General features: G+C 42.9%; 2 protein-coding genes across 12 annotated transcripts in view; one reads left to right on the top strand and one right to left on the bottom strand.

The window, feature by feature from the left end:
* Positions 1-30,420, bottom strand: part of gbf1 (golgi brefeldin A resistant guanine nucleotide exchange factor 1) — a 116,955-nt gene extending 86,535 nt beyond the window's left edge. For 3 of the 11 annotated variants that reach the window (XM_052080990.1, XM_052080993.1, XM_052080994.1), the window contains exons 1-3: positions 30,114-30,420; positions 19,161-19,264; positions 18,094-18,160 (exon numbers count right to left, since the gene is read on the bottom strand). In XM_052080990.1, coding sequence (XP_051936950.1) covers positions 18,094-18,160; positions 19,161-19,264; positions 30,114-30,129 — 187 coding nt within the window. In that variant the 5' untranslated portion in view covers positions 30,130-30,420. Of the gene's footprint in view, positions 1-18,093; positions 18,161-19,160; positions 19,265-24,327; positions 24,404-24,520; positions 24,638-30,113 lie in introns of those variants that run through there. The other 8 variants (XM_052080983.1, XM_052080985.1, XM_052080988.1 and 5 more) reach the window with 8 other exon arrangements.
* A 10,414-nt stretch (positions 30,421-40,834) lies between these two features.
* pitx3 (paired-like homeodomain 3) lies at positions 40,835-67,396 on the top strand. Its single transcript, XM_052081165.1, has 4 exons — positions 40,835-41,072; positions 48,148-48,265; positions 54,382-54,587; positions 65,486-67,396. Exons 2-4 carry the CDS (start codon positions 48,157-48,159, stop codon positions 66,044-66,046), a joined length of 876 nt encoding a protein of 291 aa, XP_051937125.1. The 5' UTR covers positions 40,835-41,072; positions 48,148-48,156; the 3' UTR covers positions 66,047-67,396.
* Positions 67,397-72,089: the final 4,693 nt, after the last annotated feature.

The raw sequence follows: 72,089 nt of genomic DNA, 5'->3' as shown, positions 1-72,089 counted from the left end.
TCATATTTCAGCTTGTGCTGCCAGGTAAATTAAACTTGCTCCGGGCTTTCAGATTAAACAGAGCAGGCCCCTGTGCGCCGTAAATGAACGGGCACAGTCAGCTTGCAATAGCCAATCAGATCATTAGTCTGCGTACCCAGAATGGCCAAAGGAGAAGATGTTGATCTGGTTGCAGGACTACTTTCCACACAATTTTCAAAAAGGACCTTCCACTGGATTTACCAATTTAAGTTGTTTTAAATTGGTAACACCATGAGTCGTCACCCCCTCCGTGAGTCGTCACCTTACCGTGGTGGAGGGGTTTATGTGTCCCAATGATCCTAGGAGCTAAGTCGTCTGGGGCTTTATCCCCCTGGCAGGGTCACCCATGGCAAACAGGTTCTAAGTGAGGGGCCAGACAAAGCACGGCTCAAAGACCCCTGATGATGATTACAATAAATGTATCTACGTTTCCCTTGCCCGGACACGGGTCACCGGGGCACCCCTCTGGAGCCAGGCCTGGAGGTGGGGCTCGTTGGCAAGCGGGGCTCGTTGGTGGTCTGGCCTACACCCATGGGGCCCGGCCGGGCACAGCCCGAAGAGGCAACATGGGTCCCCCTTCCCATGGGCTCACCACCCATGAGAGGGGCCAAAGGGGTCGGGTGCAATGTGAGCTGGGCGGCAGCCAAAGGCGGGGACGCTGGCGGTCCGATCCTCGGCTGCAGAAGCTAGCTCTTGGGACATGGAATGTCACCTCTCCGGCAGGGAACGAGCTGGTGTGTGAGGCAGAGAATTTCCGACTGGATATAGTCGGACTTGCCTCCACGCACAGCCTGGGTTCTGGTACCAGTTCTCTCGAGAGGGGTTGGACTCTCTTCCACTCTGGAGTTGCTCACGGTGAGAGGCGCAGAGCAGGTGTGGGCATACTCATTGCCCCCCGGCTTAGTGTCTATACATTGGGGTTCACACCGGTAGACGAGAGGGTTGCCTCCCTCCGCCTTCGGGGTGGGTGGACGGGTCCCGACTGTTTGTGCATATGCACCAAACAGCAGCTCAGCATACCCACCCTTTTTGGAGTCATTGGAGGGTGTGCTGGAGAGTACTCCTGCTGGGGACGCCCTTGTTCTGCTGGGGGACATCAATGCTCACGTGGGCAATGACAGTGAGACCTGGAGGGGCGTGATTGGGAGGAACGGCCCCCCCGATCAGAACTCGAGTGGTGTTTTGCTATAGGACTTCTGTGCTCGTCACGGATTGTCCATAACGAACACCTTGTTCAAACATAAGGGTGTCCATATGTGCGTTTGGCACCAGGACACCCTAGGCCGCAGTTCGATGATTGACTTTGTAGTTCTATCATCAGATTTGCGGCCGCATGTTCTGGACACACGGGTGAAGAGAGGGGCGGAACTGTCAACTGATCAACACCTGGTGGTGAGTAGGCTCCGATGGTGGGGTAAGATGCCGGTCCGTCCTGGCAGACCCAAACATATTGTGAGGGTTTGTTGGGAGCGTCTGGCGGAATTCCCTGTCAGAAGGAGTTTCAACTCCCACCTCCGACAGACCTTTTCCCATGGTCCGGGGGAGGCGGGGGACATTGAGCCCGAGTGGACCATGTTCTGTGCCTCTATTGTTGAGGCGGCCAATCTGAGTTGTGGCTGTAAGGTGGTTGGTGCCTGTCGTGGCGGCAACCCCCGTACTCGCTGGTGGACACCAGAAGTAAGGGATGCCATCAAGCTGAAGAAGGAGTCCTATCGAGCCTTTATGGCTTGTGGGACCCCAGAGGCAGTTGACGGGTATCGACTGGCCAAGCGGAACGCAGATTCGGTGGTCGCCGAGGCAAAAACCCGAGCGTGGGAAGAGCTCGGTGAGGCCATGGAAGCAGACTTCCGGACGGCTTCAAGGAAATTCTGGTCCACCATCCGACGTCTCAGGAGGGGGAAGCAGTGCACCACTAACACTGTGTACAGTGGGGATGGGGCGCTGCTGACTTCGACTTGGGACGTTGTGAACCGGTGGGCAGAGTACTTCAAAGACCTCCTCAACTCCACCGACACGCCTTCCTTGGAGGAAGCATAGCCTGGGGACTCTGAGGTGGGCCCTCCTATCTCTGTGGTTGAAGTCACCGATGTGGTTAAAAAGCTCCTCGGTGGCAAGGCTCCAGGGGTGGATGAGATCCGCCCGGAGTTCCTCAAGGCTCTGGATGTTGTGAGGCTGTCCTAGTTGACACGCCTCTGCAACATCGCGTGGTCAACAGGGAGAGTGCCTCTGGTTTGGCAGCCCGGGTTGGTAGTCCCTCTTTTTAAAAAGGGTGACCGGAGGGTGTGTTCCAACTACAGAGTGATCACACTCCTCAGCCTCCCTGGTAAGGTCTATTCAGGGATGCTGGAGAGGAGGGTCCGTCAGGAAGTCGAGCCTCAGATTGAGGAGGAGCAGTGTGGTTTTCGTCCCGGCCGTGGAACAGTGGACCTGTGCGAATTCGCCCAACCAGTCTACATGTGTTTTGTGGACTTGGAAAAGGCATTTGACCGTGTCCCTCGGGGAGTTCTGTGGGGGGTGCTTCGTGGGTATGGGGTACCGAATCCCCTGATACGGGCTGTTCGGTCACTATACCACCGATGTCAGAGTTTGGTTCGCATTGCCGGCAGTAATGTCAGAATTGTTTCCAGTGGGGGTAGGACTCCGCCAAGGCTGCCCTTTGTCGCCGGTTTTGTTCATAACTTTTATGGACAGAATTTCTAGGCGCAGCCGAAGCGTTGAGGGGGTCCGTTTTAGTGGCCTCAGTATTGCATGTTGTGTGTGTTTAAAAACGTTTGGGGACACTCGCGTAGATCTGCAGCTCAGGGAACAGGCACGACATTGGTGAGTAAATGAATTTTATTTTACGTTTCTTCTTGTTATTTAATTTCGTTAGAATTAATGGTAACGGAATAAAATAAAGATACAAAAATCTATCAAATAAATCGGCTCACCTGCAATATATAATGGCGCACTGTAGTCAGCTTTGTGCACTAAAATTCGTTCAATCTCAGCTGCTCAACATTTTCAGTTATTTGCTGCTGAATAACCTATTCTCAAAATGCAAATGATCTGTTAATTTTATTTTCAAAGAATAGTTTGTTTTGTGATTGTGTGGTTGGTGTCTTATATGAAACTGCGACATTGCGCAGTTATTGGACAGACTTGTTCATGATCACATAACGTAATTTGGGTGGCATTTTATTTAGTATTTTTTTAATCTTTTTATTTTTGACAATATCTGTAAATTTAGTTTCCTGTTCTTAATTGTGAATGCATACTTGCTGGTTTTAAATGCTCCTGAAATGAAGTGCTGCCTGACGAGCCTATATTGTGTTAATGTACTGTATGTGACATCACTGAAGGCCTACGTTTGAAATGCACGGCCACTGATAGACGATATACTTAAATAGTGGGAAAGATGATGATGGAAGGAGGTGTCTTAAGGGTTGAGAAATGTCCACTTGTTTTATGTTCTCAAAGGAGGGGAGATCACTCTCTCACACTTTAAAATCTCCTCTCCAAGACCATATCTTTGTACCACAAATGTGAAACCCAAAGCTGTGAACGATGGTTTGAGAGAAGGGAGTGAACACGGTTGTTCATATCAGCAGATCTATTTTGCATTCAACGCAATCAACACCTTGTTGTCTCTGGTATTGAACACGTCTCCTTGTCAGCTGCACTGGCCAACACTGTCTTGCTTAGCTCTCTGCACTGTCAGCAGGGCGGCTTTTGTCAAAATGTCTTTTTAGCCATCCTGATTACACTCCATGATGGATATGGCAGTGTTGTCAGATTTCGTGTCATTGCATGCCATTTTTTTATTTTAATTTTTATAAATGCTACTCGCTCAATGTGAAGAAATTAAAGCAAAACTGAAAGGCCATTAGTTGAGAGTTTAACAAGATACAATACATTTTTATTTATATAGTGCTTTCACAACAGAAGGAGAAAGGGTCTCATTCTGAAATTCAATTATCACATATACATATAAAAATTTAAATATGTGCCATGTAACACAGACTTTCACAGCTGTCATTTGTTTTGTCTGGTCCAAATTCATCTACTGGGTTTATAAACAACTATGTTATGTTAAAGTGTGACTCAATTATTTCTATTTCTATTACTTTTCATTTTTAAAAAATGTTAATACTAAACTGGGCTTGACCATTTGAAGAATGCGGGGTCACATGGAGCTCCCACCCTTATTCAGTATGGCGAATAACTCAGTATATGTAATGTTAATCACGGCCAATCCATAATGATTCAAAACACCGATGGGAGAGATCGGAAAGCTGAATAGATTTAGCAGAAACTGGTGTCCATATCCATTTTTAAAAAACTGCCATCATTTTCCTATGGTTACAAGCACTGCATGGCTACATGTGGACATGGAAAAAAAAGACACACACACATTGCACATGAAATTCCAAGTTGAAGTCGCTGAACCTGCCTTTCTTTTGGGTGACGAGGTAGGTTTGCCTCAAATCTTTCATGCTCTTTTAACACATCAAGACCCGCAGCAAAGAACCCTCCACAACCTGTGCTTATTAAACCTTCCACCCTTCGACCCCAACCCAATCCTGTAGACGTGCATGATTAATAGCTCTCGACTGGGACACTCCTTCCACTCAGCACATTGTAGAGAGCCTCTGATACAGGACAACAGTTGCATCCCTTTTTCACACTGGATCTAAGCCCTGCCTGTCATTCACTAGTTAGGGCACTATTAACTGTTGAAATTTACAGTGACTAACTAGAACTAGATGGCAACCTGTCTGAGATTGGGAAGACACTCTGAGACACATGCTCATTTCATTTATAGGGACTTTTACGACTGTATAATCCACAAGACCACAGTGTCATAAAACCTACTTGGAGAAGATGACAAATTGTTGTATAGATTTTTGGGGTATCTTGTGAACTTGTTTCTTTGCAGAGCAATAATGATGTGACGAGGAAGTTGACTATGATGAGCAATATCGGCCAACGTCAGCATGCTAGATGTTTTAGGCATACTACTAACCGTTGCATTTTCCAAATAAAAACACATTCAACTTTCAGTTCATTTCTACCTTCTTTGCAGTCTCCAAACACAAGCTGGTGTAATTAATGGTAGAGGGAAGGGTAAAAAAATCAAATAAAAATTTTAACAGACAATACAGCAGTTGCTTTCTGTTGAAGACTGCCTACATAATTTGAACAGCAAAGAATATAGAATGGTATCGAAACAAGTCTCAGACACAAAAGATCAAAGCACCTGGGCTCGAGTCAGTGTATTGTCTTTTGACCAGGTCACAAAAATAACACTAACAGCAAACTGAGAGTCTCTTCCATGATCTCATACCTAAAGTTGCATGACCCAAGGGTCAGGCGGCAGACATGTTAAGAATTTCCATGATGTGCCGTCTCTTTGCGCCAAATGCCATCATGGATAAACATATTTGCATAAGTGAGTGAGCGATATGAAATATTGTTTCTCCTCATCGGCATTTACCAGCTGCCTTTTGTTGGTTCAATTGGGAGTGATATATGTACAAAGATCATATGGTATGCGAGGGGGAGGCGCATAAGGCCACAGTCAGTTCCCATGTGCTCAAACTATGACCCCAGAGACGCCCAGCAGCGCCTCACTGACCACAGCTGAGGTCTGAGAAACACACACATGCACACGACCTTGAAAGGAGTCTAAGATCGGCATCATGTGTGCATTCTCTCTCGATGACTGACATAGAGGTAAAACCCAACGAATTAGGGATGCTGTCTTCAACACGAGTACTGGACTGTGAAAACGTGAATGAGTGGTCTACATCAAGTGAAGACATTTCTGTTAAAATTACAGAAGTATATGCGTTAACGAATTGAGATGACAACAATTTTGATACCTTACGGGGGGGATTTTGATGCACAATTAGCTGGTTGCATAAGCATACACCAGTGATGCTTTTGCAAAAAATTAAACCATTTGGAATTGTGTAAAAAAAGTCAATATGAAGCAGGTCAGGTCATGGACTCCATGATTGTAATGCGCAACAGAACTATCTGAAAAGCCAGTCAGAAAGTGACCTGGTGCTCGAGCCCTTGCCAGACTTAAGAAATGGAGGAGCAACTGTGTTTATAAAATGTGTTCCCCAGGTTACTAACTAGAAGTGTCCTTAGCAAACAATTTAAATGAATCTAAATGTACCGAATGAAATCACCTCCTGAATCCACTCTTTTCTCAATTGACGATTATTTGTCAAATACTGTGGTGTGGAACCACAAGTTTCAAGCGTCCCTATTTGCAAACAATTCAAGTTACACGCAAAATTTTCATAGAATTACATTGGTTTAAGGATGATTGTTGGCTTTTGAACGATCTTAGCATGGATGAGTGGATGGATCTATGTTATGCTTCTTATTACGCTCCGGAACACTACTGGAAACATGCATAATGCCATCCATCCATCCATCCATCATCTACCGCTTATCCGGGGCCGGGTCGCGGGGGCAACAGCTTTAGCAGGGAAGCCCAGACTTCCCTCTCCCTAGCTACTTCTTCCAGCTCTCCCCGGGGGATCCCGAGGCGTTCCCAGGCCAGCTGGGTGACATAGTCTCTCCAGCGTGTCCTGGGTCTTCCTCTGGGTCTCCTCCCGGTGGGACATGACCGGAACACCTCACCGGGGAGGCGCTCAGGAGGCATCCGAATCAGATGCCCAAGCCACCTCATCTGGCTCCTCTCGATGTGGAGGAGAAGCGGCTCGACTCTGAGCGCCTCCCGGATGACTGAGCTTCTCACCTTATCTCTAAGGGAGAGCCCGGACACCCTGCGAAGAAAACTCATTTCAGCCGCTTGTATCCGGGATCTCGTTCTTTCGGTCACGACCCATAGCTCGTGACCATAGGTGAGGGTTGGGACGTAGATCGACCGGTAAATTGAGAGCTTCGCCTTTTGGCTCAGCTCCTTCTTCACCACGACAGACCGATACAACGTCCGCATCACAGCAGACGCTGCACCGATCCGCCTGTCGATCTCCCGCTCCCTCCTACCCCCACTCGTGAACAAGACCCCAAGATACTTGAACTCCTCCACTTGGGGTAAGATCTCCTCCCCGACCCGGAGGGGGCACTCCACCCTTTTCCGACTGAGGACCATGGTTTCAGATTTGGAGGTGCTGATTTTCATCCCAACCGCTTCACACTCGGCTGCGAAACGCTCCAGTGAGAGTTGGAGAGCCCCGTTTGAAGGAGCCAACAGCACCACATCATCTGCAAAAAGCAGGGATGAAATACTGAGGCCCCCAAAACGGACCCCCTCAACGCTTCGGCTGCGCCTAGAAATTCTGTCCATAAAGGTTATGAACAGAATCGGCGACAAAGGGCAGCCTTGGCGGAGTCCTACCTCCACTGGAAACGATTCCGACTTACTGCCGGCAATGCGAACCAAACTCTGACATCGGTGGTATAGTGACCGAACAGCCCGTATCAGGGGGTTCGGTACCCCATACCCACGAAGCACCCCCCACAGAACTCCCCGAGGGACACGGTCAAACGCCTTCTCCAAGTCCACAAAACACATGTAGACTGGTTGGGCGAATTCCCACATACCCTCAAGGACCCTGCTAAGGGTGTAGAGTTGGTCCACTGTTCCACGGCCGGGACGAAAACCACACTGCTCCTCCTCAATCTGAGGCTCGACTTCCTGACGGACCCTCCTCTCCAGCACCCCTGAATAGACCTTACCAGGGAGGCTGAGGAGTGTGATCCCTCTGTAGTTGGAACACACCCTCCGGTCCCCCTTTTTAAAAAGAGGGACTACCACCCCGGTCTGCCAATCCAGAGGCACTCTCCCTGTTGTCCACGCGATGTTGCAGAGGCGTGTCAACCAGGACAGCCCCACAACATCCAGAGCCTTGAGGAACTCCGGGCGAATCTCATCCACCCCTGGGGCCTTGCCACCGAGGAGCTTTTTAACCACATCGGTGACTTCAACCACAGAGATAGGAGAGCCCACCTCAGAGTCCCCGGGCTCTGCTTCCTCCAAGGAAGGCGTGTTGGTGGAGTTGAGGAGGTCTTCGAAGTACTCTGCCCACCGGTTCACAACGTCCCGAGTCGAAGTCAGCAGCGCCCCATTCCCACTGTACACAGTGTTAGTGGTGCACTGCTTCCCCCTCCTGAGACGTCGGATGGTGGACCAGAATTTCCTCGAAGCCGTCCGGAAGTCGGCTTCCATGGCCTCACCGAACTCTTCCCACGCTCTGGTTTTTGCCTCGGCGACCACCGAAGCCGCGGCCCGCTTGGCCAATCGATACCCGTCAGCTGCCTCTGGGGTCCCACAGGCCATAAAGGCTCGATAGGACTCCTTCTTCAGCTTGACGGCATCCCTCACTGCTGGTGTCCACCAGCAAGTACGGGGGTTGCCGCCACGACAGGCACCAACCACCTTACGGCCACAACTCAGATTGGCCGCCTCAACAATAGAGGCACGGAACACGGTCCACTCGGGCTCAATGTCCCCCGCCTCCCCCGGAACATGGGAAAAGCTCTGTCGGAGGTGGGAGTTGAAACTCCTTCTAACAGGGGATTCCGCCAGACGCTCCCAACAAACCCTCACTATACGTTTGGGTCTGCCAGGACGGACCGGCATCTTCCCCCACCATCGGAGCCTACTCACCACCAGGTGGTGATCAGTTGACAGCTCCGCCCCTCTCTTCACCCGAGTGTCCAGAACATGCGGCCGCAAATCCGATGATACAACAACAAAGTCGATCATCGAACTGCGACCTAGGGTGTCCTGGTGCCAAGTGCACATATGGACACCCTTATGTTTGAACAAGGTGTTCGTTATGGACAATCCGTGACGAGCACAGAAGTCCAATAACAAAACACCACTCGGGTTCAGATCGGGGGGGCCGTTCCTCCCGATCACGCCCCTCCAGGTCTCACTGTCATTGCCCACGTGAGCATTGAAGTCCCCCAGCAGAACAAGGGAGTCCCCAGCAGGAGTACTCTCCAGCACACCCTCCAAGGACTCCAAAAAGGGTGGGTATGCTGAGCTGCTGCTTGGTGCATATGCACGAACAACAGTCAGGACCCGTCCCCCCACCCGCAGGCGGAGGGAGGCAACCCTCTCGTCTACCGGTGTGAACCCCAATGTACAGGCACTGAGCCGGGGGGCAATGAGTATGCCCACACCTGCTCTGCGCCTCTCACCGTGAGCAACTCCAGAGTGGAAGAGAGTCCAACCCCTCTCGAGAGAACTGGTACCAGAACCCAGGCTGTGTGTGGAGGCAAGTCCGACTATATCCAGTCGGAAATTCTCTGCCTCACACACCAGCTCGGGCTCCTTCCCTGCCAGAGAGGTGACATTCCATGTCCCAAGAGCTAGCTTCTGCAGCCGAGGATCGGACCGCCAGGGTCCCCGCCTTCGGCTGCCGCCCAGCTCACATTGCACCCGACCCCTTTGGCCCCTCTCATGGGTGGTGAGCCCATGGGAAGGGGGACCCACGTTGCCTCTTCGGGCTGTGCCCGGCCGGGCCCCATGGGTGTAGGCCCGGCCACCAGGCGCTTGCCAACGAGCCCCACCTCCAGGCCTGGCTCCAGAGGGGGGCCCCGGTGACCCGCGTCCGGGCAAGGGAAACCTTGGTCCATATATTTTGTTCATCATAAGGGGTCTTTGAGCCGTGCTTTGTCTGGCCCCTCACCTAGAACCTGTTTGCCATGGGTGACCCTGTCAGGGGCATAAAGCCCCAGACAACTTAGCTTCTAGGATCATTGGGACACACAAACCCCTCCACCACGGTAAGGTGACGACTCACGGAGAGGACATGCATAATGCACTGCTGTAAACTGAAAGGTACTTCTATCCCTCTGCAACAGAAGGTGGAAATCCATTGCATGTCTTGGTGGAAATTCTGCATTCACATCCTCGATCATCCAATCACAAATGAGTGACATTGAGGAAATACTATCTACAGAATATATTTTACCGATTGAACCAAATCAGCGTGTCCACTAGGGATGTGAATCTCAGCACTGAGGACGATTCGATACACATCTCGATGCACTACCAGCGATGCGATACTTAAACGATACACGGAATTTTCTGGCGACACGATGCGATACGTTTCACCGTCTTCACGATGTGATATGATGCGATACACATTTAGTTCAAATCAATGCGATCCGATACAGTGCAATTTGTTGTGATATTGTGTGTGCAATTAAACATGATGCAAATACGCAAAAAAAAGGTTTAAAAAATATGGAATTTAGTATGGTATTGCAAAAAGTAGACCACTTTATTCCTTATAAACAGTAGAACGTGTAAAACAACTTATTTAAGCCCTTTCACAATTGGGTTTTGTGCAAAGAAAACGTAAACAATTTGGCACCTGAGACTCACAGCTGTTGCTGTAGTGTAAACACAAACCGACTACTCACTGAGTGTCTTTTATGAAATACTGTATCTATCTCCATAGGACAGAAAAAAATACATTTGAAACAATGTGGCAGTCACAGCCTCAAAGCTGCTGTGTGCATTGTAGCGTACACAGACCACTCTCACTGAGTGTCAAAATGAAATGTCGAAAAGAGTCATCCATATATAGTTTTTCCTTGCGCGGTCATAGTTAGCTGCAAGGGGACCCCCAAAATAAGAGGCGATTTTTTCTCTGATCCTGACCTGGTTTGGCAAGTTTCTCCGGTGTCCAACGAGGAACTGGACGGGGAGGGGGCGGGAACCTTGTCGGTGATGTGGTGCCATCGTTTTAAGTGGTCTGCATATTTGTGGCGCTGCCGTTGTATGGCTTCGTAGTGCGAAATTCTTTGCAAATTACCGAGGTTTTATCAAGCTTTCCATCTTTCTTTTCGAAGCCGTAGTTTCCAAACATAATATCTGAATGTTGCGGATGCATTAAATAAAGTAGTTTCCTCGCTGCTGCTTGCGCGAACTTCCATAGTGTTTCGAGAGTAGTGTACTGTACTGGACTGTATGTGCACTCACGGCTTCCGTCCGTATTCAACACAAAACGCAAAGTAATGATGGTGCATTCAATGCGCCTAGGAAAGGGCAGATAGGTGACGTTTAACATGAATAAAACGGTGCTTGAATCGGATTTTACCGATACCCACCAATGCATCGTGATTAATCTCGATTTCACCCGTCAATCGCGTTGTACCCAGTGAATGAGCCGATGCACTCGCATCGCGCACGTGCGCATCGATGTATCGATTAATATCGATTATTTTCCACACCCTTAGTGTCCACCACCCGTTTGCTGTTTGTGCCTATGCATCAAACAGCAGTTCAGAGTACTGTATCCACTTCAATGCTCACATTAGCAACGACAGTGAGGCCTGGAAGAGCGTCTTTGGGAGGAATCTGTTAGAGAACGTGAAGTAGGCTACAAGATCTCAAGAACCAATGCATTATGAACATAATGTTATAGAAACTATAGACTGCAGAAGATGATTTTTTTTGAGATTTGAAATAATTTTTCATTTGTCATTTTGGTTTGTGTTTTAATGACCTCATTCTCTGTTATGAAATGCAATGAAGCTCTGACAACAGCCTCTGTTGCCAATGCCACCCAATTAGATGTGTGCTTTTGAATTGTGGTAGTGTTTGAATCAAATGGAGAAAAGCTGCAAGTCAAAGGGCCACTCAGATGTTGCACCAAGGGAGCTGTTTTGAGCTCTGAACCTGCATTTGTATGAATAAGAATGAAGGGATTTAGAACTGACTTTTTTTAACAGAAAAACTGACCTCTGTTGCAGCAGAGGTGTGGGGTGGGGTGTGGGGTGTTGATGGGAGGGTGGCTCGGGAGTTGAATTTTGAGAAGGCAAATGCTGGAGTGACAGGACTGAAGATTTGAAAAGCTGATGCTCTCTGACTTGCATAGAATACGGAGCAGTATCTGAAAACAACATTTTTAAACAAAGGATATTCCGCAAATATCAAAATTAATTCAACATCAAAACAGAACAACATTGGAATAGATTTTGCAAAACAGACTGGTTGAAGGACACACGTGACTAATGACTCAACTTTGGGCATTCAATTAAGATTTGACTAAACCGAACCATATCAAAGATGTAGTGCAGTATTGCTCTCTCACAAAAAGTAAAATAACTATAATTGTAGATTGCCATTCAATTGCCTGTCTCAGATTTGCTGGATATGTTAAAGTCCCATGCAAAGTTTCTTCAGTATTTTTTTTTCTTTTGTACCGACGGGGCCTACCTCAAACATGGTGCACAATGGTGCCCAATCGGCGCTTAAATTCTTTCATTCGCGCTTCAGTCAATTCCTTGCAAGTATTTCTTACACACTTTCAAGAGGCGGAGGGCCCAGTAGTCGAGTAGTTAGCACATCGACTTCACAGTGCAGAGCAACCGGGTTCGATTCGAGCTCCGGCCTTCCTGTGTGGAGTTTGTATGTTCTCCCTGGGCCTACGTGGGTTTTCTCCAGGTCCTCCGGTTTCCTCACACATTCCAAAAACATGCATAGCAGGCTGGATGAAATATCCAAATTGTCCCTAGATGCGAGTGTGAGCGTGGATAGTTGTTGGTCTCTGTGTGCCCTATGATTGGCTGGCAACCGGCGGGTCAGGCCGTTCCCCGGCTACTGGCCGAAGACAGCTGGCATAGGCTCTAGAACCCCACGCGACCCTAGTGAGGATAAAGCGGTTCTGAAAATGGATGGATGGACTTTCAAGAAGCGTCAATTCTCTCACCTTGACCTCTGATGACACTCATGATCCGTAACCTAGAAATACAGCATGTGCGCAACCATCAAGAGAGACGTACTTTGGTGAAGTCTGAGGGTGGCCCTAAGATCCGTATTGTGGGGTTTTTATGAGACATGAGAATTCAATTGAGATCATTTTTTAAAATAGGGCACACTGATTGTGAAAAAAATTTGCATTGTAGATCCAGAACATCACTGATGACGTGTGAGCAGTTCACAGTTACGTGCATTTAGGGGAGGCAGGTGAATATGTGCCTCCCCTGTCATCATGAGAGGAAAAAGAAACGAAATAAAATAACACAAGTATTAATAGTTGTCCGCTGGACTATAATTTTGGTGTGGTTCTTAATGTATTTTAACCATTTTATAGTAAAAATCGCAAAAAAATCTGTATTTCCTGCTTAAATAAATGTGAGGCATGGCCAGCCATTATGACACAAATCCACAGGGAAAATGCGTGCCTTGAGGCAGCCAGTACTTCTGCGACAGTGAGCAGCCTGATAGCCTGCCACCAGCCAGGTCATGGTGAACCCATGTGCAAAAAGTAAACAAGTGTGCTGTGCGAGGCTACAAGCTGTCATTTCTCACCCTGAAAATTGAGGATTTCCAAACTAAGAAATTTTCAAAGCTGGACTTTCAAACAAAGCAGTAAATTATAATAAATACTGGGAGTCCGACGCCAGAACCACAACGTTTGCTTCAAACGATGGCAGTCGGGGAAAAAACAGTAAGCTACTAGTTATTTTCAAACGCAATGGTTTACACGTCAATACTGGCTTTGTGGCTGTGCTATGAAAAAAAAAGTAATTTCTGCCCCCCTCTTCTTCTCAACGAGTGAGATTGTGTGGACCCATATGGGATTTTGTGACATTAAAACCTTGACAAACATGAACGATCGAACTGACGGGCCGTATGTTAGGAATTGTTCTTTTTTTTTTTTCCCCACCCACCACCAATGAGTCTTCCTCCTGATTGCGTTTCGTCATTGGGGTAACTCGTTCATCTTGTATTTGCTGATAAAATTGTCAATCAATTTAGTTAGCGTATCGATGACTGACTTTTATTTTTGTTTTCATTTTTTTTTAAAGTGCGATGAAAAGAATGACGAACATTTTTAGTCAACAAAATTAACACTGGATCTTTTTTTTTTCCAAAAATATATTAAATATTTAGCTTTTGTTTCTACCATGTTGCTGACCAGTGTGAAATCAATTGAAACAATTTAAGCTTTGGAAAGCAACATTCAAAAATTAAATTTTGACCTCATTTGAGACATGTTTTATTGCAGCTCATAATTGTAATAAGGCTAATCTTTTTCAGCTTCATATTTTTCTACCACACTCTGGGGAAGGAGTGCCTCACCTCAGTGTCTCGAATCTCACCGCATGTTCATCAACAGGCTACTTTGAAGAAGTGTGTGTTTTTGCATTCACTTTTTAATAAATCTAATCAAAGCAATTTAATTACAATAATATGCTTGTGATTCCAATTGTGCAGTATGATGTGTCTCCTTTGAGGGGCACTACACCTTAGTACAGCCTCTAGAGCAAGGGTGCCCAACCTTTTTTGACCTAAGATCTCATTTTCGACCAACCAACCCATTACCGCACACGCACGCACGTACACACACCTGGTCTGATGAGCAACTAACATAACGGCCCCTAGAGTGAACGAAATCTAAAAATAAAGTAGACATCAAAGTTTATGAAAAGCAAATCCCTGCCAACCTTTGTCGAGACCTGAGGCATGGAACGCACTTTTGCAGCATGTTAACGATCGTAGCTCACGTGTACCATTTTAAAATGCTTCTCCCGGCAGTCCAGATTGCCATTCTTTACCAGTGCCCTTGGTGAATTGTACGTGAAACGAACTCATGAAGAAAAGATATAGAGCAACAGTTCTGATCGCAAGCTGCATTTGCAGACTGCTGACCACTATCAACTTCCGGTGATGAAGGTCACACGCCATCATAGGTTAAAGGTGAACTTCTTTGTTATTTTGTTTTTTAAATACTTTTTGTGAAAGTGACATTGATAAGGGTGCAATGAGGACTAACACAAAACTATATCATATTAACACGTAAACAAACACACAAATGTTTTGGGGCCCCCCCGAGGACCCCAGAACCCCTCGAAATCTACTTGGGACCAATGTGCGAGCTAACGGTCGATCACGATGGACGTATTGGGCACCCCTGCTATAGAGTGCAGAGCCCAAAAGAGACTCAAGTCTACAGGAGAATGTACGCACTGACAGATTAGTCAGATCATGTCCTGCTGTCTGCCCACTGTCTCCACCCAAAGTGCGTACATTTCATGAGGCTGCGTAAGTGGCCCACTTAAGTGAATGGGAAAACCTGCGCTGCAAAAAAAAACGTGCAGCGGCGCACCTTTTCTGACTTGAGCCCCTGGGAGAATATGCCCCAATGTGAATACTGGGCATACAGCCATATGAAAATGGTTAACCTTTAAAAAGAGGTCAACACAACGAAAAGTCAAATAAACACATTGGTCAACATGGAGACTGCATAAACACTTTGACAACATGTGCAAAGTATTTTGTGAATACGTACAATGACTCTCTCCTCACATCAAGCATGCAAATACACAAAAATGTCTCCCTTATTCATTGAAAATGTGTGTAGTGCATACAATTTTGGTGAACACACATCACAATAAACTTGAGGGGGGTCAAAACAGCTGTGACATCAAACCTGTTGTCAATACAATTATTCTCATATAAGTATCAAAACAGCATCTGAAAAAATAAACAGAATATGGCCAAATTAGTAACTTTACCTTCCTTCTCATCATCCATTTATTTCTGCTTGGTCACTTTTTTCTGAATTTCAGTGGGCGGCGTTCTTTTTTTCTTTTTACTTAAGTGTTGAGGCACTGTGGCAAAAAAATAAATTGCTTCTGTGCATGTTAATCAGCACGGTATTTTATCAGTTACAAAAACTGAAGTGGGTTTGATGACATAATCACATTTATTTTGCTGGGCCGTGGAAGTTCAAGAATCTTAGGGTGGATCTCAATTCTCTTCTCAGCTTGCTTGGACCTCCTCTATAAAGAACATCAGCAAGTCAGCAAAGGGGAAAATGAGATGATCCCGAAAGGTCTGCCGCTACCCGCAGGATGCGTGGGGCAGGGTTTTCAAGTTGAGAGCACAGGGCAGTGTTTGACTTTGCAAATTGGTAATCACCCAATGGTTGGTGCACACCAGGAGCAATATTTTTTTTAATCAAATGATTCCATAAGTCTACTTTATTATTATTTATTCTCTGATGGTTAGCATCAGGTTCAACAATGACATGATTTGGTCCCCAAAGTTCAAACATGGACAATGGAATTTAAAACAATAAATAAAATGGGATAGAGTCACAGTGACCATGAACAGAATAAGTGGTATAGAACACAAATGGCTGAAATAACAAACACAGGTTTGTTTTTAATAATTCCCAATGCTAATTTGTACTTTGAATACTGCAACAGTCAACCGTACCAAGGGAACTGAACTGTGTCATCATACAATATTTTAATGTAAGATATCAATCTTACACATTTGTGTCTCTTTCAACTTAACTGGTTGAGGCCAATGAGCAACCACAATGCCTCAGCAACCCATGTGGGCCCTGCTGCCTTGGACAGAGTGGGTGTAATGGAGAGCTGACGGATCACGCCACATGTTCAATCAGTGACTGAGCTTCTCCAACCGTGCTCTCATTGTTTCAGTCCAGAGAGAATTTTCAAGGAGATGATGGAAACTTTTTTTACTCCATTTAAAAAGAGGGCAACACTTCCTTTCCCAGAACAATTTATCTCTCTTCTTGACAAGACAACCTGCTATATTTACCCAACTAAAATCACAGATGATATACTTCCAGCTGCACAACTCTCGAGCTCTGTGCCACATGCTCCTGCCAATCATGCAAGTCGAACAAAATAGCCGTTAGCCAGATACAGAGCAATAGAACAGAAACAACACAGCAGAGACCTGGCCATGCCGAGAAATCTTGAGGGAACCAATTCTTATTTCCGTCCCTGTTTGCCTTTTTGTGTTAGTAAGCGCAGATGCACACGCTTGACTGAATGGAATTACAGAGCTTTCATAATGCAGGCCGCTGGGGCAATATGAAAACCCCAGAACAGCAACCAAACAGCCCACCCACAAGTTTTTCAAATGAAATATGTGCTTCTTAAGGGCAAACGGATAGAAAGATATATTGTGTTATTCTGGTGAAAAAGGAAAAGGAAAAAAAATCAAATCAGTATGTACGGCACAGATCACATCCCTGTTGAGGTTATTTGACCTTTTGTCTTTCAACGGGGTATGAATGTAACATAAGAGACAAACTGCACATGGGAATTGGGTTTAAGGGTCCTTGACATGGACTCATTATTTAAACTGTCTCCCTTGACAAGTTGGTTTAGTTATGATAAAAATCAGGTCAAATAGAAAAGGCATGTTTTTATTTTTTTATTCATGGCAAGAGGTAATGGGCTTGAGGGGCGGGGTGGGGGGAAGGGGCTTAAACCAACTTGGTAAATTTCTGAGCCAGCAGTGCCTGTCCATCTAACAACGGCTGAGGAATTCCCCGGAGACAGACAACACCAGCGTGGGTTAAAGCTGCGCAAGCATCGTGTAATGACTGTCCAATGGCCTTCCACTGTTGCAACTGGAGACGAAGGACTATGAAAGCTGCCAGGTCTCATTGCAAAGACATGACAACATGCAGTATTGACCAAGCCAGCGCAAGTCTGCCAGACAGCACTGTGCAGCATACAAAAACCTAAACTCATTAAATCATGCCACTTTAAGTGGTAGAAAAGATAACCAGTACAGTTGACTGCCAGACAATTTGCACAGAACCTTGCATGGAAAGATGCATCAAAGTCTTAAGGCTGGCACACATTGACCGAACCCTACAGAACTCTCGTGCAGTGTACGAGATGAGGCATCTACTTTTTCAGGAGTGGCTGAGACTCAGCCAATGGTTTTGTGGTGATTCAAAAATCATAGTTATGCAACGTGGCAACGACATAGATTACAACCAATCAGAATGCAGACGTGGACATTCCTTTTCCTGACACTCCTTGACTGATCCTGGGTTCATGTTCTGCTAGTATGCTTGTGACTACTGTTAGCATGAGGAAGAGCCCAATCAGCCTACACTAGTATTGCAATTCTTGTGAAAACGTAAAAGACTGAGACACACCACTAACTGAGAAGTAGATAACCTTGTATTTCCAATTAACTACTAGAATAAAATTTATTTGACAGGTAACAAGGCCCGTGTACGACAAGTTTTCAGTGCATGACGGCCCTCCAGCCTGCATTGCATCGGTATCACAAGCACAAACCTTTTATTTGGCTGAGTATTTCCTTCAGGTGGCCAAAGCTGTTCAACAACGGATCCTGTTCTTCATCCTGAAAACCAAAGCGGAGGGGGGTTGCAAAATCTCAATATTTCATTTGGAAATGATCTCTAATAAAAAGAAAAGAATATTAAAAAAAATAAAATTAATACTTTGACTCTTTAAAAATTATTCAATGCTCTTCAATGCAACATATGTGATGATGCTTTAATAGCCTTTTTGTTGAATTATAGGTACACTGAAGCAATGTTCAAATAATACTTTTAGGGGTGCACTGAATGATTATAGGGTTACTAAATAAATTTGGCAATTTTCAGCAATAATAAAATAATATTTTGTCTGTAATTATTTGATAATTTCATTATTTTTGAATGTACAATTTACACATTTTGACATTTGCAGGGCTGTGAAATGAGGAAGAGAAAATCCGAGGAAAGTCACAGTGGGGTTCTGGGGGGCACAGCCCTACAGTATAAGCGGGCCCCAGACACCAAGCAATTTAAGAAGTAATATGGTATATACTAAGCATTTCCTGGAAGAAAATAATTGATCTCAATAATGTATAACAATATTGCATCAAATGTTGATCACTTCGTACCCATTGCAGCCTGGTCATCATGGAAGGGGGATGTATGCCACCGTCTCAAAGTTTCTAATTTTTTCTGTGATGTTTTTATTTTTAGTTTTTCCCTTGCCCTCCTGGGGGTTATGCTCAGGGGATGTCATTAATATTTAGCACCTATGGGCATGTGAAGCCCAAGGGACTGTTTGTGATTCAGGGCAATATAAGTAAATGTGACTTGACTCATTCCATAACTCCATCAATATCTGATGTGTAATCTGAGGTTTAGATCATGTGATTATACTGTGATTATACTGTAGGTAGCTGAGCAATAAGAAGATACAACATAAGAGATTGTTAATTGGACAAGAGTTAAAACTTTCAGCTCTGAGATGGTGAGACTTTCTTTATATTCAGTAAGTGTACTAATTACAGTGAAATGTGAATAAAATGATATAGCCATGATATGAAAAAAGTGTTGTTCAATTACCAAGGGAGTATGGGTGTTCCATCTCGAGTTCCTCTTGATAGCACCAACAACAGCAGAAATTTCACCCTGGACAATGTAGATACTTTTGTCCACCATGATGAGTTCTGAGGGAAAAATTAAAAGTGTGAATTACTCATTACAAATTAAGTCAACAATACTTGTTACACAAGGGTAGCTAGCTAATGTGTATTTGGGTGATGTGATGTGAATTTATATTTAGATATACCCCACTGGTCTAGTCATCGCAAGTGAGAGACCAGCAAAGTCGATGCATAATAAATCCATTTGTAGATTTTTGCAAATGAACAGTACAATCAAGTCAGATGGAAATAATTGAAGGTAAAATTGTAGATTACATCTTGTAGAAATTGAGCCACATAAGTGTCATATTCCTAAAAAAAAGGGGCAGCCAAAAAGAGGGCTGAGCCGTGTACACCTGGCCATCAGCTTTGATGTTACAATCCTTACAAAGACTTATCTGGACAAAAAGAGACGTAATGAAGATGACCAGGATGGATGTTAAGGTCGCCATTGTACAACACAAAACCGATGCAACGAGGGGGCACATCAGGAAAAATACTTTACAACAGGGGTGCCCATTAGGTAGATCCTGATCTACCGGTAGATCTGAGACAGGTCCCAATTAGATCCGAGGAGTGTCGAGGAGAAAAAAAACCCCAACCATTTGTGTGTCTTTGTACATGTTAGTAATATATATTTTTTGTGTTCATGTACGCTGCACGCTAATCATCCTATCAGTCTCATTTTCACACACAAAAAGAACAAAATTAAAAAATAAAACAAAGCAGGAAAATCTTGAATTGATGGTGGCGCGTGAGTACGGCACCAGAAGTTGTTTGCGCTCAGCAGTCTGCAATTGCAGATTGTAATCAGAGCTGTTGCGCTCTGTCTTTTATCGTCATTATTCTCATTCCGAGTTTGCTTCGTGTACAATTCACCGAGAGCACGGGCAAAGAATAGGAATCTCGGAGGGCCCAGGGAAGCACTTTAAAACTGTACGTGTGAGCTACGATAGTTAACAGGCTGCAAAAGTGCATCGCATGCCTCAGTTTCAGGCCGTTTCTCATCATGGCGTTCATGTGTGCGTGTGTGTGCACGTGCCGGTACGGGTAGATCCCGGGAGGTTAGTTGATCGAAAAGTAGATCTTCGGTCCAAAATGTTTGGGCACCCCTGCTTTACAAGATTATGGTAAAACCAACAAAAGGGGAAAAAAAGCATCCAAGACCTGACACACATTGGAGGAAAAATTCCGCCTCACGGTTCTTGCAGTCAAACGTTAGGAGAGGTGTTTTTGATTGATGGACTTCTGTTTTGTATTAGGTCACCGATTAAGCCAATCGTAAATAGTGTTCCTACTGTGATCAAAGGAAAACTGTGTTACAAAGTCACACCACGGCACATGGAACAACCAATAAATCAGATGAGCAAACAAAGGAAGCACCAACCTCACCTCATGCCGCATGGCCACACAGGGCCGAGAACAAACAGAACGCCACCGCGGTAACCACAAACAAAGCCGTCACAGCCAAAGAAGGGCGACAAACAAATTGGCGGCTCCAAGCAACACCGTCACAAGGCTCCCAGGGATAGGCATCCAGAAGAAGAAAAAGAATGACTTTGAACCATAGGGAAAGCGGAACCTAGAGGCATGCAAGCCAACGCGGTAGGGCTGTGCGAGATGGCTAAAATGTAATTTCTCAATATTTTTGCCCGATGTATCGATAACGATACAATAACGATAGTATTACAGGTTCAGTGAAAACTAGTCATGCTTTTAAAAAAGGTCCAAAAGAATGTGGAAAGTATTGTATTTTCCACATTATGAATCAGTTTTTTTTTTCATAGTTTGGCCCGGGAGTGCGATTTGTACTCTGGAGCAATATCTTCGTGAAATGATTAACACAATATTATATCATTTCACATGTCATTTTCACATTAAAACGCAAGAGGGCGCTCTAGGCAGAGTCTGACATAAGTGACGAAGAAGAGGAGACACCCCATCTTTTACCTACGCAGTTGGTGGAATTGTTTAAAAGTGATACAGAAGGAAGAAGTTTTCATTGGATTTCATGATTTGGAGTGACACTGATGGTTTGGTAAACTTGTGAGCATGTTCTTTATGCTATAGTTATCTCAATATCTCTGAATACGTTTCGTGAACATACCAGCCACATTCTCAGTTTGTTTATGCGTCATGTAACGTTTGCATCTCATACACTTATTCAGCCTCTTGTTCTCTATTGTTTTTATTTTTACTTGCCTTTGAAGATGACATGTCCATTCTTGGTGTTGGATTTTATATAAAATAAATTACCCCCAAAAAATGTGATTTATAATCCAGTATGACTTATGGTTTTTTTCTTCTTTAACCTGCATGCAGGATATGAATTTTATGGCTGATGCGATTTATACTTCGGAGTGATTTATAATCTGGAAAATATGGTATATATTTTTGGAGAATTTACTGACAGCAATCAAGTTTAACAAAGTCAGCAATAAATTAAAAATAATTACATCTACATTGTATTGCAGTAGTGCTTGGATGCAAATAAATTTTATGCTAAAATAGAAGTGTTTTTCTGCATGCCCGTGTAAACTCGTTATGTAACCGTTTGTCCATGCTTGAACGTAGGAAGAATAGGATAGAATGTGGATGGATGTGTTGTCTAGCTTGAAAAAAAGTGAACCAGTCACTCCCGCACGACTATGGCGGTGTATGGGTTGATTCATGACATGGCGATTTGATGTGGAAACTTCGAGCGGTGTGAACTATGCCTGGGTCATGTTTTTGAGACTCAGAATAAACATGTTAGATTGTATGACTTTTTATTTATCCCTAAAAAGATCGTGGCAGTCAACAAATATGTACATTTGCCGAACTCAGCAAGACATAGCTTGAAACTTGCTGGTTCATTCCATTTTTCAATTTTAGAGCGAATCACCAACTTTTCAGAAACAATGCATCTAGGGGTGTTCACACGGCCAGATTTGGTCCGGTGCTACGCTTGGGCTGCCCCACTAGAGCATTCACACGTGCAAATTAGCTCCGGCATAGCCCCGGGAAACAGCTTACACCGGACCAAATTTGATCCACCTCAGGGAGGTGGTTTAAAAATTTGCTCCGGAGCAAATGCTCGTTTGCGAAGCAGCACCGGTGTAAATGTGCACGTGTGAACGCAACTGGGTTAAATTTGCTCCAGAGCAAATGCTTGTGAAGAGTTTACATACGGCGAGAATGTGTTGCTTTCGTGCTCTGTCCGACCTCCGTCATGTGTTTGTTTAATAATGACACAAGACTTGGCTGGTAACATCTTTCCTTTTGTAGGAGACTGGACTGTCTCGGAATTGTGTAGTTTGTTCCTTTGTTGTGTGTTCACAACCCCCCGCCCACATATAATTTATTTTGTGATTTCCTCTCTTGATTTTCTGTTTGGCGCATTAGTGTTTTCTTTTCTGAGTGTCATTGAAGTCATCGTTGATTTACGTTTTCGGGGACGTTTTGCTCCGCTGCAGAAACTGCCTTGTGAACGCAAGTGGAGCTGCACCGACGCTGTGCCGGCGCTGACACGCTCATCAGCTTTCTAAGTGTGAACGCTCTACACAATTTGCTGTGGTGCAAAATATATCGCAACAAAATACATCGGTGCAGCGCCGGAGCAAATGTGTGCCGTGTGAACACCCCTTCTGTCAAATATTTGATTTATTTCTGAAACAAATTTCTTTGAAAAACAATTTATTCAAATCACTCATTTAAATAATAGAAAACCAGACCATTACTTCAAATTGACACTGCAGAAAATGCACAAACATATTACGACTGAGATCTGCATTGTGCAGTGTTCAGGAAAGTGGGAGGGGGTACACTGCATGCAGGCTGGTCTCTGGTGAGCTGCAGTACAAGCTGCGGGTGATTGTTTTTTTGTGATCGTCAATGAAAGGCATCGATTATATCATATCATATGCCGATCACGGACATTTCCACGGAAATAGGCCAATTACGATCAGACTAACATTAGTAAACGGTAATTACAACTAACTACTGTTGTGACTTTTTCCTGAATGCAGTGAAATGAGGTGTTAATTTGCAGTGGAGATTATATCATCAATTGGACGATGCACCAGGCAATTATTTGGGGCATATCTATTCATGCCAAGGGCACTATTTGTGGTAAGTGAATGCAGCTAGGGTTTCCCTACCTCGTGAAATTAGCAAATTCAGATGCCATTAATTCTCAAACGTTGGTTATTTTGGTATGAGGTTTTCAGCCGCGGGACTGTCACGAGGCTTTGATTACTTGTCCCTTTTTTAGCATTTAAATTCATCAAGTGATGTTACGTTGTTACAGGAAGTTTTGGAACATATACTGGGCGGCCCGGTAGCCCAGTGGTATAGCACGTCGGCTTCACAGTGCAGAGGTACCGGGTTCGATTCCAGCTCCGGCCTCCCTGTGTGGAGTTAGCATGTTCTCCCCGGGCCTGCGTAGGTTTTCTCCGGGTGCTCCGGTTTCCTCCCACATTCCAAAAACATGCGTGGCAGGCTGATTGAACACTCTAAATTGTCCCTAGGTGTGAGTGTGAGTGCGAAATGTTGTTCGTTTCTGTGTGCCCTGCGATTGGCTGGCAACCGATTCAGGGTGTCCCCCGCCTACTGCCCGAAGTTAGCTGGGATAGGCTACAGCACCCCCCGCGACCCTAGTGAGGATCAAGCGGCTCGGAAGATGATGATGATGATGACTTGGAATCAAGATTTAACTGTTCAATGTTCAATAGCCTTGTCGGCATTTTGTATTTCCCTTTAAGGAAAAAAATTTTTAAAAGCCACAAGCCTTATTTCACCAGAGCATCTTCACGTTTCAAGGTTTGCTCCAATTTCTAACAAGAACATTTGCTGTCAACGGGTGCTAAAGCTAGTTACGTTGTCACCAGTGAGCAAGGTTGTGTTGGGGAAAATTTAAAGCTACCTGGAGGAAAACCAACCGAAATGACAGGTGTAGTGAGCAACCAAGCTCAGCTAGCATGTAAAGTCGCTGAGGTGGCTATGTATTCATCCTTTACGTAGCCTGCAAACAACACTTGTGTGTAAGCTTAATGCGTGCGACAAAACGGTCTGTCACAAAGGTTCACCAGAAATGAAATAAGCATTACCTCTGTGAGTGATCATTCTTTCGAAGATGGAGTTCCGTAGAAGCAACTGACGAACTAGCTATGAGAAAGCTAGCAGCTAGCCGGCCAACAGTGAGTGGAGAAAATCAGTATTGTAGTTCAGTTCACCACAATATATAGATAAACTATAATTTTAAGACATTCCACAGCATGATGGCATACATTTTCTACGCACCAATGATTCATTCGATCAACAGTAAGTGACAAACCATTAGGAAAACTCAATCACCCTGTCGTGGCTGTCAGTCTGGTCTTGGTAAACACAGTGACGTGGAAAAAGCAATGCGCTCTCAACCGCGCTTGATAACAGCATTTTGATTGACAGTTTTGTGGTAAAGTTGAGAAGCGGAACTATAAGGAAAACAAGAAAGAAAATTTGAAATCCAAATTGAGACTTTGATTTTGTTTTGTAAACCCCACTTGATCTGTTCGAGTTCATTAAATAAGATAAGATATCCTTTATTCGTCCCACACTGGGGAAATTTACAGCCTCCAGCAGCAAGAATGTATGTAGAAAGAAGAAAGGAGAAAGAGAAAAAAAAACCAACAAACATCTTTCAATTAAATACAATATGAACACAATGGATAAATCGCAGTACTATTTACAATTTTCCTTCACATAATTTAAATAAAAATTAAAAATTAATAAAAAATAAAAAATAAAGAATATTAACAACAATATCGTAAAATAGAGGCGGGACAAAGACAGCAGCGCATGGTGCGATGGTGTATGGCGGAAATGACGTTCACTTCTCCAATGATTACGTTTTCATTGGGAGCGTGACTGGACTGTGCTGCATAGCTCAACATTTGCCCTTGCAATTACACAATTTCAATGTTTACTGACTCAAATGATAAATGCACCTTTTGTGGAATTACATCTGAGACAATTACTGTGGAGACGAATGAAAAGCTTACACCAATTCAAATCTCCATTTATCTTTCAATATATGATCCTACATGAAAGGGGAAAAAAACAACATAAACAAAAATTGACAGGGGTATAATTTATATCTATTTTCGTCAGTGGTAGCAAGAAGTGCCCAGTAGGAAAACGTCCTGTAATATGAGGCACACCAATTAATCAACTATTAATTGATTATCAAATGAATAAACTAGAGCTGTCGGTTTAGCGCATTTTTATTGGCATTAATTTAAATGAATTTTAATGGGATTAACATTTTTTTCTCCCTAGATTAACGCGGCACACATCACAAGCGGATGTTTCGTTGCTCTATAAATACACCAGAAACAAAACAAGAGCGCTGCAGAAGTCCACGCCCATGTCTGTTTTGCCAGCCAGGCAGCGTGAGACACCAAAATCGGATACTTAAAGAGTTTATGAATGGAAAGTTTACTTTTAAAAAGTTGCCTGATCGCTCCACTGACAAGACCAATGTTACCTGTTCTTCTCTCTCTGTGTATCATACAGGTATACGATGTATGCCACTGACACGATTCCGTGCAAGAAGCATCAACATAATCAACATAGCCTGACTGTGTTAGGGGGAGTGAAACCCCCCTCTTTCAGAATGGTTTGCCCCAGCAGCACGGGGTAAGTGCTTGCGCTTGTTTGTACGGCCGGCAGTTTTGAATACAGCGGCACATAACGAGCACTAGTGTCCGGGGTCTCGTTATCCTCCAACAAACATACAGAAACAGACCGCTGTGTTCAAAGGAAACTTGTGAAAAACGAAGTATGCAACCATGGTTTAAATCCACTATAGGCTGAGTCCTAGTTTACCTTAGATGTGCACTTTATAATGTTATATTGCTCTGTTTGGGTGTCTAAAATTAATATAAATAATGACAGGTAAAAGAAAACAGGTGTGCACAAGTGATCAATTCAAAGCCATCCCTATTTCGAAAAATATTGGTCGGAATGTTATGATTCGGTTTAGGGACCAACAGGTGGCACTGTAGGGCTCCCCTGTCAGCTGCACACCTGTTGGTTATAGGTAATCAGGCCTTTAAAAGGACTCCCAGCCCGAACACTCAGTGTCGGGTCATTGTTGCTTCTTGGCTACTGTCATGTTTGTTTCAGTCCTGTTTTAGTCATGCTTTTTGTTTGTTACTTTGGACTTTGTTTAGGATTTAGTTTTATATGTTTTAAATACAATTCTTCAAATACGCCGTACTCCTCCCTCCTGCCTGCTGCCTGCTTTTTGGGGTCCACCACCACCATGCTACGTGACACGGACAAGATAGAAAATATGTCTTCCTCATCAATACCAAAAACCAATATGGATTATGAGAAACAGATCCCAAATCCTGGGCTGTTCATATTTGAAGAATACGTCTAAAAAAGATTGCTGGATTAACCTTTTACTTGTGTCATGGGAGACATAAGGCATATTGAGAATAACATCGACCAGAGCTCAGTGGCCTACATCAAGTTTCCGTTTGCCTGCAATGTACTTCTATTTCAACACCAGGTGCCACTGCTCCTAAAAACAAATAAATAAACTAAAGAAAGAACGAAAGAATGAAAGAACGAAAGATGGGGTGCCACAGTGGTCAAATGGTTTGCACGTTGGCCTCACAGTGCACAGGTGCAGGGTTCGATACAGACTCCAGCCTTTCTCTGTGGAGTTTGCATGTTCTCCCTGTGCATGCGTGGGTTTTTTTCCAGGTACTCACTCCGATTTTCCTACCACGTTACAAAACTAGACTAATTGGACACTACCTAGGTATGATTGTGAGCACAGATGGTTATTTGTTTATATGTGCCCTGTGATTGGCTGGCAACCAGTTCAGGGTGTACAGAGCCTACTGCTCCAAGTCAGTTAGGAGAGATTCCAACACGCCCGTGACCCTCGTGAGGATACGCTCTTCGGATAATGGAAGGATGGATGGATAAATAAATAAAAATGAAGAGTAGTGCCATATCTTTCCAACTGTAAGTCACACTTCAGAGTTTGGCTGCCCTTGTATACAAAGAAGCGACTTGTGTATTTAGTCAAATGAGACTTCAAACTAACTCTTCCCGAATTGTGTTGACGGCAGCGAATGAGTTCCAGCTGAATCTGAAACTTCCGCTTTCAACGACGGAAACATTTTTCTTTTTCATTTAAAATGGCTTTCCTGAACTACAATACCACGGTGTGCCAAATGTTGTGCCACATTGTGCCAAATGTTGAATTTTTGTCAGTTATTGTGTCTTTTAGTGCTGGAAACAATATATCCTTGTTGGAGTGGATTACATATCATAAACTATGGAGCTAGTTCAAAGAGACCACATTAGTTGCCAATACTACAAGAACAATTTCAATTTTTTCTTTGCGTCGACTTTCTTTTGGTGGTTGGTAAATACTTTTAATGCATTCCCGCCACCTTCTTTATGATTCAGCATCCACCACAACAATTTTTTTTATTTCCAGAACATTTTTTTCCCCCGAAAGCATTTCAATAGCCGTAAATTACACATGGATTTTCGCTGTTCGGCCCAGTCCCCTATTACCTTTGAATAGCAGCGGATGACACTATACAATTTAAAATTTATGTAATTGTGCACAATTGCATTAATAGAATTACATTCCCTGAAATATGTGTCGGGGTGGGAGACGGACTAAATAAATACATGCATACATTAAAATTATCGTGTTGTTAGCTGTCACGCTTCCTATTCCTAATCTTACTCATAAGATCCTGATGACTGTTCGTAGAGTGGACTCAACACGGAGGGGTGTTTGGTGTTTGAATTGTAACACCCCATACATACATATTGAATCATCTTTTATTGGAGACATGTACACCTTGAATAATTGTGCATCGTCATTTCATGCACCTTACTGGCACGAGGAAGTAAAGGTTTGCACAGCAGAAACAGGTATTTAGTTGTATTCATTATTTTTGTTTTAAATTATATTGTTCTATTTGTTTCTAGATGGCCCGGTGATTGAGTGGCTAACGCGTCAACCTCACAGTGCAGAGGTCGTGGCTTTCATTCTGGGTCCGGCCGTCCTGTGGGGAGTTCGCATGTTTTCCCCGTGCCTGCGTGGGTTTTCTCCGGGTACTCCGGTTTCCTCCCACATTTAAAAAAAAAAAAGTACGGCAGGCTGATCCGAAGACAGCTGGGATGGGCTCCAGCATGCCCCGCGACCTTGTGAAGATAAAGTGGACCATAAATGGATGGCGAGATACTTGTTTCTAATTTATATTCTAGGTGTTCTTGGATATTGTAGTTAAATTTGAATTTTGGTAGCTGAACAAATACTTCGTGATGAAATCAACGAATAATTGTGTTGATAAATTGTGATTTATTTATTTTTTATCTGCCGTGAGGATTATTTTTTCCATGATCACCGAGTCCTAGCTTATTATATACAAAAAGTAGGACAATCATGGTAAATGGCATGTACATTGATACTCATAAAACCAGAAGTTGCATCATTTCAAAGTTAACCAACTTGAGCTGAAAATAATAAATTAATTAATGAATAAATCAAGTCAAGTCAACAGTATTTATAGAGCACTTTCAAACAGCCATCGCTGTATATAAAGTGCTGTATATGGAGTAATTTAACATGCACAATAAACAGTAAGACAAATCGGTAATAAAGGCGGTATAAAGCACCAAACAGTAAAACCAAGAACAAATCTAAGTCATGCTGAGTCGAATGCCAAAGAATAAAGTAAGTTTTGAGGAGGGCTTCGAAGATGGGCAGCGAGGAGGCTTGCCGAATGTTCAGTGGGAGGTCATTCCAGAGAGAGGGACCAGCAACAGAAAAGGCTCAATCCCCTCTGAGCTTCAGTTTAGTTCTTGGTACTTGTAATAATGTCTGGTCCACAAACCTGAGGCGCCGGGCAGGTGTGTAGGGGCGGATGAGCTCAGAGAGGTAAGGTGGCGCAAGATTTTTCAGAGATTTGAAAACAAAGGAGGATCTTGAAAATAACTCTAAAATGAATGGGCAGCCAGTGAAGGGATGCCAGAGTAGGAGTTATGTGCTCCCTCTTACGAGTACCAGTCAATAAATAAATAAATAAATAAATAAAATGATGCATTTGTAAATAGCCCACAGGGACGCTCGTGTCAGACCGGTTCTGGTTTAAAACTGAGCTAACCGCAGAGGACACAGCATTCCAAAGACACTCATTGAGCCATAGTTTGATTACTCAGTTCACATTATATAGGTTAAACCTCAAAGCAACAAAGTAGCAAAATTGCTCCAAGTAACATTTACATTTACAGTATGCATAATCTCTGTGTGCCCTGCGATTGGCTGGCAACCGATTCAGGGTGTCCCCCGCCTACTGCCCGAAGTTAGCTGGGATAGGCTACAGCACCCCCCGCGACCCTAGTGAGGATCAAGCGGTTAGGAAGATAATCCATTTTAAGATGCAATCTTTTTAAAAGGTGGCATCAAAACTGAATATTTAATAGGGGGGAAAAAACTCGCCTACGGGGTTAAAGTTCCCTTTAAGGAAAAAAAAAATTTAAAAGCCACCACTTATTTCACCAGAGCATCTTCACGTTTCAAGGTTTGCTCTAATTTCTAACAAGAACATTTGCTGTCAACGGGTGCTAAAGCTAGTTACGTTGTCACCAGTGAGCAAGGTTGTGTTGGGGAAAAATTAAAGCTACCTGGAGGAAAACCAACCGAAATGACAGGTGTAGTGAGCAACCAAGCTCAGCTAGCATGTAAAGTCGCTGAGGTGGCTATGTATTCATCCTTTACGTAGCCTGCAAACAACACTTGTGTGTAAGCTTAATGCGTGCGACAAAACGGTCTGTCACAAAGGTTCACCAGAAATGAAATAAGCATTACCTCTGTGAGTGATCATTCTTTCGAAGATGGAGTTCCGTAGAAGCAACTGACGAACTAGCTATGAGAAAGCTAGCAGCTAGCCGGCCAACAGTGAGTGGAGAAAATCAGTATTGTAGTTCAGTTCACCACAATATATAGATAAACTATAATTTTAAGACATTCCACAGCATGATGGCATACATTTTCTACGCACCAATGATTCATTCGATCAACAGTAAGTGACAAACCATTAGGAAAACTCAATCACCCTGTCGTGGCTGTCAGTCTGGTCTTGGTAAACACAGTGACGTGGAAAAAGCAATGCGCTCTCAACCGCGCTTGATAACAGCATTTTGATTGACAGTTTTGTGGTAAAGTTGAGAAGCGGAACTATAAGGAAAACAAGAAAGAAAATTTGAAATCCAAATTGAGACTTTGATTTTGTTTTGTAAACCCCACGTGATATGTTCAAGTTCATTAAATAAAAATAAAAAATAAAGAATATTAACAACAATATCGTAAAATAGAGGCGGGACAAAGACAGCAGCGCCTCGGTACGATGGTGTACGGCGGAAATGACGTTCACTTCTCCAATGATTACGTTTTCATTGGGAGTGTGACTGTACTGTTGCGCATAGCTCAACATTTGCCCTTGCAATTACACAATTTCAATGTTTACTGACTCAAATGATAAATGCACCTTTTGTGGAATTACATCTGAGACAATTACTGTGGAGACGAATGAAAATTACACCAATTCAAATCTCCATTTATCTTTCAATATATGATCCTACATGAAAGGGGGAAAAAACAACATAAACAAAAATTGACAGGGGTATAATTTATATCTATTCTACGTCAGTGGTAGCAAGAAGTGCCCAGTAGGAAAACGTCCTGTAATATGAGGCACACCAATTAATCAACTATTAATTGATTATCAAATGAATAAACTAGAGCTGTCGGTTTAGCGCATTTTTATTGGCATTAATTTAAATGAATTTTAACGGGATTAACATTTTTTTCTCCCTAGATTAACGCGGCACACATCACAAGCGGATGTTTCGTTGCTCTATAAATACACCAGAAACAAAACAAGAGCGCTGCAGAAGTCCACGCCCATGTCTGTTTTGCCAGCCAGGCAGCGTGAGACACCAAAATCGGATACTTAAAGAGTTTATGAATGGAAAGTTTACTTTTAAAAAGTTACCTGATCGCTCCACTGACAAGACTAATGTTACCTGTTCTTCTCTCTCTGTATATACAGGTATACGATGTATGCCACTGACACGATTCCGTGCAAGAAGGATCAACATAATCAACATAGCCTGACTGTGTTAGGGGGAGTGAAACCCCCCTCTTTCAGAATGGTTCGCCCCAGCAGCACGGGGGAAGTGCTTGCGCTTGTTTGTACGGCCGGCAGTTTTGAATACAGCGGCACATAACGAGCAACAAACATACAACAACAACATACAACAACAAACATACAACAAATCCTCCAACAAACATACAGAAACAGACCGCTGTGTTCAAAGGAAACTTGTGAAAAACGAAGTATGCAACCATGGTTTAAATCCACTATAGGCTGAGTCCTAGTTTACCTTAGATGTGCACTTTATAATGTTATATTGCTCTGTTTTGATTTCATTAAAAAAAGCTGTTGAAGCAGCTGTTGTGTGACAAAATATGTTTTTCACTGTTGTTGATGGACAGTAATATTGCGTGAGAGATTATGTGTGAACAACTGCTCCAAGTGAAAAATGCTCATCTAAAATTGACAATCGAAATTGTTATTTCAGTAAATATTTGCATTTGGCACATTGAAAACTGATTCATGGTTCCAAGTTGATGAGAGCATTAAAATGGGGAAAAACAGGACAAAAAATGTAAAAGTAAATTAAGAAACGATCAAAAATGTGTGAGTAATCACGATTAATTTTTTAGTTCATTTGAGTTAATTATGACAGTTGCATTTTTAATTAGATTAAATATTTTAATCGTTTGACAGCTCTAGAATAAACATATACTATATGATATGATAATCAATTAATTACTTTGTGATCTTGTTCAACTAAAAAATGTCAAAATCCTTGGAATTTCAGTCGATTGACATTAAACATTGTCAGATTTATGTCGCCCTCCAAGAAAGCAGACTATATTTTGTGTTTAAGCAATGTAAGACATTTGCCAAAGCCTGCTTTAACTTTTGCAAAAAAGATCAACATTTTTGCTTATTTTCTGACATGAACTGAACTCGAACTGAACTACAGTAACTTTTATGTTGCTCGTATTGATGGGACGGACATACCTTTGATGGTATGATGGATAGCGCGAGGAAAAAACAGCAATACATCTGGCAGCGCAACCCAAAACACAACAAGTGTAAGTCATTGCTTCCAGTTCAGGTCAGCAATAGTCAATACTTTTTGCCACAAAATTCTTAAATAATATCTTTGAATATCATTAGTGTAATTACCCATCAATCCGGCGTATGAAGCGCTTCATCCTCACAAGGGTCATAAGTGTGCCGGAGCCTTTCCCAGATTCGTTCGGGCAGTAGCCAGGGTATACCCTGAACTGGTTGCCAGCCAATCGCAGGGCATACATAGAACTACAGCCATTCACACTCACAATCACACTTAGGGATAATTCAGAGTATTCTATTAACCTGCCATGCATGTTTTTGGAATGTTGAGGAAACCCATGCAGGCACGGTGAGAGCGTGTAAACACCACACAGGAAGGCCGCAACCGGAATCAAACCCTGCACCTCTGTACTGTGAGCCAGACCTGCTAACCATTTGATCACTGTGCCGCCATTTGCACAAATAATTGTCCCTAATTTTTTCACATGCGTTCTGCAAGCAGAAAAAGGAAGTTGGAGTGTAAGAACACTTGACCTTTGGCATTGATTCTAATATGGTTTTAATTTTAATTGGCCTTTGCAAGTACAGTAGTGCCTCCACTTACGAAAATTTCTTCATACGAAATTTTCAAGTTATGAAAAATCTCAACAAGAAAATATTGCCTCTTGTTACGAAATAAATTACGAAAGTTAAATATACAGGAGGGGCTGAAAATCGCATCTCTGAGTTTTTGTGAACGCAACATACTTATAGCTGCTCTGCCATTGGCTATTACCAAGCATCTTCCTGGCATCCCATTGGCTAAGAGATCCTTCTACCAAATGTGTCTAGGTGTGTAGATAAATAAATAGATAGATGTGTGTCTATACGCGTCCTCGTCATTCATCCCTCGGACCGTGAAGAGTTCCGATAGTTTTACTTTAATGTGAATAATCCAGAAAAAGTGTTCAGCAGTCAGGGGGTTGCTCATTCTGCATTTTCGAAAGATTGTTAAAAGCCGACAAAATCAAACATCCTTGGATCGGTTAGTGACAATGCGCCGAGCAAAAACCACCTCTGAGAGAGACCATAAACTGAAGAATGCAAAAAACAGTGAAGACGCAGTGTTAAATCTTAAATGACCATCATTTTTTATCTTTATTCTTTGTTTTTTTTTACATTATGCACAGCTGTCCTTTATTGTGCAATAATCTAACTGTAACATGTATTTTTAACATATTTTGATGCATTTTTTTTCTTTTGAAAACATTTATGTCTGAATTTTGGGGGGCTTGGAATGGATTAGGGCAGGGGTGCTCATTAGGTAGATCCTTATCTACCGATAGATCTAAGACGGGTCCCTAGTAGATCCGAGGAGTGTCGAGGAGGAAAAAAATCAAACAACCATTTGTGTGTCTTTGTACATGTTAATAATATATATTTTTGTGTTAATGTACACTGCGCCCTAATCATTTTATCAGTCTCATTTTTACCCAAAAAATATTTTAAAATAAAGCAGGTAAATCTTGAATTTACGGTGGCGCGTGATGACGTCACCGGAAGTTGTTAGCTCTAAGCAGTCTGCAATTGCAGCTTGTGATCAGAACTGTTGTGCTTCAACTTTTATCGTCATTATTCTCATTCAGAGTTTGCTTTGTGTACAATTCTCCGAGGGCACGAGCAAAGAATAGGAATTTAGGAGGGCCCAGGGAAGCACTTTTAAACGGTACGTGTGAGCTACGATAGTTAACAGGCTGCAAAAGTGCATGCCTCAGTTTCAGGCTGTTTCTCATCAGGGCGTGGGCGTGTGTGCGTGCGCGCAAGCCGGTAAGGGTAGATCCCGGGAGGTTAGTTGATCGAAAAGTAGATCTTCGATCCAAAAAGATTGAGCACCCCTGGATTAGGGCATTTACATGGAAAATGTGTCTCTACTTACAAAATGTTCTTGTTACGAAATTTCTTCCAGAACCAATTAATTTCGTAAGTAGAGGTACCACAGTACTTTGTTTTCAATGGCTATAACCTTGTTCTACATGAAACGGGGCACGCCACTTTCCAACATACTTAGTTTTTTAATTGTTTCCTATTTATAGCCTCGAAGTGTTTTTCATTTAAATATCTACTGTGTTAGAATAGGTTGGAATCCAACCCCATATACAAAAATAAAATGCCTAATGTCCTCACTTCACTTGCCAGATAAGCATTGTACAAATCTACTAATTGCAATTTCAAAGTGGTATCACTAAATCTTCAACTATTTGTGTAAATATGGCGTGGGTCTTTGCAAATCTTAAACTGCTTCTTTGTAGTCTGTTATCTCTTGTGTGCAGTCACAAGTCAAACATTTGGACTGTAAATTTAAAGGATACACAGTAGCGCCATGAATCAGAGGCCTCTACTTACTTTATACAAAATGTTTGATCACCTGTGGGAGTTGTTATTTTCATCATTTGTCTGCAAACACACGCATTATTTTTTTCCCACGTTAGATCAGACAGCTCTAAATCAATAAGAACTCAGTAGTCTGTGTGAGGAAAATGGGTTGACATCATGGGTTGATTATTACTCCTTAAATCCACTCCTTCAGTCTTGAGCTGCATATTCTCGATCTTTCTCTTTAACCATGTCCAATTTTCCTTAGCTCATAAACAAATACATTTCACATTATGATTTTAAAATGAACTTCAAGTACTGTATTAACAAGAGGAGCAGAATTGGCCATTTTAAATGCTTAAGTCAAGACATACCACTCATTCATGCTTCTCATCAAGCTGCAGGTAACGGTTAAATAAATACTAAGTACTCGTTTGTGATGACAAACTAAAATGCCGTGTTGTAAGATTGGATATTTGGAATGTTTGATACAGGTATGTTGGACTATGCTACGGTAGGAATCCTCAAAATCGGAATCCCAGAATGTTCTGGATCCTTAATCAGTTGATCTGCTTGTTTAAAAGTCCTTATTGTACACTAAAAGTCAGAAAGTAATATAATACAATTTGTATGATTCATTTTGTCATTGATAAAAAAAAAAAAAAAAAAGAAATAGACATTTTATTTTATTTTGAAAACCATCTCTATTTGTGAAAGTCATTACAGTAAACCCCTCGCCATATTGTGGCGAGTTATCACGCTACTGGTTACTCTACTTTTTAATTATTTTTTTTAATACCACAATACGTTGCTCTTGCTATCTCCCAATATATTGTCATTCTCTTAAAATAATGGGCCGAAGGCTTTTTTTTTTTTTTTTTTTTTTTGGCCTTAAACATCTCCTCAGGATGCTGGCCACCTCTTCCAAAATAGGCTGTACTCTTAGTTGAATAAATCATTCAATTCTAGGCCTGAAATTAAATTGTTAAAGATAATCAGAAAAATGGTTCAGTTTTTAATCTTTTCAAAGAAAAATGACTTGGTGAAGGATTTTAAGAAGGTGCCTATATTATATGTGCGTAAATGTGTTTGTGTTGTTTTAAAAATGTGTTGAAAAACCTTTTTAAAAAATTAAGTACGTACCATAAATGATATAAAAACAAGGCAAAAGTGTATTTAAACAAGACATTTCTATTTCACAGATTGGAATTTGTGGAGGGGGGAGTGGAGCAGATGAGGAAGGTAACTTTCTGATGGAGTATTATTTATTCATAAATTAAATGGGAAGGTGGTAAAATAGTAAACGCGTGTTGTACAATGTCAGAAAACTATTTTTGAAATTTTGACTTTCAGTAATAAAAACTACTTGATGAAGTGAAATATGAAACATTTTATTGGAGCATTCATTATATTGCAGCATTCTGACCTTGCAGGTCCGAAATGAAATGTTGTGATCCCTCGCTACTTCGAGGTTCGTTTATCGCGGGTTCAGTGCATCGCAGATTTTTTTCAAACATATTAAAATAAACTGTTTTTTTAGGGATTACTGTACATATGACTCTTTCCATTTTTGTTTTACATTTCAGCTTTACATTCCATTTTCTCAAATGCATGCATGGTTGTCATTGCTCTAATCACAAATTTGTTCGCTTGAGTTTATCAGTGTCGGCATGCAGCTGCACTCCTTTTTTCCAAACCAGGTGGTACTGAAACAAATACACCTGCATCATTGTTTGCATCACTTTCCGAACCAACTTTGGTAGGTGATTTTGCAAGCCCCTCTGCTCCAGCAATATGAGTAAAGTTCAATGAAAGATAACAAACATTGTTGACAATGTTATATCTCAGGGCCCACAGCTGTGTTAAGAATCTGTTAATACTCTGACAAAGATGTATGATTCATTGCTTTCTTTTTTTTGTTTGTACTGTAACACCAAAATCACTCATCTTGAAATCTGGAATATTTTTACTGAACATTGTGTGTTGTCTTTCAATGGCAACACAACAACATGTTGCGCTAACCAATAATGATAATAATAATAATAATAACAATAATAATAATAATAATAATGATAGAGCAGCCCGGTGGCCCAGTGCTTAGCGCATCAACCTCACAGTGCAGAGGTACAGGTTTCAATTCCAACTCAGCCACCCTGTGTGGAGTTTGCATGTTCTCCCCGGGACTGCGTGGGTTTAGTCTCGGTACTCCGGTTTCCTCCCACATTTCAAAAACATGCATGGCAGTTGAATGGAACACTCCAAATTGTCCCAAGGTTGTGAGTGTGAGCATGGATGGTGGTTCATCTGTGTGTGCCCTGCGATTGGGTGGTAACTGGTTCAGAGTGTCCCCCACCTACTGCCCGAAGACGGCTGGGATAGGCACCAGCACACCCCGTGACCCTTGTGAAGAAAATGATTTAGGGTGGCACGTTGGTCGACTGGTTAGCAGCATGTCCGCCTCAAGGTGCTTTGATTAAGGGTTCACATCCAGGCCTTCCTATGTGACGTTTGCATGTTCTCCCCGTGCCTGCATGGCTTTTCTCTAGGTATTCTGGTTTCCTCCCACATTCCAAAAACATGCATGTTAAGTTAATTGGACAGTCAAAGTCATCCCTTAGGTATGAGCATGAATGGTCGGTTGTCTATGTTTGTCCTGCGATGGGCTGGCAACCAGTTCAGGGTGTCCCCCACATGGATGGATGGATGAATGGATGGATGATAATAATGCTTAAAATACATTCAGACACTGACACTGTTGCTACAAACTAATCAAATGGGTTGGGTTTTTTTTTTGTGAAAGATATTGGCGCTTCATTGTCTCAATAATAAACACTACATTTCATAATGGCCATGCGCAGTTTGTTACCTAAATAAAATTCTTATGAAAACATGTATTGAGTAAACAGATTTTGCACGTTATAGACTTTGTAATTTGATTCATTAATCCGATGAAATAGTCAAAAAACCATCACCGACCAAAGTCTTCACCGATTAAATTCTTATACTTATCAAGTTAATTTTAAAACTAGTCAAGTCTGGAGTAATTGTTGTCAGGCTTCTTCCAATATCAACCAACTTAAAAAAATAAATAAATACTTGACTCTAGAAGTATCACCACAATGATCAACATTAAAATACAAAATAGCATTGAAGGCCCAAGTTTTCCTCAAACACATGGCACAGGTTTTATTTCCAAAAGGTAATATGATTGTAAGCCATTGTTAAATTATGCACGATTTAAACATTAGCACTGCACATAAATATAGTAATATAAAAACGGTATTAAACATATTACATTAAAATGGATAGCGTGTAAAGTTAAATTAAAACGGTACCTAAAAAAATGCTTGAAAACAGGGAGTTGTAAAAGATTCCATGAAAATGCTTTGTACATCAAAGAAACTAAATTGTACTCAACAAATGCAGTGCACTGGATGAAAAAAAAATGTTTTAGGCACAGTAACATTTTGCTCAATTTGAACATTAAATTCAGTGATTCATTAGTGGCCCACTAGAGGGAGCCTACATATTACTAGTGGTACAAGTGCCACACTTGAAAACTCATTGGAGGCACAAACAATAACCTGAACTGTTAATTCTGCTTTTGTCACGTTGTGCCCGAAGCGATGGAATAATTGCTTCGTGCACAACAAAATAAGCAAGTGGTAGTGGATCCCTGAAATAGCAGACACAGAAAAGGTTTGTCAGAGAACAAAAGAGGTTTAATACAAAACACAAAATACCCGTCCGGGAGAAACAACAAAAAGCGCTGGTCAAAAATAAGGACCAGGAATGAATTAAGGAGGTAACAGAAAACGCTTGCGGGAAAAATAGCAAGGAGAATGAATTGGCAACTATAGAATTTCACACGAGCGGATAAGACTGCACGCAATAGCAGTCAATTGACTTTAAGATTATAATTTATTCGAGAAGGACTCGGCGAGAATAATGGCATGGCGTGGAATACTCCGGCAGTGAGTCAACTGCCGGCGCGCCCAAATAAAGCATGTGTAATTAGTCCCAATGGGTGACAGGTGTGCAGGTGGCAAACAGGGCCTGCCCCCTGCTGGCAAACACGGGACGTGACAGCTTTAGCTGCATGCAGCTGTTGAGAAAGCACTATATAAATCAGGATGTATTGTATTGTATTGTATTGTATTGTATTGTATTGTATTACTTGTGAAGTGAAGAAGTGGCCATTTGCGTTGCCACTGCAAAATCTCGCTGAACTTGAATACATTAATCCCTTTGCCTGGTTTTCACACTGTCTCTACGGTGAAAATGCCACAAAGTGTGGCGGATGGTTGTACCAATAATTCTGGGAGAAGCCCTCAATGCACATTTCATTGGAAAGAATGAAATGATCAATTTTCACATAAGTTATATCTCAAGAGTGCTACGCGACTGCATCATGTTGTCAGAATCATGAACAATGAAGTGAAAGCAAAGTCCATCAAGAAAAAAAAACGAGATGTAACTCTACCTTCTGTTCGTCATAATTAACAACCTGAGGAAATATACTCTGAATGGTCAACGCAGCCAGTGAAGTTCACTATCTGTAAGGCATTTTTCTGTGAAGGGACCCTGATGTATAAAAAATGCACTGAAAGCAGTGTTTTCAGAAAAATAAATAAATAAATAAATAACAGTTGTCAAGAATTGAGGCAACACAAGATGAAATTGGGGCAACACAAGATGTCTCCCCTCTGCCTAAAGCCATGAGCGCTGATTGGCAGTCGAGGTTATCCATCCATCCATCTATTTTCTGATCCCTACATCCTCCCGAGGGCACCAGGGGTGAGCTGGAGCCTATTCGTTTAAGTTATTAAATATTTAAATGATCATTAAAAATTTCCACAATTCAACATTGTTCTTAGGTGTCTCACCACTTTGATGCATGACACAATCACATCCCTTCTAATGCATAACATTTGTTTCTTCAATGTTGACTGTGTTTTAAATTATTTGATCTTTTGAAAAAAACTAAATAATTATTGGACACTCCAAGTGGTCTTGAAATATATTGGTTTTGATAACCATACATTCAATTTTTTTTAAAGTTTCATAATATTTCACATTTCCATTTCCATTCCATGACCCCAAAAAAAAATAAACTACAAGTAAACACATCACTGTGACCAAAATAGGCGAAGGAATTGAGGGAGGCAACATCCAACATTTTGTGTGTAAGAATCACTGGCCACCTGCAGGTTTTCCTTACATTAGGAGCAACTAACCATTTCATTCACTGCTTCACTCTTCCTTTTGTTTTGTTAGATGACTTCTGGTTTGTTCATCAGACTATTGTCATCCACAGCATGATACTCACAAGGACAATAGCCCTTCCCTTCCCTTGCTAGCTCAAAATGGTCACGTTGCTATCGAACCCAAATTCTGAGCTATGAATCTCCTGTGATTTGGATGGCTTCGAGGCATGCCGGTCTTCTTTTGTGAAGTCCAAGCCATCTCACTTCCTGGTAACCATTTTTGTTACATTGGGGGGGAATAAGGGACGCATGCGTGTGTGTGTGTGTGTGTGTGTGCGTGTGTAAGTGCGTGTGTGTGCGTGTGTAAGTGTGTGTGTGTGTGTAAGTGTGTGCGTGGGTGTGTGTGTGTGTGCGTGCGTGTGTGTGTGTGTAAGTGTGTGTGTGTGCGTGTGTAAGTGTGTCTGTGTGTGTGTGCGTGTGAGCGTGTGTGTGCGTGTGTGTGCGTGCGTGTGTGTGCGTGTGTGTGTGCGTGCGTGTGTGTGTGTGTGTGTGTAAGTGTGTGTGTGTGCGTGTGTGTGTGTGTAAGTGTGTGTGTGTGTGCGTGTGTGTGTGTGTCTGTGTGTGTGTGCGTGTATGTGCGCGTGTGTGTGTGCGTGTGTGTGCGTGTGTGTGTGTGTGTGTGTGTGTATGTGCGTGTGTGTGTGTGCCTGTCTGGGTGAGTGAGGGAGAGCGTCCCGAGATATGGGGGCCGTCCTTTAGTGGACCTCGCTGTCACACACACAATATTTCGTATGAACGCAGCCCCCACCCTCTCTGCCCACCCCTACATTGTGTGTGGGATCCAACCGCACTGTTCTTGCAGTCTACATGCCAGCACAGAGGGGAGACAAACTGCGAGGAAAGCGACTCGCCGACTCTCGACTAGCTTTTGAGACTTTTTGATAAACCGATGAACTTTTTGTCCATGTCACCGTCACACCTGAAGCCAGGACAGCCAGCGGCCCGCAGCAAAGCTCTTTGCCTTCTCTACGGATTAATATAACCAGACCGGGATTGGATGTAAGTGCTCGCAGCCGCACTTTCCCTGCCTGTCGAGAACTTGTTTTTCTCATACACGTTTTCCGAAAAGCAGACATGAAAATGACTCCGCATGTTTCCGCCTTTTAGTCGATTTAACAGATGATCTGCGTTGAATTAAACTTCTTATAGGGCACAGACAGAAAATCCACAATAAAATCAAACTACCTGTATTTTTTAAAGCCGATTATTATTTTAAATGCAATGGACCGAAGTTGATATTGATTTGTTCTTGCATTTGAAAATGAACTGCCTGCAATTTATAGCGCAAATTAATTGAAATTATTTTCTTACTCCATCGGAAATACACACTGACTTCCCAGAGGCAGACAAGTCTGTGAAAAATATTTTGAGGTTCAGAATTGATAGGTGGCAGGTGGTTGCGGGGCCACAAGAGACACTGCTCTATAAACCCCCTCCCTACCCGCCCCTCCCTACACACGCACAGCCGCGCGAGTAATAAACAAGTCGAAGTTCACTATCAATTTTCAAAAAATATTCTGTTAAGGTAAATACATTTTAAAATACGTCATTACCTCATCATTATTTTCGAGGATTAGATTAAAACAGAGACGATGCATTTAGAATTTATATGAAATAATAGTTTTTGAATGTAAAGGAAATAAAACCCGTTTGATCAAACGTTTTGGAAATGAGATTTGCCGAATAGAAACAACCATTTAGTCATTGTTTCATGATCTACTGCCTGGTATATGATAATCTGTTTCAGTAAACTATTGTTCTTGTTGACCACGTTGACATTTTCAATATAACAATCAGAATCTCTAGAAAAACAACAACAAAAAGAAATCAGATAGACGACAAATCAAATCTAGTTTACAATATTGCGCTCGCCTCCCAGCAACGACACACGGCAATGTTAATTTAGTTAAATGTTTGGAGGAAGTGCCGTTCTTTTTTGTGGTTTTGCTGCCGTGGGAGAACGCACCCTGCTGAAGTGACAGTGATACATGCGAAAATAATTTAAAATTTAAAAATAAAATAATGTATTACATGTAGGTCTATTCATTCAATCAATAGTAGGCCTAATTTATTATATATATATATATATAATTATTATATATTATATATATATATATATATATATATATATATATATATATATATATATATATATATATATATATATATATATATATACATTAGATTCGGATTCAGAAAACATTTTTGTTTATTTTATTGTTCTTGTTTTGTTTGTGTTTATTCCACCAATGCAAATTGGCTAAAATAAGCATACATTTACAATTGAAAGCATACATTTATAATTGAAAACTAACCTACTGTATAGGAATTTGTTGTCGTCGTGCAAGCGGAGAAGTAAAGATAAATTAAAATGTTTAGGAAAAAAACCCAATGAATTTGCCATGATACGTCGTTCTTCGCGGTAATTTCCACACGTGAAAGAACTAATAATAATAATAACTAACTAAACTAATTTATTTCTGTGACAAACTATCTAAAATAGGAGCGTAAGTGCGGACGTCCTCAGTCAGTTATTTGGAGGTAGTGTTTGATTGTGCAGGTCTCGGCCTCCTTCAATCATATGCAAATGAGTGTTATAGGAGGGCCCGAATTAACATCTACAAACATCGGGCCGAAATTCCATCTGCCGTCTCTTCAAGGAGGCCCTTAATAAGTTCTCAGACAGCAAAGTGACACACATCTTAATCAACTCTTAATCCCTAGAATTAATTCTCGACGCGTTTATGAATAATTCCCGCGCTGATCGCTGCTGTCCGTGCAAATGCGAACATCCTGCACAACGGACCGCCAGATGGACCGGGGGCAATCTCCTGAAATATGAGCGGATTTTTACATCCTTTATTATCTTTTTTATTATTTTCACCATCCTCGTATATATTTTAAATAAGATCGGTGTTACTGGCATACTGCTTATGCTAATGAGCACACCAACGCAAATGGAATATTCATCTAGCTAGACGAACATACACCCGGCATCAAGAGAAAAGTCACCCACATGTTTGCAATATTATTTTTTATTAATTATTTCATTAATTAATAATTAATTAACCTCCCAAGTGAAGTGCACATTTCAGTTCTACAGTCACGCACCTTGTTAGCCTTTGTGGCAGGTTGTTGGTCATTAGCGGGAGGGGAGGGTAGCTGGGTGTAGAAGGATCTTGATTTTGGAAATATTGTCAAGTGGCCCCCCTGGCGTGTGTATAGGCTGGGAAGTGCATGCAGGAATGGGGAGGGAGGGGGCGTGAGGGTGCTGACACCTTGTTCTAGACAACATGACTGGCAGTGCCAAGCCGGTGGGCCTCTCAGCACCACATTGACACCACTCCGTCTGGCCATCCATCACTGTCAGATATATATCGCCCCTCTGGGTTGTATTACAATCAAATTACACACCCCTCTCCTCAAAAAAAAGAAACTAGTCGTTGTTGCCTGGTAAAAACCCTGGCTCCACAGTTCCAAAGAGTTTGGGTAGTGCGGCGCTGCAATTCTTTCTTACAAATGACAAATTACTGACTGAATTCCTTTAAAAAGGGGCTCGTTTTTTGGGGGGACCGAATTGTAAACTTTGGTTTTAGCACAGAGGACATATACTCTATCCAAGGAAGATCACCTAAGGACTCCATTTTACAATTCAAACTAGTTCATTTAAATTTAGAGTGTTTGTATTTTTATACTTGGTTCACGGGATGGGAACCAGATGAGATGGTTTCACAAGCACCATAGCTGTGCATTTTTCTTTTTAGTTATACTGTTCATATACTATTTGAGTGATACAGTACTTTAAAAATACTGTGTGTATGTTCAAAACAAAATGAATGTCACTCTGATGCACTATTTACGTGTATGTGAACAATTAAGGCAAAGTGGAGCTTTCTGAACCCCAAATCAATTTTAACCCACCATTCTGTATCAGGAGCCCATTAATCCAAAACCACCACACTAAGGCAGTGCGCTTACAAAGCTAATCTCTCTACTAGGAGTTTATGACCTTATACAGCCTCAAATGTTCTTTCCCAAGAAAGGACTTATAGCCCATGGCTTTGAAAACCAATTTTGGAGTCTTCTCATCTTTTCTGAAAGGCGATGATAATTCTCACGAATGTGCAATGGAAAACAGATGCAATTCTCTCGCATGATAATCTCCACAAAATGTTTGCAGTGTTGAGGTTCACGTCTCAGATTTCACACATATGGTACACTATTCTGTTTTATTAAACGCATCAGCATGCTTATGCAGAGTGGCTACAAGTAACTGTATATGCAGTTGCTCTAAATGCATCATGTTGTTCACTTCTTATTCAAGTGTCATATTTTTTGTCCATTCTCTGTAATCACATAAACCTTTCGTGACAATACCGTCAGTGATCACATCAAAATAATTCAGCCGCAGGCGTAATAAAAGCTAATCCTGTAACTTTAAATAACTTTTCGCTTCGGAAAGACACTTTTAACTTAAAATGAGTCAGAAAGCATATGATACAGAAAATATGAATTCATCCATCCATTATCTGAACCGCTTCATGAATTGTCACTAAATGTGTTTTACAGATTTAAGATTGCAGATACTGATATGTTATGCTGCAAATGGTCATAACTTCTTTTTTTAACATATGACATATGGTTTAATACAATTTCATATATGCATCAACAGGGATGCTATGTTCTATTCAAAGATAAGGAGATCTGACTTTATTGATGTCTCTTCAACACAAGATTATTTCCTTTCGACTTTAATGTACAGTTGGATCTCATTGCAAAAATAACTTAGTCGTGTCACTTTACATGTAAAAGGTAAAATCTCATTTGTAGCTGGTTGCTGTGAAATAAATCCAAAGAATGTGAAGTACTTTTCAGAAAGAAAAAAAAATCACATTTTCTTTGTTCCAAGCCATTTTTGCACTCTGTCCAAAAAAATGCTACCCCTTTTGCGAGCCTGGGGTCAACTGGTGAAAATTATTTTCTTATTGTGATTTTAAAAAAAAACCTTGAGATGACACATCTCGTTTGTGAGGGGATCCCACACTGGAGTCGGTTCAATGATGTGTTTGTAATGTAAAGCAGGACACCCACAGTGTTTCAGCATGGAAAATATTTATAAAAAGACCAAGTCCAAGCGATCTATTTCATTCTTTAAAAATACAGTAAGAATTATTTCTAGATTCAATATGTATCGGTGTGCTTTGCATAAGTGCCTGAATACAGATTGCACAACACATTGAACATTTTCTATCCTTACTTAATTCTGATGAGTTGCGGTGAATGAAATCAGCCAGGCGACGGAGTCTGGATAGGACCTGCTGCTAACAAGCCTTTCACACACCTCCCAATGAACCTCAGTAATATTGGAACGGGTATTTGGACTTAATGTTTTTTTTTTTTTTATCAATGGCCCGAAAATCCTGCTCCACATTCCCTCCTTCGGCAAGCGCCCGGGGCGGACCGACCGGCTTAACATACCCGTCAGCCGGTCGCCAACCCCACCAACAGCACACCAACTGATAGCCGAGACACGCCACGGGAGGGTACACGGGTGGACGTCTTCTCCATCCTGCACGTCATTCTCCAGTGCTGGGGAAACCGCGAGCGCACGCCCGAGCGCCTCGTCTGCTTCCCCCTGGCCCGCCCGCTCAGCGGCAAGTCGGAAACGCCGCGCTATGGAGTCCACCGCAAAACAAAAATCCTTCCCTCACTCTGGAAATACTTGGTTTACCTGGTCCCATTAATCATTTTTATACTTTATTATTATAAGTTGAGTGGCGACAGAACAAAATGGAAACAGCTAGTTTTAAAAGTTAGCGTCCTTGAATGCGTGGTGAGGGATGCAACAGCGATACATACCTGTCAACTCATACGGTTTAGCCATTGTTCATACGGATTTTGTGGTGAATCCTACATATATGGCCGTATCGCACAAATCATACAGATTCTGAACATTTCCGGTCTTTTTTTCACCAACTCCAAATGAGTTGGAGTTGGTCAAAAAGTAACGCAGGAATACAACTCTGAACACAGTAATGCCACTAAGTACAATGATGATTAGACATTAACCAGACATTGTATTATGGAGATCTACAATAAATATCATTGAAAAGTTCGTGGGTTTTTTTCTGCCGTTATTTTGACATATAAAACGCGTTGGTATGTTATAAGGATTTTTTGCTCTTTATAAGGATTTTTTGGGTAGTTTATACAGGTTGGCGCTCCGAAAAGTTGACAGGAATGGCGATATGACTGGCTGCCCTTTGTGTCTATCAAGTGACAAATTTCAGAACGGATGAGAGGAAAGTGTTTAATTATTATTATTATTATCTTTGTTAAATCGTTTTCTGCGTTGACAGGCAGCTCTATCAATAGAAAAAAAAGGAGGTCTATGTGACTTGAGTTAATGCCATGCAATCGACCAACAATTGGCGAGCTATTGGTCGCGAGCGACGCAATGGGCAAACCTGATGTGAAGTAAAGTATACATATTGTGGAGTGATGTTCAAAAGGCGGTGGGCGTATCCAACCATCTATTCTGGATGGTGTTGATCTTGTGCAGGGTTTTAGAAGGCAACGGAACTTTATTCCAGATGACATTGAGCGAGAGGTGGGGTCACCCTGCAAAGATCGCCTGTTTGGCAATTGGCTGTCTCATTGCCAGGGACACCTAAATAGACACAATTAAACGAAAACACCTCTATGGTAATTAGTCATCGGTGAACTAGACCACTTAATTCCCCTGACATTTCCAATTGTGGCAACAGTGTTCTGTTCCAACATGACTGTGCCCTAGTGCACAAAGAAAAGTGGACGAGTTTGGTATGGAAAAACGTGACATATATTCCCTCAAACACTTGATAGGGCGTCTAAAAATATCTTAAAAGAACAAAGTCTTCCCTGAAGACTGAAAACTTCAAATGGGTTGATATTTACTTCCATGTTAACTATGTGGGATATTTATGAAGGCAAAACAGCCAATAATTTGTCCATTTAATCCCAAAGAAATATGGGATTAGACATATGCAATCATTCATACAAACATCAGTTTTCTTTGGGTCAAAGGTCAAAATCAGGTGTACGTGTGTGTATATATAAATTCAGAGGGCAGTGAACCTTAAATTACGCCCACCTCTGAGTACCATGGGACCTGTGACGGATGATGGACAAACACATGGCCAAGAGCATGGCCTGCAATCACAGTGGTGTAGCGCCATCTCTACAGCAGGGGGGCTGGATGGTTGGAGGCGGAGACAAATACAGTCCAGCCTTTCCTGGAATCTAAATTTACTGCTTCTAAGTAAGAAAGCTGTAACCACAACCCTACTGCCCCACAGAGACTGCCCATATCCAAATATCCGGTAAAGGTTGAAATACAGCCTCAACATTTATGCCTGGAAAAGAGGGTAAATTGTGACAAGGTTGACTTGAGGTGACCCCCCCCCCCCAAATTCCTATTGTTTGTATTATAAAACAGATTTTGTGTCTTTGGGGGTGTGGGGGAGTGGTATACAGCATTTAAGACTTTGCACACATTGCATTTTTTCTATACAACACTTGTCATCCCCAAAGCCCATGTATTCAAGGTGTTAAATACGCTGCGATAAATAAAATTAACCATTAGTTATTTTGGGAGCGATGTGAAAGAAGATGTCTCATCAGCTTGCCAATTGGTCTAGAAATCCAACAGCAATAAATTGCTTTCCATGTTAGCCTAAAATAGTCACTGACAGGTCTCGCTCTGTTCATGACGTCACCACAAAGTGGAAGTGGAAACAGTCAACAATTTATTGGTAAAATGAACAACAACGTTATATAGAAATAATAATAGTCATAATAATAATAATAAAGATAAGAATAATATTAATAATAATAATGATGGTGTCTATTGATGGATGTATTTTTAACTCGTTCAGTGCCGTTGACAGGCAGCTCGATCAATACCAAAACAATGGGAGGGTTGGGAGTTAATGCCAAATGTAGAAAAAAATGTGACGGAGAGTGTACCTCGCTAAATCTTAAACCAATTGTTGACAGTGTGCATTCAACGTGTATTTTGCGTGTCCGTGTGCAGAGCCTGGTTATGGATTTTAACCTCCTGACGGATAGCGATGCCCGCAGCCCGGCGCTGTCGCTCTCCGACTCTGGAACTCCGCAGCACGACCAGGGATGTAAAGGCCAAGAGAGTAGTGGTAAGTACCCTTACACTGGTGAATTGAATCGGGGTCTATTAAAAAAGTAAAAAATGTACATTAAAAAACTGTTACTAAAGTGAAGCATTTTAGAAATAATACAAGGTGTATTATAAGCTAGAGTTTAGATACAAAAAACAGCGCTATTTGCATGAATAATTAATGAAAATATGATGATTATCCCATTTTGTTTCGTTTGTTATCGTCATGAACGTAAACACGTGGTGATTAGTGTTAATTCAGAAATAAAAATATATGTAAAAACGCTAATTGTCATACTTGGGGTTTTGCTGTGCCCCACGTAATCTGGGGTATGTGCCAATTATCATGACATGCGGGACATCAAAAACGGATGGGTGCCCAACTAAAACGTTACTGCCATTTCATTTTGCGTTCGTCATAAATAATTAAGAAATAATGCAATAGCAATAAAATAAAGGTAGTGAGATCTCACGATAACATTTTCTGCATTGAATGGCTGGGGGAAATCAAATTCCAATTGAACCAAATTTGGTCCATTGTCGTATAAAATGCTACGTGCATATTATGACTAATTTTCCTAATTCCCCAGTCAATTCAATTCGGTTTGTCCTCACACTTCTGCTTGGAATTAATTGCAGAGCGTTGAATTATTTAGCGAATGTGATGATATTCAGTGGACCAGTTCAGACAAAGGTGTCATTCATACCCTGGATTATTATTATACTATATTATTATTATTATTATAATTATTATAAACCCATCCAGTGACGCAGTGTAATGACAGCCCGTGATAAATACGCGCTATTTATCTTGCTTGTAAATGCATAGACTGGAATTAAATGCGCCCGGAAAGCATGAGCCACGCACATATCCCCTAATCCTCAATAATTGGACACTCCGTTGTTTGTGGTCTCTCTCGTGGTCAGGCGATGGCTAATAAAGCACAAGGTATTTCTAGCGACTCCGAAAATGGAATTTAGTCACATAAGAGCTTGCGGGAATGCAGAATACACACTGTGTCCCGTTCGGTTTGATCTGGTGTTATTGTAAATATTTTTTAAAGAAAGTAATAAATTTTACGACGAATCGGATAATATTGGTTAGGGAATAGTAATTCGCCCAGTTTACATCCGATTACACTTGACGTTGTGTTTTAAAAGCTAAATAAAAGTATTATCGGGAGCGCGTCTGACAGAAGGAAACCTCCTTGTCCGTGACAGCGCGTGACTCATGTTTGCAGCTGAGCACAAGGAAATATCAAATCGAATAATTTATGTTAAAAGTTCTGCAGAATAATGCAGAAGAATAACTAACTTGGGTTGTCTGCACGCGCAGGCCACCTTTGTATTCAGCAGAAATGCGTTTATTATCGTCACATACGATAATAGCGAACTTGTAAAGAGTACATTATTCGTTAAAACGGAGCTTCATCGTGTTTTATATTTCTTGTTTTGAATATCATGAACGTTTGCATGAACGCATCATGGTAGTTGCGTCCACGAGTTAGGGAGATTAACATAATTGCTAACGTAGGCAATGCATGGTTCGACACCCTAACAATTCATACGAGTACACTGTATTATTTCTTACACCATGTACCAGACACTTGAATTAAATATAAAGATATAATAAATTGTCTTTTTTTTCTACATCATCAACAAAGAAAAATGAAAAGTGAATGTTCAAATGTTGGCCTCATTATCTGCTGCCGGAATGTAATTACATCAACTGCAATTTTAATGAATGTTTTTATAAATAAATTTAAACTTATTAAAATAAGTTGTGTTACTATTTCCTGCAGGGCAGGCAAAAGAGGCTCTCATCTTTTTTCTTTTTTTTTTTTAATAGATGAATGAGTGTCAAATGACGTCATTTTTTTTCTAGGTCCATGCATATTGTGAAAGTACATTTTCAGTCAGAAGATTACATGAGCTAGGTTATTTGTTTAAAAGCCTTGCATAATAAACTCCTCCGTGAAGCTGACCTGGAAAAAGTCTGGTTTGTCAGCACATTATCAGTCAGATTGCTTCCATTGTTGGGAAGCGCGTTGCTCTAAAAAGGGCTGCCCTTTCCTCTGTATTGTGTTTTAGACTTTGGCCTTAAGTGACAGCTTAGCCAGTGTCAGTTTACTGCCAGATAACAGCCACAGCTTGGCTCTTATTGGTTTTGCTGGTGGCCCCGTGGAGTCTGTTTTTAAACCCTGCTGATGATTTCGAGCCGCTCCCAGAGAGTTAAACCCTCACCAAACAGAGCCCAACCTGCCCCAGTCACAAAAGCCTGATCCACAGGATTAGCTGGCCAACTAATTTCACTTCTTTCTGTGAGGTCCTCATAGCAGCGGCAGCCAAATCTGGTAGAGTCCTGGCAGACATAACATGGATGTGTGGTCCCCCTATGGCACTCATTGTGCCGGGCGACAGATACACTCCGTATTTTCGCACATCTCTGAACGTAATGGAACCAGTAATTGCCATGAACTAGTCCAAAGGTAGAAACATTTCAGATACGATTTTAAGATGTTTTTCACATGCTCGTCACTTGCTAAAGTCATCAAGAGCAACCGAAGTGATGTTTTACAACAAAGCACAAAAGGGCTCGTTTTTTCATGCTTAGTACAAATCTTGCACTGGGCACAGTCTAAATCCGAGCAGAGGTGGGCGAGAACAAGTATTGGTATACTTGTAGAGCTATGCAAGTGGGTGTAGTGAGTGCCACATTTCAAAAAGGGCGCCATTGTGGGCGAGAATACAGAGGACTGAATTTACGGCTCCCAGTCCCTGCCATGGTGGATGGAGAAACTGAGGAGATAAAGTGCGCTCGTAAGTAAGCGCAAGCAGACCTCCATGGGCAGATGATATAAAATTGACATGAGCGGGATCAGAGATCTGTGAAATGTCCACTTGGATGCTGCCTCCCACCCTGTGTACATGCCCATGTGAGACCGATCACTTCCAGCCCCAGGCCCGCAACCCTCCGCCATGCCCCGCACCTGTGCCGCAGGCAGTGGGTTGATTTATAAAAACAATAATAAACATGATAAATGTACCGTAATGCATTCAATGAATTGAGGTCAGCAATGATTCAAAGAGTTTGATGCACATAGTTGTCATATTCATGAATGAAATACGATGGCATGCATCATTTTTCCATTCAGCTCAGAATCTGCCTCCCTGCCTGCAGCAATAGTGAGATATGGTTCCAGGAATAAGGTTTAGAGTACCTTCAGCTATGAAATTGTCAGGTGCACGTTGAAGGAAATGCCTTTGGCACGTCAGAACTCCCAGCAAGGCGCAGAGAGTTGATCCAAAGTCCCAAACAAGCACATCAAGGATTGCATCGGCATGAAAATCAGGATACACCAGGTTTTCTGCTGGAGCGCAGCTATGCTGTCTGATGATAGAGCCCCGAGACTGTAAAATCTAGTTTGTTTATCAATACTAAAGAAAACAGAACAACTGTATTTGGATGATTGATGGACCAACAAAGAAATACATTTGTTTTATCATCTGAAATAAGTCAATATTTTATTATTAAAGTATATGGATCCAGATAATCTATAAGGTCTGAGCATTCAACCTTTTTTTTCTGCCTTTGAATATCGCCACAACCAAAAGGGAATGGGTACATACTTGTATGAGTTCCACAGAGCTAGTTATCCAGCCATTTGATGTGCTCTTGCCTTGATTGTGTAACATTTTTCATCAGAGGCGCTGAAGAGCTGACTGCAAGTGCTCCATCTTGGGTCCTCTTTTGGTAGCCTGTAGAGTCCTTGTCCCTTCTCTTCTCTCCTCTTGTTGTGACACTGACTGCTAAAGTATGACATTCATTCGGCACAGGGCAATGTGGCGTGCATGTCGTCTATGTCCGGAGCTCTCGAGTTTTTTGTAATTATATCTATTCATTCATTCATTCATTCATTCATTCATTCATTCATTCATTCATTCATTCATTCATTCATTCAATTTCATCCACACTCGGGTCGCGGCGGGTGCTGGCGCCTATCCCAGCCGTCTTCGGGCAGTAGGCGGGGGACACCCTGAACCGGTTGTCAGCCATTCGCAGGGCACACAGAAACGAACAACCATTTGTGCTCACACTCACACCTAGGGACAATTTGGAGTGTTCAATCAGCCTGCAGTGCATGTCTTTGGAATGTGGGAGGAAACCGGAGGACCCGGAGAAAACCCACGCAAGCTCGGGGAGAACATGCAAACTCCACAGAGGAGCTGGAATTGAAATAATAATTGGAATACCTCTGCACTGTGAAGTCGACGTACTAAACACAGATTACCGGGCCGCCCGTAATTATATTTGTTACTTTTTAAATACTACTTCATACTTGCCAACTTTCCAGATTCAGAGGTTCAAGGGAGACTCCCGATTTCTAACCCTATCTTTCATGTGCTTGCCAATGAGTCATTACTCTGATTATTCTCATGATTTTACAGTAAAGTAAACAGTTAACACTTGGGGCATGTGACATGCCATGGTTCGCGACAGCATGCTCGGATTCATTGTCAGAATAACCATCCAGCGATTACTCTTCTTTTGAAACAGCCTTGTGAATATTTTCAGGTGAATGTAATGCCTCGTGTACTGTACATTTTTAAAAAATGTTTTCTTTTTTTTTTATAGACCATGTTAATCAAAAATCAATGCTGCCACTAAATGTTTTGGAAACCCGGCAGAAGCGTCCCACTGGTGCAAAAGATTCACCCAACCATCCATTTTCAACACTGCTTATCCTGGTGCTGGAGCCTTTCCCAGCCCAGACTCTGGGCGGAAGGCAGACCACACCCTGAACTGGTCAATTGCAGGGCACATATAGAGTCAAACAACCATTCAGACCCACAATCGCACGCTGCCCACTCACAAGTCAGGCGAGTGTACCACGACACAATCACCGACTCCAGTGCAAAAGATTTACTGTACATTGAAATGCATAGAGCCATTGAATTGATGGTTGTGGCGGTTGAAGGAACGATAATTCGTAAACATTTTTGTATAGTTTTTGAGGGTAAACCGGGTAATTTATTCATAATCACAAAAACAGCTCTGTCAGCCTCATTTTCCTTCATGTGTTAAATATAAGGGGAAAAAAATGGAAACCTGGCCAACAAACCTTGGACCAATACCCCAATGAAAAAAATCTCGCAACCCGACTCATATTCAAATCAGACCCACAAACAACCATATGGGAGAGAGTTTTTGCCTTTAGGCGCGTATGTTGCCATTTTCTGGCTGTTGTGTTAGGTTGTTGAAATTGAATTCTGGAGTTTTCTCTGTGAATCTCCCGTCATGAATTCAGGCTGGAGCTCGCTCAGGAGAAAGATATTGATTTAAGTCTGTCCTTACCGCAACTAGGCTTAGGCTTCTGACGTTAATATTATTCTTATAGTTTCAGAATATGATTATATTTTCTATCGACCTCCACATATATATCTGGGTGAGAATCGGTCATGTTTTTTCCCCCCAATAGGTTACGGAATGTGTCCAATGAATGAGGCAAAGTTATAACATGAAGTAAATAAAAAATATAGTGAGTTTCCCCGTCATATTTTTATTCTATTTCTACATATCTGCACATAAATTGTGGTGCGAATTGGTCTTGTTTTTTGATTTCTATAGGTTACAAAATATACAAGGCAACCTTATGACATGAAGACAATGCAAAATATTGTTAGTTTTGTAGACCATGATGATTGCATTTTTATCTAGCCATTGATCTTTGGTAGCAATCAGGCACATGGGTTTGGGATACAGCAGCTTCTATCAAAACTCTGAAGCTCACGGGCTTTGTCAGACATTGCCAGCCAATGTGCTGTAACACACTCAGTTTTTTTCTTTCTCCACGGAAGAACAAACCTGATAGATCATGGGAATATTTAAAGACGCCATACAGCATTTTCTTAGCAATGGAGACCAGCACACAAAATGAACAGTCTAGTCACTTCATGGATTTGACTTATTGCACCTATTTTGGTTCCCGCCTGTTTATTCATTGCATACTATTTGCATATGGTAGTAAGTAGGTCTATGTTCTAAAAGGCATGAATGTTTACATGTTAAGTTACTCTGCTAATGGAATGGCTGGTCTTCCACTAATGGGCACACTCTCCTGTACATGACTGCAGACACAGAGAAATCCCACCCGAACCAGCTGGATGAATCCAGTACTGATGACGGCTCACTGAAGAAGAAGCAGCGCAGGCAGCGAACTCACTTTACCAGCCAGCAGCTCCAGGAGCTGGAGGCCACCTTTCAGAGGAACCGCTACCCTGATATGAGCACCAGAGAGGAGATTGCAGTATGGACCAATCTCACAGAGGCACGGGTCAGGGTGGGTACACACGTTGATAATTTATCGGGACTGATTTTAACAGTCAATATGGGTTCTATCATTGGCCAGGGTCCAGGAAAGGATCTGGTGGCTACATTAAGCTGAAACCTTTCCATAGGTTGATGCCGCTGCATCAATGTGACGATGTAGACTCCGGTCTAGTTTTCAAAAGAGTGATTTTTGAGGCTTTCTGTATTATTTTGGACGATGTATGGTGGAGCCATTTTTATCACCATTATTTCATTCGTCAGACGATGAAACGTATTTCGCCAAATGCAACCTATTGAGTTGAGTAACCTATTGTAGCTAATATGCACTTGTTCGTGAATGTTAATGCGAAGAGCAAATGGGGATTTTTGGTGCGAGCCCATGCTTTTTAACTTTCATTTAACCACTTGATTCACTTTGGTATACAAATCATACAGGCCCCATTTTTTCCCCAAACAGTTCACCCGTGGCACAAAAGACAGTTGAATCATGTCGTAAATAAACATTTTATGAATTTATGGTACAGTGCTGATGAACAACAAATCTGGCCAGTCCATGACCATTCATCCTTGACCTTGCCAAGAGATACATACCATACTGCTCCTGTAGGTACAAGGCTGTATGGCATGACCTACCATTTTCTTACATATATCACTGTGCTACATCTTTTCCTTTGCATAAAGGTTATTTAGTATTTAGAGTGTTCCATTAACCTGCCATGCATGTTTTGTAATATGGGAGAAAACCGGAGTACTCGGAGAAAACCCACGTAATCGTGGGGAGGACATGCAAATTCCACACCGGAAGGCACTGTGAGGCCGGCACGTTAACACGTGAACTCTTGTCATTTTGCTCTAATATGTATTCATTCACACAATACACACAATAGCTACACCACTTAATGCAATGCAGGAACAGGACAAAAACACCTGTGTTCAACCATCCATTCATATTGATGCAGACAGCCGTCATTTTCGAAGAGATGCCTCTTTCAGGGATTTCATCGCAAAGGTGATGCAACCTTTTTTTTTTTTTGAATTATATGCACACTGTTTGAACTTTAAGATGTATTGTTGTCTTTGGTGGAACACTGAGTTCTGAGAAATTATGTGGAGTTTGCATGTTCTCTTTCAATTTGCAAGGTTTCTCTACAGGTACCGTACTCATCTGATTTTCAAGGCATGTACAGTAAGTAGAAAAAGTCGACACTCAGTCAAATGTTCAGAAGTTTAAGATAAACATCAATTAAAACCTTTTTCCACCGTTGGTGTAAACTGAGGAGGTAACTAGACATGTGTTGTTGGATAGCCAAGGCAGCAAAGACTTCTTGATTTTCCACAAACCCTTTTTACGCATAACAAAATAATTATCTCACGCTACTCAGCGGTCGGGTACACCCGATTCCCATTTCGAAGGTTTACGGAAAAAGGTGTCACACTGACATGATAAATTAAAGAGGCGCCGCCGTGTGGCGTGATAACGTATGATAATAACGGACTGTTAAAACCATAAATTTGACCTACAACCTGTACAACTCAATTGAGAAAACTGAGTTGTACCGGTATAAATTGCATGTTCTGCGTGTGCAGTATGATCTCAATAGTTTATGTTTTTTTTTTAAACTCAGCACAGGTTTTAACTCCATTTGTCATGGAAAAATGCTTTAAAATTATTTATCTCCATTTTTATTAAAAATAAATAAATAAACAGGGGCGTAAATATTTTTTTATATCCACCAAACGTTAAGTTAATTGAAAACTCCTAATTGCCTTTTGGAGTGAATGTTAATGTCTCTCAGTTTCTATGTGACAGGTCTATAAGTGACTGATGATTTGAGAGATGAGTGATTTAACTCCATTGATTTTGCGTGGGATGAGTCGACAGCCAATGAAACACAGTCAGTATACAGGCATATTCATAGCAAGCTCAAAATGTGGTGTTCTTTAAATATAGAAAGTGGTGTCTGGACAGTACATCATTGTTGAAATTAACCAACATTTTCCAGGTAATTGGGTGGCAAAGTATAAAAGCACAGGTCTAGTTGATGAGAAATGTATAACGGTTAAAGCAATGCAGGTACTCTAGTAGAGCCACTGCAAAAAGACACACAATAGCAATGGAATTTGTAACAACCAATCAAATCCATGACATAGACTACAATGATCAATGAGAAATATTTGTTTTTATTTTGGCTATTTTTAGCTCATAACCATATTCATGAGATGAAACGTCACAATGTGTGCACTAATAGTTGTTCTTCCGGAAAAAACAACACATTTCAGATTGGCCTCTTAAATCCGTTTCACCTGCTTATGCTTTAGCAGCTTTACATGCTTTTCACCTGGGAGCATAATTTACCAATATGTGGTTGAGCAAAAAGCTGTTTATAAACACTTTTTTGAGCAATGGAAGTAAATAGTGGAATTAAATGTCATTTTGTGCTGTCCAGTTTCCAAAATAACAAAACAAAACATTTGACCTGCTTTAAAAAAAAACAAAATTAGACTGAGTGTATAAACTAGATCATTTGGATTAATCTACACACATCCAAAAATGAGTACGCTGAGAAGCCCTCTCATTCTTGATGGGAATGCGAAGCTGGCCTACGACTGCAGGGCCACTTTATAATTACAGCCAGCATCGATATAGACAGGAGAATCTTAGAGGTAGGCGGCCCGGTAGTCGAGTGGTTAGCATGTTGACTTCAGAGTGCAGAGGTACTGGGTTCATTTCCAGCTCCGGCGTTCCTGTGTGAAGTTTGCATGTTCTCCCCGTGCTTGCGTAGGTTTTCTCTGGGTCCTCCGGTTTCCTCCCACATTCCAAAAACATGCATAGCAGACTGATTGAACACTCCAATTTGTCCCGAGGTCTGAGTGTGAGCGCGGAAGCTTGTCCGGTTCTGTGTGCCGTGCGATTGGCTGGCAGGGTGTCCCCCGCCTCCTGCCTGAAGACAGCTGGGATAGGCTCCAGCACCCCCCGCGACCCGAGTGAGGATAAAGCAGTTTGGAAAATGAATGAATGAATCTTAGAGGTGTGATAGCACCTCAATGAATAGATTTCATTCATTATGTCTGAATGAAATCAATTCACAATCTATTCACCTCTAATCTTCGTCTTCCATGTTAGCTATGGTCATAAAAAGTGTGAACAGTTTTGTCAGCGTTGTGAGGTTGACTATTGAGTAATTCCATTTGGAGGCAAAAAAGGCAGAACGGGGTGTACTCTTTGGCTGTAACCACTGACCACCACTTTGTAGTCAGTCGCTGTTACTGTGATGTCTAAAAAGGATTTTATGTGAAATTATGTACATACTACTTCACACAAACTCACCTAAGCCACATTATCTGATCAGTACGCTCTGCCGTCAAAGCTGGATTTCTGATAATTTGGCGAATGGTCCTCCAACCCCTTTGTACATCATATAAATATGTAGATGAATCATATTTATGATCCTTAATTTTCCACATAATAAAGCCCATCTCTAGTTTGTCTTGGCGTCACCTAAACCAGGGGTGTCAAACTCATTTTCGTTGCGGGCCACTTTGGAGTTACGTCTTCCCTTGGAGGGGCGTTACAACAGTGAAACTGAATAAATGTTTAATCATCACATCATATTCTTGTACACACACAAAAAATTGATGACTGGTTTTGAAATCAGTCAACAATATATATATATATATATATATATATATATATATATATCCATCCATCCATCCATCTTCCGAACCGCTTGATCCTCACTAGGGTCGCGGGGGGTGCTGGAGCCGATCCCAGCTGTCCCCGGGCAGTAGGCAGGGGACACCCCGAATCGGTTGCCAGCCAATCGCAGGGCACACAGAGACGAACAACCATTCACGCTCACACTCACACCTAGGGACAATTTAGAGTTTTCAATCAGCCTGCCACGCATGTTTTTGGAATGTGGGAGGAAACCGGAGCACCCGGAGAAAACCCACGCAGACCCGGGGAGAACATGCAAACTCCACACAGGGAGGCCGAAGCTGGAATCGAACCCGGTACCTCTGCACTGTGAAGCCAACATGCTAACCACTGGACTACCGGGCCGCCCTATATATATATATATATATATATATATATATATATATATATATATATATATATATATATATATATATATATATATATATATATATATATATATATATATATATATATATATATATGCGGCTGGATAGCTCAGTTGGTAAGGCATCGGTTTGGCATACGGGAGACGGTGGTTCGAATCCCGCTTGGGGCAAAAATGAGCACATAACACCATCCAGTGTGGGTCCTTGGGCAAGATCCTTCACGCTAATGCCTACCTCATACAATGATGAGAGACAATAAAACGAATGACATGCCGGCTCAGACGTCGCCCGGCCAAACAAGGTCTGCGTCAGGTGCTGGGGAACCAGAGCACCCTGATGAAAAATGGGCTACTGGAGATGGGCGAGATGCGATAACATGGCTCTGTTGGAATGCTACTACTCAAGCAACCCTAGTCAGAGGGGTTACATGCAGAGAATGTGGGCTAAATGGTTACTTCGAAACCCACAGTCACGGTTGACCGCGAAACAACTAGTAGCTCAGTGTTCCAACATCCACAAACGGCAACTGCTGTCACAACTTGAGATTGATGAGGCACAACGCAGGTTCCATGGTGAAGGGCCCCAGGCTGCCAGATCAGAGGAGGAGGTCATACAAGAGATTGGGAGGCAAGCCCCAATGAATGCAGATGATGAGATTGGGTGGTCAGCCCCAATGAATGAAATGCTGAGCGAGGCAGCAACTGACCTGAAAGCTAAGATCATGGCGAGAATGAAAGCTGGGCAACCTAGAAACCGATTACAACGGCTATGTGAAGTACCATCTGAAAGTCTCATAGAAAGTGTGAATGCAGCACTGAGGGCGATCCCTACCGTAACGATCACAGAAACCAATGAGCTGATATACGCTTCAGCATTAGTGATCCTGGAGACTCTGGGCTATAAGAGCAACCATGGAAGCCATGAGATACGTTACCCACCATGGAAAAGACGGTTGGAGGCTAAGATCAAGGTGGCCCGGAAAGATGTGAGTCAATTGACGGAGGCCCAGAGAGGTGTGATGAAAAGGCCGATACCCGAGAGGTACATCCAGATGACCATACCTGAAGCACTCGAAACTGCCAAACAAAGGCTCCAAGCCTTGTCCAGTCGCCTAAAGCGGTACACGAAAGAGAATGAGGCCAGACGAATAAACAGGCTGTTCGCAACACAACCTGCGAAAGTGTACGCTCAGTGGCAGGGTCCTAACAACAGAGCTGACCCACCAAGACTGGAAACTGAAAGGTACTGGAAAGGCATATGGGAGAAGGAGGTTGCACATAACAGCAGTGCACAATGGCTGGTGACCCTGAGAGAGGAACACAGCAACCTCCCTGAACAGAACCCGGTTACCATAACAGTGGCAGACATACAGGAAAGAGTCTCAGATATGAAGAACTGGACAGCACCAGGCCCGGACATGGTCCATACTTACTGGCTAAAGAAACTCACAGCACTCCATGAGCGCCTAGCAGTACAAATGAACCAGCTGCTGAGGGATGGGACTCACCCAGAATGGCTAACCGAAGGGCGAACGATCCTGATCATGAAGGATCCGTCGAAGGGTGCAGCCCCATCCAACTATCGGCCAATAACCTGTCTCTCCACAACATGGAAGCTCATGTCAGGCATCATTGCGGCTAAGATAAGTGGACACATGGATCAATACATAAACGAAGCACAGAAGGGCATTGGTAGAGATACCAGAGGAGCCAAACATCAGCTCCTGGTTGACAGAACAGTCGCACAAGACTGCAGGTCCCGACGTACCAACCTGTGCACAGCTTGGATTGATTACAAGAAAGCCTATGACTCGATGCCACATACATGGATCACTGAATGCTTGGAGTTGTATAAGGTGAACAGGACCCTAAGAGCCTTCGTTGCGAACTCGATGAGGATGTGGAAAACCACACTTGAAGCCAATGGCAAGCCACTTACCCAAGTGTCCATCAAATGTGGCATATAGCAAGGTGATGCACTCTCCCCACTGCTGTTCTGCATAGGACTGAACCCCCTAAGCCAAGTAATCACCAAGACAGGCTATGGATACCGCCTCAGAAATGGAGCTACAATCAGTCACCTCCTCTACATGGATGACATAAAGCTGTATGCTAAGAGCGAAAGGGACATAGATTCCCTGATCCACACAACCAGGATCTACAGCAGCGACATCGGGATGTCATTCGGGCTTGAGAAATGTAGTCGGATGGTGACTAAGAGGTAGTCCGCACTGAAGGGGTCTCACTCCCTGAAGGAACAATAACAGACATTGAGGACAGCTACAAGTACCTTGGTATACCACAAGCCAATGGCAACCTCGAACTGGCAACAAGGAAAGCGGCTACGGCCAAATACCTCCAGCGAGTGAGGCAAGTCCTAAGAAGCCAGCTCAATGGCAAGAATAAGACCCGGGCAATAAACAGCTATGCCCTGCCAGTGATCAGATACCCTGCAGGAATAATAAGGTGGCCAAAGGAAGAGATTCAGACCAAGGACGTTAAGACCCGAAAGCTCCTAACCATGCATGGAGGGTTCCATCCCAAATCCAGCACCCTGAGACTGAAGGAAGGAGGCCGGGGACTAGTGAGTGTGAGAGCCACTGTCCAGGATGAAACATCCAAGCTCCATGAATACATCAAGGAGAAGGCTCAAATGGATGACGTACTCAGAGAATGTCTCAGACAATGGGGAACAGAAGATGAGGCGCTGGAAGAGGGACCATCATAGGAGGACAAGCCCCTACATGGGATGTACCACCGGACCATAACTGAAGTGGCTGATCTAAAGAAGTCCTATCAGTGGCTAGAGAGGGCTGGCCTGAAGGACAGCACAGAAGCACTCATCCTGGCTGCTCAGGAACAGGCCTTGAGCACCAGAGCCATCGAGGCCCAGATATACCACACCAGACAAGACCCAAGGTGTTGGTTGTGCAAAGAGGCACCTGAGACAATACAACACATAACTGCAGGGTGTAAGATGCTGGCAGGGAAAGCCTACATGGAACGCCATAACCAGGTGGCTGGCATAGTCTACCGAAACATCTGTGCGGAGTATGGACTGGAAACCCCAAGGTCAAAATGGGAAACACCTCCGAAGGTGGTGGAGAATGACAGAGCGAAGATCCTGTGGGACTTCCAGATCCAGACTGACAAGATGGTAATGGCGAACCAACCAGATATCGTGATCATAGATAAAGGGCAGAGGAAAGCCGTTGTAGTGGATGTAGCGGTCCCAAGTGATGGAAACATCAGGAAGAAGGAACATGAGAAACTGGAGAAATACCAAGGGCTCAGAGAGGAGCTGGAGAGAGCCTGGAAGGTAAAGGTGACAGTCGTGCCTGTGGTGGTCGGAGCACTCGGGGCAGTGGCCCCCAAACTAGATGAGTGGCTGCAACAGATCCCGGGAACAACATCGGACATCTCAGTCCAGAAATGTGCAGTGCTGGGAACAGCAAGGATACTGCGCAGAACCCTCAAGCTTCCTGGCCTCTGGTAGAGGACCCGAGCTGAATGAGGGACGGACACCACCCAAGTGGTGAGACGAGGATTTTTTTTTTATATTGATCAATCATTGTTCTAGTGAGTGTAAACGCCTTAAAACTATTGCAAAATCTCAATGTTGTTTATTACGCATGACAATTTGACATTTTGGTTTAGAATTTAGCGACAATCATGGAAGTTGACACTTGATTTGCTTTTGCGGGCCACATAAAATTATGTGGCGGACCGGATCTGGCCCCTGGGCCTTGAGTTTGAGACCAGTGACCTAAACCTCATGTGCATTGACCTACGTTTTAAAACTAACATTCGCTTTGAACTTTCTTGCGTATAGCATCCATAACTATTAATCATGTATTATTCACGTGCATTAATTGACTCACGATGAGCAGGATAAAGATTTATGTTGAGAAGAAACCTCAACACCTTGACATTTCGCCCTTTCCAGAAACCTTCAACCAGCATAGCCTTGGAGTCACTGTGAAGGTTGAGTGGCTTCTGTTCTCCAGCGGGGGTTTCCCCCACTGTCACTGAGTGAGATGGAAAAGTCATAAGCTCTAGGCTGATATTGATGCTCAACGGTGTTCTGTTACGATAATACCAGTCAGTTGATTGAATGATACGTCGAACTCGATTGCAAAGGGAGATGAGAGGTGTCACAGTAAAGACCCTTGGTGGTAGAGCACTGAAACAAAATGTATGCTTTTTTCCCCATAACCAATGATATTCATATAATTATAAATACATTTGTTCCAGAAACAAAGCATTGTCAACATTCTGCTTTTGTTACCTATTCCTGGTTTTTATGTCTTTACTCAGGCCATGTTTTATCCTCCTGACTACCAGGAAAAAAAATGTTGTCCAATCACATTTATTTTGAAATTCCCCAATCTATGTGAAGTAATTGGACTACTCCAAAAGAAATCAGCGAAAACAACGTGAATAGCTGTCCACTCTAGTAAGTGCTGTCCCCTGAAAGGGTTAACCATACGCTCCAGTCTCCATTACATGGTGATTGTTGCGCTTGTGTAAATGACGGACATATTTTCCCACAAAATGACTTAAGCTTTTGGAGAGGTGCCATGATTGCCAGTGCATGTGCTTTAGAATCATGCTTTATTCCAGCTGACATTCTTTGAGAATTACAAAGCCAAGCGAATACATTACAAAGGATTGCAGCATGGGGAAGGGAGTACCAATGTGGTACCAATCAGATTGGTGGCTGGCTTCAGACAGATGTTTGCATTCATTGAGAACACAAATTGACCTTGACCCCGAATGACACTTTGGTTATGGTCTCTTGTGTTGTTCAGTCATATGGGTTTCTTTTACGTGCAGAATAGATTTGATACTAAGAGGGAGGACCCAAAAGACTAGTAAGTGTTTGATAGAAAAAAAATAATTTTAAGTTAAGTTGCTAGTTGTAAAAAATAAATGGATGCTTTACAAATAGGACATTCAGACATGAAATCGCCTTTAACGTTCTTATTTGCTATTTAATATTTGCTCCTTTTGAAAATTGCAATCTAGATTGAGCAGACAAATTCTGAAAAAAAATCCTTAATCCGTAAAATCCATCTAGCAATTTTCAATGAAGAGTTAACCACCGACCAGTCGACTGAGGTGAGGACGGCTTTAGCAGTTAAGTTACCATGTCACACAAATGTCTGTTCATTTACATTAGTGTTTCTCAAATAGCGGGGTGCCCCCCCACGCTGATAAGGTGCTAGTTTTTTTTTTCAGCGAAAATGTGCAGAATATTGCCAACAATCATGTCACTTTATGATTGGTAATTCAGTGACAAATACAGGTCCCGGCCACACATTGAGCAGGAGATGAGAGTTGCTGTTTCCTGATTCAAACCTCGCTTCGAAAAGCCGTGCATTGCAAAACGTGCTCTTTGTAGCCATGAATCCAGACATCATCTGGAACAAAAAAAAAAAGCACAAGTAGTTTTATATATTTTTGTTTTGATGGTTAAAGTTTTTTTTATATTCTTCTCCTGAGAAAATGTTGGTGATTAGTTTGAATGCATTATTAGTTATTGATTTCTTCTTCATCTTCATCTTCATCTTCCAAACCGCTTGATCCTCACTAGGGTCGCGGGGGGTGCTGGAGCCTATCCCAGCCGTCTTCGGGCAGTAGGCGGGGGACACCCGGAATCAGTTGCCAGCCAATCGCAGGGCACACAGAGACGAACAACCATCCACGCTCACACTTACACCGAGGGACAATTTAGAGTGTTCAATCAGACTGCCACGCATGTTTTTGGAACGTGGGAGGAAACCGGAGCACCCGGAGAAAACCCACGCAGGCCCGGGGAGAACATGCAAACTCCACACAGGGAGGCTGGAGCTGGAATCGAACCCTATACCTCTGCACTGTGAAGCCGACGTGCTAACCACTGGACAACTGGACTACCGAGCCACCCCCGTTATTGATTTCATGTAATTTTATTTTTCAGTATTCATATGGTTCGACATGGTCAGTCAAAAAATATTTATAGTTAAATTAAGGATTTAACGTAATTTTTGAATTTCAGATGCAATTTAAATCTTTTCTATTCCAGTTACTAAAGCTATTTTTTGTTGTAAGTTGGTCAGTATTTCTTTTCTTTCATTCTCTTATACGTTAATAAGGATACAGTGTTATGCAAAGGTGTTCTTTTACAATTTTAGAGACAAATGATATTATTTATTGTCGTGTGAGGGGAGGGGGGAGCGAGATGTTTTCCTCTTCCTAGGGGGGCATGACAGAAAATAATTGAGAACCACTGATTTACATAGATACAGTAAGTCAAACTCGAGAGCTCACAGACCTCATGAGTGATGATGGCCATACACACAAAGAATGAAACGTTTACGCACACATCTAGGATACGGAAAGGGGAGGGACGCCAAATTGATGAGCAGTTTGGATGTTTGGTCCCTCGCTTGGGAAGAAGACTCACATTTCTTCAGCTGAGCTACTGCCACTATATTTCCTTATTATTATTATTTTTTTCGCTTGCCACAGTCTTGATTTAGACAACATCCGTAATGGAAATGTGTGAGCTTCACTATAATACTTAAACATAATCGTTCAAGGTATTGTGTTTTGGTGTCCTTGAATTTGAAATCACTTTTGTTTTGTTTCATTTTCTAGTACTGTATGTCATGACACCTAACCTCAGAGTGTTATGATTGAAGGAATTGATCTCCAAGAGTAAATTGTGCATTTCTGACTGATAATTATTGTAATATAAAACTCCTCCAACCGAAATCAACTTTTCAGAGGGTTAAGAAATTTTGACTAATCACATTTGTTCTTATTTTGACTTCTTCAGGTTTGGTTCAAGAACCGGCGTGCCAAGTGGAGAAAGCGGGAGAGGAACCAACAGGCCGAATTGTGCAAGAATGGCTTTGGTGCCCAGTTTAACGGACTCATGCAACCTTATGATGATATGTACACGGGTTACTCGTACAACAACTGGGCCACTAAGAGTTTAGCGAGCAGCCAACTCTCCGCCAAGAGCTTCCCATTCTTTAACTCGATGAATGTAAGCCCCCTGTCGTCGCAACCCATGTTCTCTCCCCCTAGCTCCATCCCCTCGATGAACATGGCCTCAAGCATGGTGCCCTCGGCCGTGGCTGGAGTTCCTGGCACAGGCCTCAACAACTTGGGGAACCTTAACAATCTCAACAGCCCAACGGCACTCAACTCAGCGGCAGCCACATGCCCATACGCTGGCACAGCCGGCCCATATATGTACAGAGACACCTGCAACTCCAGTCTGGCTAGTCTGCGACTTAAGGCCAAGCAACACACCAACTTCACGTATCCCACTGTGCAGAATCCTGTGTCCAACCTGAGCCCCTGCCAGTATGCTGTCGACCGGCCAGTATGAAGAGGAAGCTCCGCTCTCAGTTCTCGAGTGACCCGCTTCATATATCTTCAGTTCCATCTCAAAAGTGCGTTGCAGACTGACAGACTAAAGCCAAAGGGGCAGACAATTTCTCCAAACTGATACAAGAAATGGACATGCCCGTGATGGACCACCCTGGCGCAAAGGAATACTCACATTGTTTGTGAGACTTTGCCGACTGACCAACTGCAAGCATTTCTGAAAAACAAAACAAACACAACGCCCCATCTCCCCCACACCCGCTTTCAAAATGGCATTTTTCTAAACTGCATTATTAAAGTAAACTTAGTGACCGAGGGGAAATGAAGATGGCTTCAATTGGACTCACGCTGTAGATCTTCTTTATGCTTCGACTGCAGGATAAGGAACCTGTGGTTTTAGTGTTGGAAAATTTCTTGGATGTATATAACAGACTCTTTTCAGTTTTGTATGTGAGAACAATAGATATGAAAACAGTACTTTAAACATGACAAAAGCATGTTCCTCAAATACAAAGCCGTAGGGTTTATGTACAAAGAGACATCCTTTGGGGAAATTAATACTTCTGTTGTGAATTCCGTTCCCCGCGGGAAGGTCAGAGGTCAAAGGCCAATTTAGACAAGCAAGAGGGGGGCAGTACTGGATTACGAAAACATCCAGTTCAATGCAACAAATAGGAGTACCATCAACCTTTTTAACACGAAAAGCCATTGGTTGTATTGATTTGTGTGGTGTTATACAAAGGGAGTCTGTGACAGTCAAATATATGTAAGAGTGAAGTTGTTATAAGAAAAAAACTGTTTTTCCCCCCCTGATGTAGCCTACTTTGTCTCATTAAAGAACAAACCAAAAGAACAGCTTCTCATAGAAATTGCAATTCACTCAAATATTGCTGCATGTCAATGCTGTCATCAAATTGCAATGTGCATGAAAAAAATGAATCATTTTAGGATTGATGGTTAATGCATAAGAGCATATTGAAGCAATTGTAAATTATATTCACTGGGGCAGGTGCTATAATCTAAATTTTAATTGATATACTTTAAACATAACATATACATGCTATCGATACAACAATTTAAATCCTGTTCATATCTATTTACAAAATCAAAAACAGCTGACCACTTTCTCGTCATGTTTGACATGTTTCTACATCTGAACGAATCACGAAGGTGATTAAGTACAAATTTAAGATGACTACAGTACAGTGATTACCGTATACCATTTTGGCAATTTTATATATTCTGTATATTTTTTAAATCAAATCTTAAAGGCTCCTATGACATGTTGGTTATTAATGAACATTTAAATAATTTGATCCAAGGTCAAACTAGTGACATTTTAATACAATTATTAACTGTAATAGCAATTTTTAAGTCAGATGTTTTTTTTTTTTTTTTTTAATGCTCAACAGTCACAGGTAGTGAGTAAAGCAACACTGACTGAACATTGCTGATGACCGAAATGAAGACAGTTGAATGCAAAGGTAAGTCTGTTGTAGCAACACTGTTTCCATGTTTATTATTTATTCTGGTTATTCTATTCAGTATTATGGCACAACAGCTAAAAATTGAGGAGGGAAATACTTGTAGATACAGAAAACTGCATTATCCCCGGCAATCCTGCACATCAGGCAAATATGCTGTTGAGCAATTTGACTGGATGTTTATTAATTTTCTGGTGTGGTAAAAATAAAGAAATAAATCCATAAAAAGGACTGCAAGTGACAATATCACAGAAATTACGATAACATCACGGAAACCAGGTCTGACATACAGTGTACGGCAATGGTGACGGACAGTCATTAGCTGGAGAGAGAAAGAGACATGGAGAGATATCGATGTTCCCAATTCTGGTTCTCTGATATGGTTGACCTACACTCCAGGAGGGAACCACAGGCTATCCACTAACCAAAAAGGAATTCACAGAGGTCCTGTCTGTGTTCATGCCAGTCTTAGATAAGGTTCTCAAGGAGTAAGTGAGGTGTTTCAGTCGAGCGATAAATGAGGGGTTAGCAGCCCATCAATCCCCATCACCCCCTACAGCTGTTTATCGCGCTGACATTTCACCAGTTCAATTTCATTTCTATATAAACTCTAAATGTCATGTTTACAACTTCACACGACGGTGACTACTGAAAGGAGAATTTATCTATCTATCTATCTATCTATCTATCTATCTATCTATCTATCTATCTATCTATCTATCTATCTATCTATCTATCTATCTATCTATCTATCTATCTATCTATCTATCTATCTATCTATCTATCTATCTATCTATCTATCTATCTATCTATCTATCTATCTATCTATCTATCTATCTAGCTAAACAGCTACTGTGAGCAATATTAAAAATAATAACAAATAAACACTTGATAAATGAATGAACATTTAAATACAGAGACCAAATGTCACGTCGCGTGTCCGCCAGCAGGTGGCGGGTTTTCTCCTCCGCCATCGGCACACCTGCCCGTAATTTCGGGCTGATTACCCCCCTTTATTTAGAGACTCCGGCAGTCATCTCACTGCCGGAGAATTCCACGCCGTGCCATATTGCTCTCGCGCTCGATTTCGCTATTTGTCGTTCGACCTGTTGCCTTTTTGCCTTACGGCCGATTACTCTTGTTATTCGCGTTTCGCTTCTAGATTTTGTATTAATTGTATTTCCGCCAATTCAGGCCCCCCTCGCGTCATCTTGTTTTCCGCGAGCGTTTTCAGTTGTAGTTTCCTTCTTTGTTATTCCTGGTCCTTATTTGACCAGCGTTTTGTGTTACCGTTTTTTCCCTGTCGGGCTCTTTCTGTTTTTGTCATTAAAGACACTCTTTTCTTTGACAAGATTCTTTCGTTGTCTGTTTTTCCGGGGATCCAACCCTTTAGTTCCTTGTTCTGCTCGGAGCGATCGTTATCGCTTCGGGCAGAACGTGACAGAATTCTCCGGCCACCATGGATCCCGCAGACTTCGAAAAAATTTTGTCCGCTCTTTCCCGACAAGAGCAACAGATGAGTCAGCAGGGCCAAGCCATTAAGGAACTCCGCGGCACGGTCTCCATGCTGGCTCATCGGTACTATGATTTAGAACCTCGGTTGGTCCGGGTGGAGGAGCGGGGACCATCTCCCCGCCCTCCTCATATCCCATTATGACGAGGGAGCCATCGCTTCCACACTCCCCTCGCTACGGGGGCGAGCACGGGCAGTGTGGACACTTCCTCCACCAGTGCTCTCTCATATTTGACCAACAGCCGTCTGCCTATGGTAATGACGCCGCCAAGGTGGCATTTGTCATGAGTCTGTTGACAGGTCCGGCGGCGTCGTGGGCGATTGCGACCAGTGACGCTAAGCCGAATCTCCGTACTTCGTTCCCCGATTTCGTGGCAGCGTTCCGCCGGGTGTTCCACCATCCCGTGCGGGGCAGAGAGGCAGAGGGCCGGTTACTCGCCCTCCACCAGGGAGAGCGATCGGTAGCAGACTACTCCATCGAGTTCCGGATCCTGGCCGCCCAGAGTGGATATGGTGATCGGGCGTTGTGTGGTCTGTTTCGCCGCGGACTAAACCCTCAACTCAAAGACGAGCTGGCGATCCGCGACCACAGCACCGACCTGGAGGAGTTAATCGACCTCTCCCTCCTCTTGGACAACCGCCTGAGGGAGCGAAGCCGGGAGCGTGGAGGTGATCGGTCCCAGTTCCGTCGAACACCCACGGAGGAACAGATGCAGCTGGGAGGCAAGGACGTTGGTGCGGAGGAAAGAAAGCATCGTTTCAGCGATCGAGCGACGACTGACGGCGTTCCACCATCTCCTCACGCCGCAACCAGCCATCCGGGGTCGTCACCCCCTGCCCACCAGGAGTACTGTGAGTCACGACCTCGCGCGCCCCCCTTCGAGTCTAGGCGAGTCGACTCGCGGCCTGGACACCCCAACAGACTTGAGCTCGAGGGGGAGATATTTGTGGGGTCCCGGTCGTGGCGGGTTCGGGCTCTGGTAGACTCGGGGGCAGATGACTGTATAATGGACACCGATCTCGCATCCGAGCTGGGTTGTCCCGTGGAGAAGTTGATAGATAGGAAGCGGGTTTGTGATCTTGATGGGCGCCTCCTGGCGGTAGTTACGCATAGGACGGAGCCGTTGAAACTTCTACTGTCCGGCAACCATGTCGAACATCGCCGTTTTTACTTGATGCGGTCTCGCAACGCCCCGATCGTTCTCGGATTACCCTGGCTTAAGACACACAATCCCGTGATTTCCTGGGCGCGCCCAGCGATAGACAGCTGGAGCCAGTATTGTTACCAGCACTGTCTACAATCGGCCGTCGGGAAGCATGAACGTGTCACACACCCCGAGGAGATCTGCCTTGACGGAGTGCCGGATTGCTATCGGGATCTTAAGGAGGTGTTCAGCGAGGATCGTGCCCGCTCTTTGCCTCCACACCGCCCCTACGATTGCGCTATAGACCTGCAGGCGGGCGCTCCGTTGCCGACCTCGCGGCTGTATCAGGTGTCCCAACCCGAGCGCGAGGCATTGACGGAGTACATCAACAGCTCGCTCGCTGCAGGTCTTATTAGACCATCGCGTTCACCGTTAGGGGCGGGTTTTTTCTTCGTAGGGAAGAAAGACAAGACCCTGCGACCCTGCGTAGACTATCGGGGATTAAACGAGATTACTATTAAGAATAGATACCCGCTACCCTTGCTGGACTCCGCCTTCGCCCCATTACAGTCAGCCACCATTTTCTCCAAATTAGACTTACGCAGCGCTTACCACTTGGTTCGCATCCGGGAGGGTGACGAGTGGAAGACGGCTTTTAAGACCCCTCTGGGTCATTTTGAATACTTGGTTATGCCTTTTGGGCTGACCAACGCTCCTGCCGTTTTCCAAAACCTAATCAATGACGTGTTAAGGGACATGATTAACATCTTTTGTTTCGTTTATCTTGACGATATTTTAATTTTTTCCCGGTCATTACACGAGCACCAGCAACACGTTAGGCTGGTGCTACAACGTCTACTGGAGAACCGGCTCTTCGTCAAGGCAGAAAAGTGTGAATTCCATGTCCCCGTCATCTCCTTCCTAGGGTTCATTATTGAACAGGGCAGGTTAAGGGCGGACCCCATTAAGACGCGTGCAGTCACTAACTGGCCGGTTCCAACCAATCGCAAGGAACTGCAGCGCTTTCTGGGGTTCGCCAACTTCTACCGACGCTTCATCCGCGGTTACAGTCAGAAGGCGCTCCCCTTAACCCGCCTTACGTCCATTAAAACCCCATTTAAGTGGGATCCGACCGCGGATGCGGCGTTCGCAAACCTGAAGGCGGCGTTCACCAGTCCCCCCGTACTACAGCACCCTGATCCTGATCTCCCCTTTATCGTGGAGGTGGACGCCTCGGATTCGGGGGTGGGGGCTGTGCTGTCCCAGCGCTCTCCGGTCGACCAGAAGTTGCACCCCTGCGCCTTCTTCTCCCGTCGACTCAGTGCCGCCGAGTCCAATTACGACGTGGGCAACCGTGAACTGTTGGCAGTTGTGACCGCCTTGCAGGAGTGGCGGCACTGGCTCGAGGGGGCAAAGGAACCTTTTACGGTCTACACAGATCATAAGAACCTCGCCTACCTCCGCTCCGCCAAAAGACTAAACGCCCGTCAGGCCCGGTGGGCCCTCTTCCTCACCAGGTTCGACTTCATCCTCACCTACTCTCCCGGGTCTAAGAACACTAAGCCCGACGCCCTTTCCCGTCTCCACGAGCCTGCGGGGAGGGATCGATCCCCGGAGACCATCCTCCCGACCCGGTGCCTCGTGGGGGCCGTCCAGTGGGAGGTTGAGCAGCGGATCCAGGCAGCCCTGGAGGGGGTTCAGGTGCCGACGGAGTGCCCAGCAGGGAGGCTATTCGTACCTCCTTCCCTACGATCTGAAGTTCTGCATTGGGGACATGGGTCCAAGGTGGCGTGTCATCCCGGGGTGAACCGGACTGTGCAACTCATCGCCCAGCGTTTCTGGTGGCCGGAGCTCCGCAGCGACGTGACGGAGTTCATCAAGGCCTGCACCTCCTGCGCCTGC

Source organism: Hippocampus zosterae, chromosome 11 (genome assembly GCF_025434085.1).
Source record: "Hippocampus zosterae strain Florida chromosome 11, ASM2543408v3, whole genome shotgun sequence".
In the NCBI taxonomy this organism is placed as follows: Eukaryota; Metazoa; Chordata; class Actinopteri; order Syngnathiformes; family Syngnathidae; genus Hippocampus; species Hippocampus zosterae.
Note: the sequence above shows the minus strand (reverse complement) of the source record. Positions and strands in the feature narration are given on the sequence as shown.

Coding starts and splice junctions, on each gene's coding strand:
- pitx3 (XM_052081165.1), top strand. CDS start 48,157: ATGGATTTTAACCTCCTGACGGATAGCGATGCCCGCAGCCCGGCGCTG. Junction 48,266..54,381: donor TAAAGGCCAAGAGAGTAGTG/GTAAGTACCCTT, acceptor ACATGACTGCAG/ACACAGAGAAATCCCACCCG. Junction 54,588..65,485: donor TCACAGAGGCACGGGTCAGG/GTGGGTACACAC, acceptor TGACTTCTTCAG/GTTTGGTTCAAGAACCGGCG.